Raw genomic sequence first — 72,089 nt, 5'->3', positions numbered from 1 at the left:
GGAGTCTCCTCTGTATTCTCGTTACTTAGCACAGCATTTGGAACTTAGAAGACACATGAACATACAGACAAATAAATGATGAAGGCTTGGCCTGTGTACCTCAGGAATACAGTGGGTATGGCCAGCTGGACGCTGTACCACTGGTGTACTCACTGCTGGTCAGGGCGTGGGCAGCTCTGTAAGGCCCAGCAGTTCATGCCCTTCTACTTCTAGTGCGTTTTCTTTTTACTCTAGTGGCTTGTAGGGTCTTCTTCTCTAATTCCCTTTGCGTCTTCCTTCATAAAGCATTGGGCCAATCCAGGAGGGAATTTCCAAGTTCCATTTCCTAGAATATGACCTGCCATGGGACTCCACCTTTTACCTTGGCCTTCCGGTAACGTGGTTCCTCCCAGCCTCTCCTACATAGGACCTGAACTGTCTGGGGCCCTGTTCTTTCACATTTCTCCCTAGGCCTCCTTTGACCACACAAGGGTCAGGAGAAGGAAGACATCAGGAGACAAATGTAGAGCTATATTGACTGCATAAAGGGCAGAAGGGGCAGGAGAGGGATGTGGGAAAGAAGAGAGGATTCCACAGAGAAGAAAGGTAGGCCTGTTCTACTTGGAAATAAAGATGGCAGAATGATTGGGTCAAATCCATCTCTTGGGAGTTTTCGTGTGGCTCCTTGCTCTGTGCCATGGCATTTCTTTTTGACTTCTTTGTGCTATTTTTTTGGAAACCCCACAAAATGAAAAATGCCAAACAAGAATGAAATGGTGGGAGTCAGAAAGGAATTTCAGGGTATCTTTTTACCAAACACCTAAGGAAGCCTGAAGGTCAGCCTAGAGGCTGGGACTCATCACCCAGATAAGGAAACTCTAACATCTGTGCAGATAAAGAACTTTCCATCTCCCCCTGGCTAATTCTCACTTAGAAGACCCTTTCTTTTTTCTTCCTCTTCACCAAGAGTTAGATCTCATAGGATTAGAAGTGACATGAGTGAATGCCTAATGAAGATTAAGATTTTCTTATATGACAGTTTTTAGTGACCACAGGTGTTTTTGTTTTCTTCTCTAAAGGCCTGGTTGTAGGAACTTCCCAGCAAGCCTGGCACATCTGCCCCTGCCTGGATCAGACTCATCCTGTACCCCTTTGGCTCAAACCCATGAGTTCTTATTTACTCTTTAAAAATTTGTTTGATTGTGGTAAGAACACTTGATGTGAGAGCTACTCTGTTAACAAATTTTAAAGTTTATAGTACAGAATTGTTAACTATTAAGTATAGCTACCTTGTTAAGGTATACTGTACACCTTATATATCGTATACAATACATACCATATACTTAACTATGTATACATATAGGTATCATCTCAACTCAAACTTTCTACCCACCAGTTAGTAACTCTTCATTTCCCCCTCTCCCCCAGCAGCTGCTATTCCACTCTGATTCTACGAATTTGAATATTTTAGATACCTTACATAAATCGCACAGTATTTGTCCTTCTGTGACTCGTTGATTTCACTTTGCATAACGTCTTCAAGGTCCTCAGGCCCATGCATTTCAGCCCCTGCCCATTGTTTTGTGACAGGGTATCTCAAAAGAGTTCTTGCTTACCTCTGCTTTGTCTATATTCCAACCCCTTCCTGATAATTCTCTGGCCTCCTGAACCCTGGAATCCTCTCCCTAAACCTATGGCGCTCCCCCTAAATCTTTTCCCTGAGGTTCCCCAGGTCCGGCTGCTGGCCTGTCTTGCCCCGCGGGCCACACCTGCTCCTTGAAGCTTGCCTGCCCCCTGTCTGCCCAGCTCTCTCGACTCCTCAGGCATCCAACCCTCACTATTCCTGCCAGACCTGCCCTGCTGAGGCCCCTGCCTGGCGGGACATGGCGCCTCTGATGACTAAAAATAGGAGTTGTATAAAAGAACGGTGGGACCCAAATAAAGTCTGAAGCAGGAAATATAATGATCCTCCGAAAATATGATACTGTTGCTTCCACAGGAGCCCTGTATCTGCTTCAAAGCATGTGAACTATCTTTATTTTGCATTCAAACTATCTTTTGGGGCCAGGTTTCCTTCATAACATGGCTTATTGCAAAATGGATCTGAAACCCTAGGGAGTTTATCTGTAGTCAGGTTTTTTTTTCTTTCCAGTAACTGTGGGTCGGAGGTATTCCAGCCATTATTGACTAAAGGACTACTCTGTTTTATGACATCTAATCAGATGGATGTCCCACTGGGAGGACAGATTGTGTCCCTTTTTTTCCCTCTGGACTGAGGAGATAAAGAGATAAAACTCATAGGTTATTATTTTTTTTTTAAATCAACAGCATAGTTCCCTGTGAGATCTTCACGTGAGCCTGTTATGCATGAGAGCCTGGGCTTAATGGGGGAGACCGAAGGGCTTGTGAATAGGACGTTTTGTCCTCTGAATGGCTGAGCTTGGTCCAGTCCAGAAAAGTTCCTATTCAGGGTCATCTTGGATCCTGGTGGTTCAGAGGAAAATGGCAAAATCTGAGTGTGCTGTGCCCAGATGTCTTCACCTGCCTGAGAAGCCAGTTCACCTTCAGTTTGGAGTTAGACAGGATCCCCATGCTACCAATATTAGGCAAATAACATCTCAGAGCTTTCACTTCCTGTTACATAAAGTGGGCCTGATAATACCAGCCTTGACAATTTCCCAGGGCTCTGATGAGACCTCAGGCAGGCGTGGGTGTATATGAAACATCCGGCTCTATTCAAAAGCAAGGTATCGTCGGGGCCTTAGTGACAATGCAACTCAAGCATCCCCAACTTCCCTTTACCATATGGTTATTAACTCTAGCATCCTTACCATTATGAAAACCTTCTTGAAACTATGTATGTTTTCACCCCATGTCACAGCCTGTATATTGAAGTAGGATTACCTTTTATTTGTCCTGAAACTTCCTCCTTCAAACCAGGAGATGTCCCCTGGGTTCAGAGTTTTGGAATTTGTGAACAAACCTGTTTTCACTCTGCCTGCACTTTACATGATTGTGTAAGTTTCCCCTCATCTTCCCTCCAGGTTTGCTTTTGCAGCATGAGGCCTAATTCCTTCAGGCTGTGCTCACACAAAGTTCCCTCCATTCCTGTGATCACTGTACGTTCTCTCTGAAACCCCTGTCCTTTGGCATTTCCACATGTATCAGCAACTGTCTTGTCTTCCTTAACTATAGGCCCGAAACACCATCTTAGTAATATCTCAGCCCAGTGCCTGCCAGAGAGCTATGTCTTGATAAACACTTAGAAAATTAATTTTGGTGAAGAATCTATGTCTGAGGACTCTAAGGCAAGTTGGTCACTTTCAGTGTTTCTGGCTCTTCAAGGTTTAAGGCTTAAGAAACCTCTAGGAAGACACCCCAGGGCTGCCCAAGCTTTTAGTAGGAGAGCAGGGGAGAAATTTCATAATGAGATTTAAGAGACTCAGAAATAAACGCTGCCTAGAAGCCCCTTTCCAACAAGGCCACACAGTTTTTTAAAGACACATCCTTTGCTAAAATGAGGAGGCCACCTGTGTAGTGGGTAAACTCCCAGGCTCTGGGGCTGGACCTTCTGGTTGGAATCTTGGCTCTGCCATTTCCTAGATGTGTGACTTGACCTCTTTGTGCCTCAGTTTTCCTGTCTATGAAATGGGAATAATAATAGCAACCTACTTAAGAGGGTTGTGATGAGGATGAAATGAATTAATATTTCTAAAGTATTAGAAGGTACCTGGAAGAGAATCAGTGCTCAGTAAGCAGATGAGCAAATATTCCTTGGGAGGACATGGATAGATTTCACACTGGGAAGTACCAGTGTGGGAATGAATGGCTTCCTCCCACCTCATACGAGAGATGGTGGACCATGGGAGCTCCTGGTAGCACAGACCAGTCCAGAAAAGCCCCAGGGAGGGCTTTCTGACCTGAAAGCAAAAGTCACCTTCTCAGGAATAAATAATAAAAATAACAAAGAACATCGTTACGTATTGAGCACCTACCCTAGGCTGGACCCTGTGATCATGGTCCTATATTGCCTAGTCCTATATTGCCTCATGAGGTGCTGTTTCTTTCCTATGGATGAAAAAGCAGAAGCTTGGAGAGACTGGTTAACTTACTCAACATCACATGATTAGCAAAGGCAGTACCAGGAGTCAGAGCTCTTCACCAATTGATCCTCTGTGTTTTCATCTATGTTTCCATCAGGGGAAATTCTGATCTTAATTTCATTTCTCAGGTAGGTCTTGTCTAGGATGCTGGAGTTTACATTATCAGTTAGTAATCTGGCTTATAGAAAGGGCACCGAATTAGGAGTCAGGAGACCTAACTTCTGATCTAACTCTGCCACTGAATATGCCAGCTGAGACAAACTGTTTACTTCTGCTGGGCTACCAAATGGGAACAAATAATGCCTGCCCTGCTTATCTCAGGGACCACGGTGAGAGTCAAATGAGATCATGAACTTTCAAATTTATCCAATAATCAGTGCTCACTGGAGGCTCAGGCCTATGCAAACTACATGTATTTTTACATGTATTTTTTATCATTGTTAAATAACTTAGGAGAAACTTAAAATGCAAGCTAGTGTTGTTCCTGTGAGTTTGGACAGTGTGAACCAGTTTTCCTTAGGGCCTTATTGCCCTCAGACAGGCTAAACATCAGCTGGGATGAACCCTGTATTTTAGAGAGTGAACCTCACTCTTGAACCCTTCCCTGGATTTCAGTCTGCCTCTTCCAACTATCCCATGAATACTAGAAGTGTTGAGAGTTGCTTTGGGACCAGGATACCAGCAAAGTGAGGGAAGCCAAACTGAAGCCTCACTGTGAAGATCTCTGCTAACTTGAGGTCCTCATGAAGCACTTCTATCCCTGCATCCATCCAGTTGCTATGGTGGGATGCTGGGTTGCTTCCATGCTTCACTAAGAGGAAAGGTATCAAGACGGAGAAGAAGGAATTGACGGCTAATAAAAAATAAATCCAGGATTCATATTCAGCTGGTATGTATCAAGGTGACCGTACTGATCTTTCCCGGCCAGCATCTGCTCTGATTGGTCAGTGCCCATGGCGGGCAGCTGGTTACATATATTGACTCACACCCCTGCGCAAAGCTCATCTGCTTTTTGGTTTTGCAGAGGCTTTCCTTGATTCTGTGCTCTGTCAGGTGCCAACTCGTGTCACATCTGCCTCCTGGGAACATAGCGGTAGCACAGGAAATAACGCTGGGGGCTCGGGTCCAGGCCGCACACAGAGCTGACACGCTGCAGCAGGTTCCCATTGCCCTGTTGTCCAGGAGCGTCTGAGGGGATGCTTCCATTCAACTGGCTGAACTCTGAGAACAGGAGCCAGGTCTTCTTCAATTCTTCATCGTCAACAATCCTGTGCTAATGTTTAGACGGTGCTCAAAATGCATTCAGTGAATGAATAAATCCTCCAGAAAGTATCCAGTGAGCATCAGTTTCGTGAGCTGCTGGGTTACTCATGGTAGAAGGTGAATTAGAAAGACTAGATCACATCTCTCAGAAAATTTCCAGTCTATAGTGGATGATTCCATCTCTATGTGACAAAGAAAGGACACACAGATATGCATTTTATTAGTGCAGACAGATTTAATTTTTAAAAGTAAAGGTTATCACTAAGTAAAAGGAAAGAACCAAGGGAAATCGAGGGCAAATAGAGATTTTTCTTGGATGTAAAGGCCCTAGGAGAAGCAAATTCCTTTGGAAACAGCCCAACACGTGGCATTTCTCATCCCTTCTTTTTTCAAAGGCTGGTTTTGTTGGGTTTTTAACTGAGAGCCTCAGGATGGAAGGAGAAGCTATCTCCGCAGCACAGTTTTCTCCCCGTTTTCCAAAGGGAAGGCAGATTTGGGAAACTGGCACTGCCCCTGCCCAGATGGCAGCCAGCAGCTGGCTCTGGCAAGAGGAAGTTCTCACTCTCGGCTGCTGGCTGCCCGGCCCCTCCCGTTTCCCCAGCAATGCGGGGCCATTGGAAAGGAGAGAGTGTGAGAGGCCTGCCATGCCAGCACTCCTCGCCACCCTGACCTGGCTCCTCTGGCGCTGGCACCCAGGTCCACAGCCGCGGAGCAGCGGAGCAGGCCCAGTAGCACCAGCCAGCAAACTTGGCCTCCCTCTTCCTGCCTCAGCTGCTGTCTTGGCCCTGTGCTGAACCACACAATGGCTGCTGACATCTACGGGGCTGTAGCATGAGGGATAACGGGTGCTGGTGATCTCAGGGTGAGTGGCCTGAAACCACAGGCTGGTTTGGGTAACACGGCCCAGATGATCAGGCTGCCCCATGGCTGCCTCTGTCCCACACCAGACACTACCCCATCTCTCCACAGACCCTACCTGTCCTCATTTTCTTCACCCGAAGCACATTTTTTCCCCCTTCTTTCCCTTTCTTCATTTTCATTCTCCCTTCTCGCTCTTTCTTCCTTGCGTTCCACTCTTCTCTCCTTTTCTCTTCCTTTCCTCCCTCCCCTCCTTCCCTTTCTCTCCTCACATAATGTCTTTCTCCTACTTTCTTGCTTTCCTCCTCTTTCTTTATTTTATTCTTCAAACATTTATTGACTACATCTTCTCTATCAATCCCTCTACTAGGTTCTGGGAGGACACAGATACAATATACTGGGCCCTGCCGCTGACATTTGTGCATGAGTCTATGACAATTGATGACGATAGAGTGTGTTAAGTACCAAAACGCCCACAAAGTACTAGGAAAACAAAGCAAAGAGTCACTGATTTCTACTTGACCCAGTCCGGGGAAAAGTTAGCTGAGGAGCTGCCATTTTTCAATTTAGTTGCTCACTCAGCTTCTTCTGTTCCTGAGGAAAGGTTTATATCTCTAAGTCTGGTTGGAAACACGGAAGTTTGTTTTTTGTTTCAGTTTCTGTTTATGACTCAGATCCTAAGACTTTGAATTGTTATCAAGTCCAGTTTATCCATTTTTTTCTTTTATGGATAGCACTTTTGCTGTTGTATCTAAGAACTTTTTGCAACTAACCCAGTGTTGCAAAGAATTTCTTCTATATTTTCTTTTAGAAATTTCATAAGTTTACAATTACATTTACAGTTAAGCCTATGAACCATTTTGAGTTAATTTCTGTATATAGTATGTATAGAGGTTTTTTGTTGGAGTTTCTTTTTTTTTTGCCTATTGACATCCAATTGCTCCAGTACCATTCATTGAAAAGACTACTTCTTCCCTATTGAATTGCCTTTGCAACTTTTCAAAAGTAAGTTGACTATATTTGAGTGGGTCTACTGGTGGACTCTCTGAGAGCAGTATTTTAATGTCCAATGTATTATCTGACGTTTTCTCTGTCTATGTCTGTCTCAAAATAAATGTGTTCCTACTGTGTAAATAGCACCCTATGTATAAACTAGGATTATTACTCGACTGGGCAAAAGAAAAGACGTTTGGGTAAATACAGATTTGGATTCACTTTGCCCCTGATTGCAATGTGACTTTTGGGTTTTAGACTTTTTGATCTTGAAGAAACGCAGGTGGGACTTGATATGAAGTGTCATAAAGATTAATGACGAACATGGCTGGGAGGGCACCTGGGGTTTATTTGCCTCATCTGCATCCAGATATTTGTGTAATTCCCTCTGTTTCATTTTGCAGTGAAAATATTGGAGGGGGGGAGGCAACAGTGAAGATAACTATGAGAATAACTACATTGTTAGACTACAAGCACTTTCAAGGAAGGTCTATCTTCTTTTGTAAAAAACAGAGTACTCCCATTGCCCCTATAGTAGGCAGTAAACAGGTCCTCAGTATCTCTTGTCTATCTTCTGCTGAGTCAAGTCAAATACAAGAATTAACCAGAAGGTGTGTTTAATGTTTTAGTCCCCATGACATTTCTTTGGCTCTCCTTTACCAGTAGAATTATTCTTCTACAATTTTGGAATGAAAACTATGCAAAATGGTGTCTTCATATTGCTTAAATGCTTTCCACCCATGCCACTCATTTCTGATTTTTCATGGCCTTAAACCACCATCTGCGGGAAGGGTGGGAAGGACACTTGCAAGGTCATTGTGTCCTGCCCTCCAGCCTCAGGCCTTGCTGCACTGGGGCCACAAATGAGAAGTGTCTCTGTCTTTCTCTGAAAGGTTTTCAGAGCTTAGTTCTCATCCTTGGAGGTTTCATCTTCAGGGTAGGCCCCCAGCTCTTCCCTCCAGGGACTGTATTCCTGGTTGATGGGCAAGGAACCCTCACTCCTACCAAACACTCTGGACAGCTTGTACTATGATCATCGTTTTGTGTCTTTGACCAACATTGCTTTCTTTTCCTTCATAAATCATTCAAACGTTTCAAGTCCAAATACTAACACTGGGGACAGCTTGTGATTAACCTCTCTCCACTCCAAGAAGTAGCCAGCGTCAGTGATTCTTCCTTCTAAAATTGCTTAACCAGTTTTTAATACACCAAAAAGACTTTTGCTCAGAGCCCTCTGGCCATCTATTTTCCTTAATGGTCTTTTATGAGGGACCTTATCAAAAGCTTGCAAGGAAATCCAAGTAAATTATGTTCCTTGGTTCACCTTTACCTACTATTTCATTAACTTTTTCAAAAACAATATGACATAGTTTTCAACATAATTAAAGGGGTTGGGAAAAAGGGAACTTTAACTACCACTTGACAGTTTCCATAGTTGCCTAGGAGAGCTGGGTCACTGCTCATATTCTGTCTGCTTAAGGACACTAATTCATTTCCCAGGCTGTCTGGCGAGGTCAGCCACTAGTTCAAGGTGGAAATGACAAGTTTTTAGGCTTTCAAGTGTGCAGTACTCAGCTCTCCAGAGAGCATGAAGGAAGGAAACCACAAGTTTATCCAGGTCTGGCCCAGAGAAAGAGGAAATGATGGGACGAACCAAGACTAAGCCAGGGGTGGTGTCTCCGTGGAGGGGAGAGCCAGCCCCGGAGGGCTCAGACACTCCCAAACCACTCTTTATTCTTTGAATGGGAAAAGGAAGGGCTGATCATAGCGTTTGGGAAAACTTTCAGTGTTCCAGGGGGAGGTATGTAAGGCCAGAATTCCAGGGTGGGCAGAGACTGGTAACATGAGAAGGAGAGTTAGAAATAAGCTCACACAAATGGTAGTAGCAGCATTAAAAAGGATGCTAATCATCATCATCATAATTGCAGTGTATTTATGCAGTGAGTGTCTCCTATATGCAAGTATGTGCTAGGCATGCGCATATGCCTCTCTCATTTAAGCTTAATAACCGGGGATGGTAGATGTCATTATACTCATTTAAAAATGAGAAAAATAAGGCACAGGGAATTGAAAGGACCTGAAGGTCACACAGTTAACAAATTACCATATTTGGGAGGCAGCCTCCTCCTCCTAATTCTGAAGTACATAGATTTTCACGATCTATGAAAATTTTTAGCCAATTTAGTACCAAATTCTCCCATAAGTTAAATATTCTGGTTAACAAAATGTTCTAAACATTCTCAGTATGAATTACTAGTTTTCATAAAATAGCTAGCATTACTCAATGGTTAAAAAAGCAGACACTGGGCTTCCCTGGTGGCGCAGTGGTTGAGAGTCCGCCTGCCGATGCAAGGGACGCAGGTTCGTGCCCCGGTCCGGGAAGATCCCACATGCCGCGGAGCGGCTGGGCCCGTGAGCCATGGCCGCTGAGCCTGCGCGTCTGGAGCCTGTGCTCCGCAACAGGAGAGGCCACAACAGTGAGAGGCCCTCGTACTGCAAAAAAAAAAAAAAAAAAAAAAAAAAAAAGCAGACACTCTTTAATTTGTCTTAATAATTCACAAAAGCATTTAAGGGTTACAGTCCTCAAAGCATCTTTATGAATCTCCATTGTTACTGGTCTGAGAATTTGCAAGTGCTTGTTTACAAAGGGCTCTGGCTGACAAAATGCTAGTAAAATTGGCTTTTACTATAGAAAGGAACTAGCAAAGAAAAGCAGAAAATCTTCCATTCCTTTCTGGCTTACTTCTTGGTTTCCACTGGCTCAATGCCTATTTTTCCTTATGTCCTAAGGAATGGGCCATTTTTAGTCTTTTTCCACGACTTCAGGAAGCCCACCATAATTGTCCTACCACATGCTTCATGCTCCACGGGATTTGATGCCTGCATATTAGAAAGTGTTTTTTTAAGTGTTTGAAGACGAGCATCCTCTCCCTAAGTACTCCTTCAGGCTGCTGTGTTCCAGGGACCATGACACCTTACCTCTGGCTCCTGCATGCTTCTTGTAGTATCTAAAAGAACAGGTGGTTATTTGAAGGCACCTGGGCCAGGCTGAGTAACCCAGCTGCTAGGTGCCACACTCCTGATTTGTCAAGACAATGACCCTTCAGATCAGGAGCCTGAGAAGCTGAGAAACCAGAAAAGCAACTTGGGCATTTCTTTAAAGAATGAATGTGCTAATTGGAGGGACTGCAAATGCAGTAGCCAGAGAGGAAAAGAAATCTTTCAATCTAGCTTCAAAACTGGGAACCTGGGTGAGAGAAGCAAGTCTCCTGTCTTAGGAGGGGAGGTAGCCCGGGCTGCTGGTCTTCATAAGGTCAAATAAAGTCTGAAGTTGGCAGTTTGAAGTTCCAGAGTCCATTTCCAGAGAACAGGAGGCATCAGCCCTGTGTGTTCACTGGGTGTGTGGCTATTAGGCAGGTCTGTGTGTGACATGCTGGGCAGACGAGCAGAGACCTTGGACCATGTGGGGAAGCAGCAAGGGTCCTGCCACAGTCATCCAGCTGCATTCTAGTTCTAGCTCTGCACCTTCTAGCCTCGGTGACCTTGGACAAACTGACTGATTTATTAATCAGTTTCCGTTTCCTCATCTGTAACATGGGAACAATGGTGGTTTGAAGAGTATGAAAGACAGTGAGTGTATGTAAAGCGCCTGACAATACCTGGCAAATGATGTCTTTCCCATAAGTTTCTGTCCTGTTATCTTTCTAAATACCAAATATTGATTCATAGCACAACTAATGTGAGCAACTTTATGTTTTCTATAGTCTCTCCATCGATGGTAAGGAAATAACATGTCTTAGATAAAAATGTAGTGACTAAATCCCACCCCTTCATTGGATCTATGATGTGAAAAAATTTTAATAACAGATGAAAAACCTTGCAAAGCTATACAAGTTAGATGGCATTACGCTTATTTCTATCCAAACTGCATTCTACCATTTAAAGCAGGGAGAGGGCCTCTGGGCATTTTGACCAGTGACTTTGCATCATTAATACAGGCTGGGGTTAAAAATCACATGCATTACACTCAGCTGAGTTAAAAGCATAGAGCATTTTGTATTTTAAATATAATTTCTCTTCTTGCTCTGACCTCTCATCTCTCTCTCATAGGGAAGTGGAGGGAGACCAAATAAACTTGACAACTAAAGACAACCCCTTCTCTTGTTGACATCAGCCTCCTTGGGGTAAATGCCCAGTCTTCCTGGAGTTCACGTCTCTCCTTCTACCTGTCAGCTGGGTAGCATCTGGGCCTGGGAGGAGGCTTATGTACCCTTATGGGGGTGTGGGAGGGGACCTTGGGTCAGCTTGTCACCTCTGATTACTTGCTGGTCTTTGCTGTGGGATGACTCTGGTCCACTCCCTGGGTACCTTGGACTGGCGGCACAGAGAAGTGGCTCTTCCATCTGGTCTTTTGGGGTTAGTGTTTAATCCCACCCGTGGTCCTGGCTGGTTGCCTCTGGAGGTGGAATCCTTGTACTCTGTGGCCATCTTGTTCCAAGTCCAGGCACCTGGAAATCCTCTGGCTTCTTAGTACCACTGTATCATCCCACAGGAGTATATAGAAACTTCTGGATTCCATGTGTACCTAGTGCAGGCCTTGGGAGCCAGAAGCTGTAATTCAGGGCACCTAAACAACGACCGCAGCCAGGTTAACCTACCTGGCAATGGTACCATATTGCTGAAGCTTCAGTAAAAATGCAGGCTTCTGGAGGGAGGGGGAGGTTGGGATTGAAATTGTCCTGGTATGTTCACAGGAAAGCAAGGAACAAGTCCCACTGCTCAGGGGAATTCCTCGCGTGCACAGTGTGGGCATCAGGAACACACATAACTGGCTAGTTTTGTTTTTCCTCGCTTTTTCCATTTCTTCCTCCTCCCAGCTCCAGAATAATTTTCAACTTGCACTCCAGGCAGGTGGGAATGCCCCTTACGCCATATTCAAAATTCTCTATACCTGTAAAATTCCATATTGTCACTCAATGTATTGCTTTGCTTACATAAAGGGAGTTTTTGAAGTTTAGAAATCCCTTTTTCTCAAAGCTTAGCTTTCAAGATTATCATTTTATTAAGCACCCGAAAAATACTAATTTGAGGGTGAAAGTTGAGCAATGCCTTCCTTATTCCAGCAGGTATTTACTCATCACGTAAAGAATAAGAAACATTGACTTGATGGATGGAAACCATAAGGAATCATGACTTAAAGGAAAAGGAAGATTATATCACTTTAACTTAAAAAAATAATACCTGTTAGGCATGGTTTGGAGATTATGCCACCTTGATTATCTGCTGTCATTCAACTATGTAAGTGGAGTTCAGGGATAGCATTGGGGAAGGAAGGTGCTTTGCTGAAAGGCCCATCAAAGCTATAAGCATATTACCAGTTTGTGCTGAGCCCAGGCAAGTGGCACTTACACAGTGTCTACACTGAAGCCTCCAAAGGCGGGGACTTTTCTGGGCTGTCTGCCTTTTCTGGTCACTATATCTCATCATTAGAAGCATTTACTAATTTCCTTCCTTATGGATTCATATAAACTCATTGTAAGAGTTGATCAGCAGTCTTCTTTGTCTTTGTTTTTAGGAGGTGGATTTCTACTCACCTTGCTTGATTTAAAGACCATAAGAAGCTGCAATCCTGCCTAGCAGAACTTTCTCAGAACTATATTGAATACATTTAACAAATATTCATTGAGTGTCTATGTGCCAAGCTACTGTTCTGGGCACTTGGCATGTCTCTCTTGTAGTACCAAGTATGGAGGAGTAGCAAAAGAGAACAATTTGAGGAGAAGAGAAATAGAAAGGGCAGGATTAATTGCATTGGGAAAGCACCAAACACACCATACATCATCAAAATCATGATGATGATTTTGCCTCTCTGCAAAAGTTTTGCAGTCAGTGAAATCTGTTACAACTGCACCCATATCAGTACCCTCTGGAAACACAATGGACCCTCAGTAACTGGAATATTGCCCATTATTAACATGAATTAAAAATGAATAAATTTTATTAATCATAAAATTAAGTATCATTTTACTCAGAATGAATTTGCAGTGCTGGTGATAAAGTTCTTTTGTCTTTAATTGCTCTCCTGTCCAGTCTGACTGGTCCTGGTCTCCTCAGCATTCTCTACTTTACTTTGTGCTGAAACATTTCACCTGCTCTGACTGTCTACAACCTGGTGTCCTCCAAATTCATGGGGTCACCTTCTTCATGGAAATTTCTTTGACTCTTCTAGCCAATGCTGACACAAATTCTCTCTCTGAATTTCTGTCATATTTCTAGTTCGATTCACATAGTTGATCTCAAAACTATACTGATGGCAGGATCTAGGTCTTAAATTTCTTTGTATTTTCCATAATGCTTAGGAAAATTATATGCATGTTGTAGGCCTAAGTAAATAAATAGGTAGGTGATGATGCTAAAATAGTTAATACCTAGTATAGCATGAACACTGACCATTGAGAGTGCTCTGACCAATTCATATTGTCTGAATATCAGCCACACTTACACACACATACACACACACTCATCTATATGTAATGCTCACAATATTATGCAGGTTGGATATATTACTCTCCATTTCACAGAAGAGAGATGAGAGACCTGAGTTTCAGAGAAGTTTCAAATTACTTGCCCAGGACATACAACCAATGGAAGACTCTAGATTGGTTGCACTCACCACCTGTGTTCTTTCCACTGTACTACTACTCTGATTACTACTTAGTGGTGGATCAGGTCCTCTGTCTCCTTGGGCTGAGATGTGCCTTTCAAAGGAGAGGCAGTTGGGTGACTGTTGAGTCTGACTAGAGAACATAGGTAATCAGTTCACTTAGACTGAGCCATCGCCATTGTGAGGAACTGTGCGGTCATGCTTAACACTCATTTATAGCCAGTTTGCACACTACTTTGCCTGTGTTATGAAGATTTGGTCAGAGAAGTTGATGTTTCAAAGCCAAAGATCTGGTGGCTTGTTGGATGGTTCACAGTGAATCCCTTGGAACCTCTTAGTATTTCCATTTTATCTTAAGTGGTAAAAAATTATACCTGCCTTAAATTTCTTATAATTTCAAAGTACTTTGATCCTGCGTTTTTAATATAAAAATAAAATGTCATCATTATCCAATCATCTAGTTGATAACTGAGAAAAGAAAGGGCTTCTCTTCTCAGTTTGGCCAGTCATTAGTAAAGTGTCATGTAAATGACACTTTCTAATACAGGATAGAGAGCTGTAAGCCCCTCAGTCCCATTTCCTGTTCCTGAGCACACAGGAACATTTCATTTCCTCCTTGTTGCATTGGGGTCATGTGACAGGGTCCTGGCCAAAAAAATTAGGACTGAAGGATATAAGCCACTTCTAGTTCTGCCCCTTAGAAGTATCTTAAACAATATTCTGGCTTTTGCTTCCCCTTCCACAGTGAGTTGAGAAGTCACTGATTTATGATTCCAGCATCACGAAAGGGAAGGAGTTTGAGTTCCTAAATAACCACTTGGAAGACAGCCTCTAAGGAGAGCTGCCAGACTTGCATTGGACAGTGACACAAGGGAGAAATAAACCTATGTGTGAGATCACTGAGATTGTTGTTATAGCAACTGGTATGTATTGCTCTGACACAGAAATTGGTACCGGAAATGGGGTATTGACATAACCAAATCGATTTCTTTGCCTGTTACACTAGACTTAAGGTATATCATTGGTTTAGGAGGTTAGCAACAGGCTGAAAAGAAACTATTGGGTTGGCCAAAAAGTTCATTTGGGTTTTTCTGTAAGATGTTACGGAAAAACTTGAACGAACTTTTTGGCCAACCCCATAATACCAGAACCTGGAAAGATGGAAATTCAGGTTATGCAGTGACAAATCATTTGCTACAATTATTGCCTGCTATTAATTAGAAGGTAGTCACATCACAATTTTTATCATCAGAGGAAATGGTTAGGAAACAGAGTCTTAGTAGTGTTTTTGGCTAATCTAGATATATGTACTACAGGAAAGAGATGACTCAGGAAAGAATTCATGAGTTTGCTAGCAAAAACAGAATACAGAGTCCAGAAATTCGGGCTATCAGATTAGAGAAAATAAATTTATTTTAGACTCCGACAGTAAGACGTGATACTAAAGGAAGGCTTTAAGTGGCAAATATCCAGTAAAAGTTCTCCATTGAATGAAGTTACTTGAGGTAAAATATCAAACCAAGGGTATGGCCTTCCCACCCATTGTTTCTGATAGCCTCAATTCATTTAGGTAATTACGTTAAAAGAGAGAAATGCGTGGAGGGAAAGAAGAAAAACAAGAGTAGATTTGATAATGATGTCTAGAAAATAACTCTGGGTGTGCTTACTGGCACAAGGACCTGACTGGAAGCAAATATATCATATGTCTTCTAATTTTTAAAATTGCATTGCCAAAGAAACCAGGGGCCTGGACTTGAAACGTCTTTCCCTGCTCAAGGCTTAAAACAATTCTCGAGTTGCCAACCCATTCCAGACTGAGCGGAAGTCAAACATTTAGAGGTGCACTGTTCTGAAGGAAGGGTAGCCCCCCCACCACCAAGCCCACTTCATATGTGGCCAAGAAGAAGAACAAAAAATGGAGTCCTTCTTAGAGCCAACTTCACACACGTCCACCCTGCCTAGAAGGTGTGGGCTTCACAGTGCTGACCCAGAGGGGCTCAGCGTGGCTGTGGACAATCATGCTGAGTGTTACCTATTATTTCCCTTTGCAAACAGGATTATTTTCCTGTTCTTTTTTCCGTTATAAATGGGTTGTGATTGGTGAGGAAGTAGGGTACAGATTACCTGTCTTTTTAATATGTAGGCTACTACACCTAGAGATCCTACATAAGACTGATGGAGAAGATGCTGCGTTCCCCGGGTGTTCTGAACATTGATATGGTGGTGGTGACTGGATGAGACCTTACATTGTCCTCCATGGGGTGAGGTGAGGCATGCTCTGTGAGTGAGAGGAAAGTAAAATAGATATTTGGTGTCCAGAAGTTTAGACTATTGCAAGAAACTTTTGGAGTCTTCACAATTTTGGAGTCTCTTCTTGGACATGCAGGAAGATTACATTTCCTGGGTCACTCTGAAGTTAGATGGGCTATGTGATTCCCAAGCTCCAGCCAATGGAACAGGAACAGAAGTGATGACTGTTATTTTGAGGCCAAGTGTGTTAAAATCTCATGTGTCTTCTTTACATTTTCTCCCATCTAAATAGCTGGAAGCAAAGAATTCTAAGATGGAAGGGCTACACAATGGAAGATGCCCAAGCAACACCAGATGCTCACGAGTAAATAATAGCTTTGTATTGGGCAATAGTACTTCTATCTGGAAATTGCTTTTTATAGCAGCCTGCATTGATTTTCTTGACTAATATACTATTCTAAATGGAAGACTAGTTCATAAAGCTGGAAAAGCTCTTTATTTCTCTTGAAAGGAGTGAAATCGTCCTCCTGCCTGATCATCTTCATCACCATCATTTTCATAACATTTGGTTCCAAAAATCCTTTTTTACTATCTGTAACTTATTGGGCACCATGGCAGAAACTGGAGTGCAAAAAGGACTATGAAATTGAGGCTGGCCTTGTCCATAACCTGATGGGAAAAACATACAGATAAACAAAACTGACATAAAGAATTATATCCTAAGTGTAACAGCTTATAACATAGTTAATTCTGTTTGGAGGTGGGGAGGGGCAGTGATAGGTGCAGATCTCAGAGAGGAGGTTACACAGGTGTCAGGTTCTAAAAGATGAAGAGAGATTTTCTAGTCAAATAAGGCAGGTGGAAGGCATTCTTTCTTTTTTATATATAGCATATATATTATTGTCTATTATACTATTATACATTATTAATATATTGTTATGATGTTATTAACTTTAGTGCTGTAAAGTGAGTGTAAAGGGACTACCTTTTTTTAAAAAATTTCATTGCAGTATAGTTGATTTACAATGTTGTGTTAGTTTCTGCTGTACAGCAAAGTGAATCAGTTATACATACACATATATCCACTCTTTTTGAGATTCTTTTCCATATAGGCCATTACACAGTATTGAGTAGAGTTCCCTGTGGTATACAGTAGGTCCTTATTAGTTATCTATTTTATATGTAGTAGTGTGTATATGTCAATCCCAATCTTCCAGTTTATCCCTCCCCCTACTTTCCCCTGGTAACCATAAGTTTGTTTTCTACATCTGTAACTCTATTTCTGTTTCGTAAATAAGTTCATTTGTATCATTTTTAAATTAGATTCCACGTATGACTGATATCATATGCTATTTGTCTTTCCCTGTCTGACTTACTTCACAATCTCTAGGGCAGGGGTCCCCAATCCCCAGGCCATGGACTGGTACCAGTGCGCAGCCTGTTAGGAACTCGGCTGCACAGCAGGAGGTGAGCGGCAGGCAAGTGGACGAGGCTTCATCTGCAGCTCCCCATCGCTCCCCATTGCTCACATTACCACCTGAACCATACCTCCCCATCTGTGGAAAAATTGTCCTCCACAAAACCGGTCCCTGGTGCCAAAAATGTTGGGGACCGCTGCTCTAGGGCATTCTAAGTAGAGGAAACAGTGCAAAGGCATGCAGATATGAAAATCAGGAAAATAAATTGATTTATACAGTTAGAAATGAAAAGCATATTTATCACTCTCATCAGCATCGATTTTATCATCCTATCGTCTAATTTATTTGTTAATTTTCATAGAGAGGGACCACATGGATTTGATCCCTGTTTTCCGGAGGATCTCAGTCCAAGGGAACATAGGTAGCAGATGAAGCAATGACCAAGTGCGTTAAGCTCTGTAATTCACTTGCTATGTAATATGGGCCAGGACACTGGACTTGTCATGATGCCACTAGTACTGTTGTACTAAAGAGAGAACTCATATCTATCCTTCCTGACTTACGCAAATCCAGTAAATAAAACGTGTGAAACCTGATTTGAAAAAACATATAAATAGCATAACATGTTCGTTTATGTTTTCAAAGGACAGTTAATGAGGGAGGATTGGGCTGGTAGGAGTCAGAGTCATAGCAGTTTGTATGCCATCACACTAAAGGACATATCTTACTTCTTTCTGGTAGCAGTTGACTCAATGTCCTCAAACAGATCTTACCTGGGGACTGCGGGACACCTGGAGGGCGAGCCTCTCTTGGGAGATGCATGCACACTGATTAGAGCGGTCCATGTGGGCAGGTGGGGCTGTTTACTCAGCATGCATGAGGGCAGTACCATCACAGCAGGAATTGGGATCAAAGTTTAAGAGGGAAATAAACATTTTAGTCAGAGGGTGGCTGGTTTTGGGCGTGAGTGGGTAAGGCTGTAAAATGGAAAATAAATCACCAGATGTGAAGCTGAGAGGATAAGGAACAAGTTAGGATGTAGAATGTAAGAGAGTTGGGACAAGTTGTCCAGAGCTAAGGTTTCAGGCAATGAAGGCACTGAAGGTCCACCTTTTACAGTGGTCCCTTTTCTGCGGCCTGGATAGTACATTTTAATACATAGGCATCTAGTACATGACAAAGAGATACAAACCTCAGTTCATAAACTCAACATCATGGTCCAGGTCTTGGGACTCGTGAGCACCAGGTGAGATAAACACATGGTCAATTGTTTCCAGCCATTTTCTTTCCTCCCCATTTCTAGGTGTGGATCACACTTCAAAGCTGCAGCATAGCAGTGACTCTTGATCTATCAGTGACACCCAAGGAGGTTAGGCAGCAGGCCTGGGGATGCTATTGGCCCTCATCATTGGAAATAAGTCCCTAAAATACCTCATTTTCTCATGGTGGACCAGCATAAAGCTGTGACCCATGCATCTATCTAAAACCCTCTTAAGCCTGTTAAGATTATCATAATCTATAACCTTGCAAGGACACCAGTCTTGTATAGTCAACTACTTTGTAACATGGTATTTCCATGTCTTTGAGATCCTAAACCTGCTTTGTCAAAGCATGAATGCTCCTAGTATTTTGAGATTGAGTAAACCATTTCATTTTTATCTGCTGAGATCTTAAAGACTGTGACTGAGGTCTAGAGCTTTATCTTTGTCATCTAGGCCTATATAACATTACCTAACCAAGTCACTAGTCATGCGTCTAGTCACTAGAGAAGCTCAGGCCAAAAAAACCCAGCCTAGAGACTTGGGTGACATCGCAGCCCATCCAAGCCATCAATAAATCCTTGAAGCTTTAACCCTGCCCTCCTCCTATCCCCACCCCTGGCCCCCAATTTACAATACCCTCTCTTTTAGGAGACGGAGGTGGAATTACTTTGCATTGGAATTAATGGTATAAAGAGCTACCTTCTCATCTGAGTAATGCTAATTCGTCTCCATCCCTGGTCATTCACTACCTATTAGAAATACCCTGACAGCCTGCATCTCATTACCATTGCAGCAGGTCCAGCTCCCAAGAATAACCTTCTAAGGAGGATGAAATGTACGCCAGTGGCATCTAATACCAGGGCATTCACATTCATATTTTTAGCAGCATATATCAGTTAGCCCAACCTTTAGTGTACTCTATGTACTTTTAATAATCTCCATAAAAGCCTGATTTCCAATCCCTAGGCTCAAGCTGACAGTGTAAATAAAATCACCCAAATCCACAGGGTAAGAGAAATGAAAATGACAAGGATTAAAATTTGGTCAAACCTCTTTCTTTTTAAAAATTCTGCTTCCCTTCCAATTGGATCACGACCCTCTGTGTGCTCAGCTTAAGAGCAGACGGTATGCTTTCACTTTTATTCCTATCTGCAGCAGGCTTACAGTATTTAGTGAGAGTCTGTAAAGAATGTGTGCTGGGTAGAGAGTTAATACCATAATCCCCTATCGTTGGGGTCAAATGCTGAATAGAGCAAAAGAATTAGAAAACATGTTACATACAATGGCAGGAAAAAATGCATCAGCACGCTGTTCTGTGAACACCAGCATCTATCACCCGCAAGTAATGGCCATGAGGTAATAGAGTGGATAAAGAGATGTGTACTTGAAGTCCAGTGTGTTCACAGAGGCAGCGATGGAAGACTTGAGCACAAGTCTTAATCCCCATATACTCTGGGAGGTATTTGTCACCATTTTTAATTGCTTCTTCCCAGGTACCTGCTCCAAGTTAGTTCCTAAGTAACACATGTAGCCACTAAATTGTTTCCCAGAGTTGAACCCTGAGCTCTTTCTTTTCACTCTTCATCAGTGGGTGTGAATATTGTTCTCAAAGTGCTGTAATACATCTGTCTCTGGAGAATTCTCTTAACAAACAAGTAGAAATTTGAGGTATCGCAGGCAAAAAGTGTTGAACAGCCCCCTTCCACAGTATCTTGGGAAAGTCAACCGAACTTCCCTGGAGTAAGATTACAAGCAAATAAATAACCTTGTGTGGAAGTTCTATAAAGAGAAGAGTGTGTGTGTGTGTGTGTGTGTGTGTGTGTGTGTGTGTGTGTGTGTGTGTGTGTATCAGTGGTTTGACCGTAAAGTGACAAGTTGAATTTATTTTAAACAATATCCTTTAAAGTAGCAACTATTATAGATTCAGCATTTAAATTTTTAAATTTATTTTTAAATTTACATATAGTAAGTTTGGGGGTGTAGAGTTCTATACTTTTGACAAATGCAGAATTGTGTAAGCACTACCACAGTCAAGATACAGAACAGATCCATTACCCTCAACAATCCTTTGCGTTGTTTCTTTGTAGTCAAATCTTTCACTCCCAAACCTTAAAAATCTTAAATTCTTATAAATACATTATTACACATGTATAACCTGCACAATGACCAAAATGACAACCTGAAACCATATATATAACAAAATAACAAAAACATCATCTACACATTTTAAATATATATATACTGTTGTATACATAAATAACTGGAAAGCCAACTTTCTTTTGTCAAAAAGGCTACTTATTGCTCAGTAAGTTCAGTGAGTGCAGAAATAGTCCTCTAACCCACTATTGTATCAACATGGACAAAAGAGCTTATTAAATGTACATTGAATTGAATATTAACCCACAGACTGAGGAGTGATTTTTACTTAAAATTATAAATGCTCATGACAAATATAACTAGAGATGTGACAGTCTCAGCATTGTAATTGTACCTTAAACACACAAAGAGAGATGAGGTAATAAGGAAGAAGGTAAAAGATTGTGTTTGTGTGTGTGTGTGTGCATGCACACACATGAGCACATGTGAGATTACACTACAAATCCATTAGCGCCCTAGACTGATGGAAATTGACTTATTTTTTGCACATGACCAATACTATACATATATACACACACACGTATATATGGCTAAATGAGTGAAAGCTAATGGCCTTAAGGAGAAAACTATTAGAAAAATTATTAATAAGGATTTTAGCATTATGTTTGTGAGGATAAACCTTTGCTCACTTAAATAAGACACCATGATTTACGTGAAAATACTGAGTATGGTTCGATTCTCACCAGGAAGTATTAGACATGTTATGACTAGTTCAGCATATTATCTCTTTCCTGAAGGGTATACTGACTAAATTACTACAGGAATCTTATAGCAAGCAAATAAATCACTATTGTTTAAAAAGGAAGTATTAAAATGTCCTTAATTTTATGCATTATCTTCTCAAGCTTCTTTACCGGCTCCTCCTTACTTAGCTGGTGTTCTTTTCCTCATATGTCACTCATGTTCATGGAGGAATCATCTATACCTGTAATTAGAGACTCCAATCTACACCTCCAACCCAGGTTTCCCTCAAGAGTTACACATTTTCCAGCTTCCTACTTGATCTCTCACCCTGTATGTTCTGCAAACCCAAACTTAAATTGTCCAAAATGGAGCTCAATATCTGTCAAACCAAATGGTTCCCTCTCCACAGAATTTTCCATAAACTTCTATTAGTTCTTATCTCACTTCCTGTTTCTTTCATAGGACTCCAGGCAATGAACATGTGTCTCTTCCCCAGTGCCTGGCACAGTGCCTGGCATCTGGTAGGCATTTATAAATATTTGTGGAAGGAATGAGTGCATACGACACTCATATGCATATAAATAGAAATTTATTTCCACCCCAAACCCCAATGTTTATGAATGGTTTTTAAATGGATGAGTACCTCTGATACACATATAGATATAAGCATTTATTCCCATACCAACCACCAACTACCATATCTACATAATGTCTAGAGATCAAATACTGTCTGCTTTGTGCAGCAGGGAAAATAATTAGCACATTTCAGTTTCTTTCCTATTATCTTTTCTCATTGAAATCATATTCTTTTTTATTCAACATCATAACATAAGCATCTTTCCTTGTCTTAAAAAGGCAGGGCAGGAGTAAAGACACAAATGTAGAGAATGGACTTGAGGACACAGGGAGGGGGAAGGGTAAGCTGGGACGAAGTGAGAGAGTGGCATGGACATATATACACTACCAAATGTAAAATAGATAGCTAGTGGGAAGCAGCCGCATAGCACAGGGAGATCAGCTTGGTGCTTTGTGACCACCTAGAGGGGTGGGATAGGGAGGATGGGAGGGAGATGCAAGAGGGAGGAGATATGGGGCTATATGTATATGTATAGCTGATTCACTTTGTTATAAAGCAGAAACCAACACACTACTGTAAAGCAATTATACTCCAATAAAGATGTTAAAAAAAAAAGTCCCAGATATTATTTGCACCAATTGAATAATACTACCTCAGAAAGAAGTTCTTGCTTTATACCAAAAGTTCAGTTGGGAGCATCGTGAGGACCTCCTGTAGAAGCTACTCCTGTTCAACCGTCTCTACTCTACACCAGTGATTCTCAAAATGCGGTCCCTGGACCAGAAGCACCGGCAACACCTAGGAACTTGTTAGAAGTGAAAATTCTTGGTCTCCACCCCACACTTTCTGAATCAGAAACTCTGGCGTGGGGTCTGAGATGTGTGCTTTAACAAGCTCTCTGGGTGATTTCAATGTACAAAAACAGTTTGAGAAACATTGTCATACACTCTCCAGAGAAAGGTCTACCTGCTGCATGGGAATCTTTCTGCACTAACTCTTTTTCCACCCACTCTCACTATTCAGTTCACTCCCTCATCAGTTTCACGTCATACTCATATTGAAAAAAGCCTTCTGTATTTGATAATGAGTCTTTAGAACAAGGACTGTTTCTTGTTTTATGTAAAACATAAATAGAAGTATGGTATACACAGTGTTTTTTAACTTAGTTTTAGGAACAGAAATTTGCTTTAAATGAAATATTATGTAGAAGCCCTGTGTGTGTGTGTGTGTGTGTGTGTGTGTGTGTGTGTGTGTAGGGTAGACAAAAGGAATCACTATGTTTAAATGTGGTTGAAGGGGTGGGGGAACCAGAGTCTGCCCACTCAACTGGACTTCCTTCCACCCTTTTTTCCAGGATGCCTCCAGGGAACTGAATCTGAAAGCCTCTGAAGCAGTGGAAAGGGAACATGCTGGGGAGTCAGGAGACCTGGTCTCTGGTTTGTTTCTTTGGGCAATTCATTAAGCATCTGTGAACCACATATTCCTTATCTGAAAACGATAATGAACCTGAAATTTCCAGCTCCCAGTTTCTTCTTCTTCTCTTTTATTGTTTAGCTTTCCGTAGAAAAAGATCTGAGTTTTTGGCAAATTCTCCCTTCCTTGGAGACACAGGAATACATGTTGGCTGTGTCATTTGCAAGTACTCTGTCATCTCCTTCAGTATTGACTAACAGGCATTAATGAATAGACAGGGCCAGGCTGCCACCGTTTGGAGTGCCAGGAAAGAGAAAGAAATCTCCCACTCGAGCGCCATTAGCATTGAACAGATTTTCAACCCCAGCATTTGACTGGGACTATGGGCTGATGACATGGGGATATGTGAAGAATTCAGGGAGCAGCAGAACATAGTTGCCTTGGCCTTTTCTGCAGCCTTCTCCTCACCTTCTCTATCCCCCTCCCCTCCCCTTTTCTCCTCTCCTTCTTCCCGCCCCACTCCTCTTCCTCAGAGAGTTTACAAAGCACTAGCCTATAGTCACTCTTCCCATATTACTTAATCTGACTCTCTGTATGTGCTTGACACTCCCAAGACCAAAATCTATGATGGCTAATGAAATGTCCAGGTGTCCTCAAGTGTCATGAGTGTTACTTTCACACTCTCTCCTGCAGGAACCTCTGTATTTCCATCTTCTTTTTCTTCCTGACCCTTCTCTTCTTCCTTTCAGTCCCCCTGACTCTACTGAGGCCACTTCTTAGAGACAACTCTAAACCTACTGGTGGCTATCAGAGTGAAGGTGGGAGATGAGCCCAGGTCACAACTATCCCATTGTCATTGGCTGAATGTTTTTGTCCCTCCCACCCCCTCCATAATTCATATGTTGAAGCCTAAGCCCTAATGTGATGGCGTTTGAAGGGAAGCCTTAGGGAGGTGATTAGTCATGAGGGCAGAACCCTTATCAATGGGATTCGTGTCCTTATAAAGGAGGCTCCAGAGAGATCCTTCTGCCATGTAAGTACACAGTGAGAAGATGACCATCTATGAATCAGGAAGCCTCCAGAACTGGGAGAAATCAATTTCAGCCTCCAGAACTGGGAGAAATCAATTTCTGTCATCTATAAGCCGCCCCATCTATGGTATTTTGTAGCCAGAACAGACTAAGACAGCTATCCTTATGTAAAGTAGGGTTTGCGTGTGTCTGTGTAAGAGAGAGAGAGAGTGTGTGTGTGTGTGTGTGTGTGTATAGGGTGCTGGTAGTGGAGCAGTGGGGAAACCTGAGGGGCAAGTTGGGAATGATTTTATACTTTTGTAACTTTGCTCCTATAGTCACCTCTGATGCCTCTGGAAAGAAGGTCATTCTGGCCTTGGCTCAGCAAATGACAAGGGGCTAATTCTCTGAGATGCAGAGACCTTGCTCTATCAGTCATTCTCTGATGTGTCAGAGGTTTCGACAGAAATACCAGAGGCTCTTTAATTAAATTTGTGGACCAAGGATGGCCTGACAGGGAAAGCATACTGATAAAAATCTGTATTATAGCTTACATTTTACATTAGACTGTACTACTTTTGCACATATAATTATATTTTTCAAATGGAATTTTTAAAATGGAATCTACACCTATGTGTTTTTGTTTGCTTTTATCATGTGGAAAACTAAAGTATAGACTGCTTGGTTTGGACAGCTGGCAGCGTTATCCATCCCCCTTTTCCTCTCTCCTATATTTTCAGCATCCCCCAAGCTTTAGTCTCTTGCCTTCTGCATGTAAATGGGAGTAAATCTCACCTATCTTTCACCTTTGTATTCCCCTTTACCCTCTGGTCTCCTTCTCCTTTTCTCTCAGTCAAGCTCATTGAGACAAGAGTTAACGCTTAGGGTCTACCATGGTGCCTCTGCCTTTTCCCTCACAATTACCCATGACTCCTCCGGCTTCCATTGCCCATCAACCTCCATCCCCACTCTGCTGAAACTGCTCTTGCTAAGTCACCTGTCTCAAATCCCATGACAACTTTTCAGTCACTATTGCATCTGAGCTCTGTAAGAAAAACTCATCATTTCCTTCCTGATTTCTTCCTCCTTCGGAGTCTACAACCCCACTCTCTCCTAGTTTTCCTCATAGCTCAAGAATCCATTCCTCCCAGCCTATGCTCGTTCTCCCTGAGGTTCTGTCTTGTATCCTCTGCTTTTCTAGGCTATTTACTCCTCCTGGGTAAAACCATCCACACCCAGGGGCTCAGCCTTCACCTATGTGCTGATAGTTTCCAAACCTATACCTTCAGCCCAGATCTCCGTCTCATAGACGGAGACATATTTATTTATTGTAGACATATTTATTTTAGAATGTTTCCATTTAATAGGAAGCTTAAAAGTAGGTCTGTTAAATTAAATTTATCATCATAACATTTAAACTCTGCTCCTTTAACCTGGTGAATAGCACTATTCAACCACCCACATGAGATACTGAGATTCTACTTAGACTTGACTATACCTACATTCAATCAATCAAACACTCCTAGTATGACAACCCTCTCTAATGTCTCCACCAACTGTCATCACTACTGCCAGTATTTTAGGTTATGTTCGCTTTTCATCTGGGCAGATGTCTTCTGGGTTCCCTGCCTTTAGTCTCCCATACCTACAAATCACCTTCAATCTCTCCTCCAGGTCATCCTTCCAGAACAGTATTGTCCAATAGGGTAGCCACAAGCCACATATAGCTATTTACATTTAAATTAATTAAAATTAAATAAAATTTAAAATTCAGTTACTCTGGCTACATTTTAAGTGCTCAATAGCTCATGCGGCTCATGGTTGCCCATTGAACAGTGTAGATAGAGAGCATTTGCATCATTGCAGAAAGTTCTATTGGATAGTGCTGTTCTAGAACGTAATCGTTTCATATCCCTGCTTGCTTCCCAAATGATTCCCCACATACTTCAGAGTAAACTCCAAACTCCTTAGCTTGGCATGTAAGATCCTGCCCTCCAGTCCACTCTCCCTTTCACTGTACCCTCCACTTGAAACCTGTGCTTCTGTCCTGTCAACCCACTGTCCCCTGTCCCCATGCTTCTGCTTTTGGTTATGCCCTTTCCTCCACATAGAAGAGCTGCCTCCCTGTGTCCCTTTAGAACTCCTGCATATGCTTCAAACTCAGCTCAAGCACCATTCCCTCTGTGAAGCTTTTCCTTGATTTTCTAGGCAGAGTTTAGACTCACCTTTTTATATTTTCCCTGGCAGCTTATACTACTATGATACTTCTCATTTAAAAAAAAATCTATTGATTCACTGTGGAAGGCTGAAGAATGCCTCCCACCCCAAGACATTCACATCCTAATCTCCAAAACTGTTAACTATGTTGCCTTACATGGCAAAAGGAACTTTGCATATGATTGAGTTATAGCACTTGAGACAGGGAGATCATTATGGATTATCCAGATAGACTCTATGATGTAGTCACAAAGGTCCTTACTAGAAGGATGCAGGAGTGTCAAAGTCAGAGATATCGAGAGAAGAAGGATATGGGATGATCAAAGCAGAGTTTAGAGTGATGTGAAGATACAGGAAGGGGCATTAAGCCAGGGAATAAGGTGGCCTCTAGAAGCTGGAAGAGACAAGGAAACAGGTTCTTCCCTGGAGCCTCCAGAAGGAATGCAGCCCTGTTAACCCATTTTGGACTTCTGACTTCCAGAACTATAATATAATAACCTTGTGTTGTCTTAAACCAGTTTTCCACAACACCCGGTCTGCGCACCGGTACCAGTCCGGGTCCTGTTAGGAACCGGCTGCACAGCAGGAGCTGAGCGGCAGGCAAGTGACGGAAGCTTCATCTGCCGCTCCCCATCGCTCACATTACTGCCTGAACAACCATCCCCCCACCTGCACCCCCCACCCTCCCTGCGTGGAAATACTGTCTTCCACGAAACCGGTCCCTGGTGCCAAAAAGGTTGGGGACTGCTGTTTTTTGTTTGGTTGTTTTTTTTTGTTTTTCTTTTTGCGGTACGCGGGCCTCTCACTGTTGTGGCCTCTCCAGTTGCGGAGCACAGGCTCCGGACGCACAGGCTCAGCGGCCATGGATCACGGGCCCAGCCGCTCCGCGGCATGTGGGATCTTCCCGGACCGGGGCACGAGCCCGTGTCCCCTGCATCGGCAGGTGGACTCTCAACCACTGTGCCACCAGGGAAGCCCCTGCTGCCTTTTTTTTTTTTTTTTTTTTTTTGCTGCATTGGGTCTTCATTGCCGTGAATGGGCTTTCTCTAGTTGTGGCGAGTGGGGGTTACTCTTCGTTGCAGGCTTCTCATCGTGGTGGCTTCTCTTGTTGTGGAGCACGGGCTCTAGTCACACGGGCTTTCCATAGTTGTGGCTCGCGGGCTCAGTGGTTGTGGCTCACGGGCTCTAGAGTGCAGATTCAGTAGTTGTGGCACATGGGCTTAGTTGCTCCGTGGCATGTGGGATGTTCCTGGCCCAGGGATAGAACCCGTGTCCCCTGCATTGGCAGGTGGATTCTTAACCACTGGGCCACCAGGGATGTCCCAGGACCTCTGTCTTAAACCAATAAATTTGTGGTACCTTTTTACAGCAGCAGTACAAAAGTAATATATTTACTTTTTCGTCCATTCATTCATACATTTATGCCACATATCATTTGACAGGAGTTTGCTGAGTACATGCTTTGTGCCAGACCTAGCATTATATACTAAGAATAATGAATAAGACTCCATTGTTGCTGGGGGAGGTATGATGGAGGAAAGGGAGAAGGCAAGAGTCCTGGAAACTCAGAATTGTAAAGGTAGTGAGGGGCCAGACTATGAAGGACCCCTCATGCTGCTGCCTAAAGTTGAGGCTGTTTTCTGTAGATGATGCAGACCATCATTAGTTCATGGTCAGATCTTTGGCTGCCCAAGCATGGAAGTGGATTAATTCTGGAGGCAGGAAGACCCATCAGGCTGCTGCATTTTTCTGGGTGAGAAATGATGAGGACCAGAAGCAGGGCCGTGGGAGGATAGTTAAGGAAGTAGATCTGGTAACAGTGGGATGATATTTCAGAGGTAGAATCGCTGGGATTTTGTAATCAGTTAAATACCGTGCATGAGAGGGCAGAAGCCAAGATGAGTCTGCTCCAAGATGACCCCGAGAACGGATGACTCTAAGTCAGTGCCTGGCACACAGTGGATAAGAAACAATTGTCTTGAATTGGATTGTGTGGCAAGAAGACAATGGTGTAGATCATCGCTGGGAGGAAAGGATGATGCCAATGAATCTGAATAGTGGAGGAAAATAAATAGAAGAATAAGTGTGTGTGTGTGGGCACAGGGCGCTGGGGGAAAAGGATGTGAAACCTGTGTCCTGTTACTCCGTATGATTTTTACTACTCGATTTAAGCTTCTGCTCTTTAAGCTAGAACCATGTTCAGAGAGTGAATTTAGAAACTGTATAACCGCCTTGAAGATGCCGGATTTCTCTCAATGACAAGTTTAGCTATCATTTGGATCTGAAATGGTTTTGAGCAGGGGAGGGAGAGTAAGGGGTGGGGGTTGACTTTTAGTGCATTTGCTGCATCATTGCGGAATGAGGGCAGTGCCTCAGTTTTCTCTCTCCATAACCCCCTTTGCTGATGGCTCGATCTGAGAATGAAATGTGCTCTGGCATTGGGTGGTGCTACGTAGGCCTCCCTCACCCAAGACCCTCTGCAGTGTCCATGTGGTGGTGAATATTTGCCGTACTGAAATATACATCTATGATCTCTGCTCTTCCAAGTGACATTCTGGTTCCACAACACTGATGGAAGAATATGCACAATTATCTAGCAAAGGCCCTGAAGCTCTTGTTTCCCACCAACCTCACTCTGCGGCATGCTGACTATGGCCCCTGTATAACAGAACAGGGTCCATGGTTGGGAGACAGATCTCTTCTTGGATTTGTGTTTACATAAAACATTGTTCTAACAGCCATGAATTGTGACTTTGCAGAGGAAAGGGGAAAAATCTTATGGTTTAATTAGTTTGGGAAATTCTGGGTTAAACAAATGTACTTAATTCTCCAAGACCTCCCAGAAGCTTTACTCTACAAATACGTGCTGTGGATATCTGAGATAAGGGTAAAGATTTTCCTAAACATATTTGACTCCAGAGCACTATAAACATTCTGTGGAAAAGTGCTCCCTGCATCAGAGTTTGGAAAGAGTTGTCCTACTGAATTAGAGCGGCCAAGGTGTTTTTATATGCCTGGCACACTTAGCAGGAGCTATAACAAAGAACTCTAGCCATTATCCATCTTCACAAAGTCTCCAATGAGCATGAATCACTCAAGATTGACTGAAATGGTCATTGGACTGATCCTTCTATTCTGACACATTTAGTTTGCTGTGTGTTTTTTTAAAAAAATTTTGGAGTATAGTTGATTTACAATGTTGTGTTAGTTTCAGGGTACAACAAGGTGAATCAGTTATACATATACATATATCCACTCTTTTTTAGATTCTTTTCCCATATAGGCCATTACAGAGTATTGAGTAGAGTTCCCTTTGCTATACAGTAAGTCCTTATTAGTTATCTATTTTATATACAGTAGTGTGTATATGTCAATCCCAATCTTCCAATTTATCCCTCCCCTCCTTCCCCCCTGGTAACCATAAGTTTATTTTCTACATCTGTAATTCTATTTCTGTTTTGTATATAAGTTCATTTGTACCCTTTTTTTAGATTCCACATATAAGCGATATCACATGATATTTGTCTTTCTCTGTCTGCCTTACTTCACTCAGTATGACAATCTCTAGGTCCATACATGTTGCTGAAAATGACATTATTTCATTCTTTTTTATGGCTGAGTAATATTCCATTGTATATATGTACCACATCTTCTTCATCCATTCCTCTGTTGATGGACACTTACATTACTTCCACATCCTGGTTATTGTAAATCATGCTGACACATTTAGTTTGGATTGGAACTCACTTTTGCTGATGAGCAGAATATAGGTGTAAATTAGAGCCACCTCTGTCATCCTTCTATATCTTATCACACTTGGAGTTTCATTTCCTCTCCCTAGCCCAACCCCACAAATGGCTTCTTATAATAAAAACAATTCATGTTGGTTTCCTTCTTTAAAATTGTTTTAAAAATACTTTGAAGGGCTTTCCTGAGAGTCTGCCTGCCGATGCAGGGGATACGGGTTTGTGCCCCAGTCCGGGAGGATCCCACATGCCGTGGAGCGGCTGGGCCTGTGGGCCATGGCCTCTGAGCCTGCGCATCCGGAGCCTGTGCTCTGCAATGGGAGAGGCCACAGCAGTGAGAGGCCCGTCTACCACACACACAAAAAACAACAATTTTGAAAACACTAGATAATTTTCTGTGGATATTGGAGCATAATAAAATAGTGCCTAGTTATTTATGTTCTGTTTCTCTTATTCCCATGTGAATACAAATGCATAGTATTTTGCAGTTTTCAGTGAGCTTTATCATCTATAATCTCATTTGATCCTTAAAACAACTTGACAAGGAGGTGATGAAACCCCATTGTCTTAGTCTGCTATAACAAAACAGCACAAACCAGGTGGTTATAAACAGCAGAAACTTATTGCTCAAAGTTCTGGAGGCCAGTATGCCAGCATGGTCGGGTTCTAGTGAGAGCCCTCTTCCAGGTTGTAGATGGCTGACTTCTCATTGTGTCCTCACAGGGTAGAAGGAGCAAGGTAGCTCTCTAGAGCCTCTTTTATAAGGGCACTAATCCCATTCATGAGGGCTCCACCCTCATGATCTAATCACCTCCCAAAGCCCCACCTCCTAATACCAGCACATTGAGCATTAGGTTTCAACATATGAATTTTGGGGGGAATATAAACATTCAGCCTATAACACCCATTTCATAGAAAAGTGAAGCAAATAACATATTTGGATGCCTAGTTTATGCCAGGTATTTGGCGAAGCGTTTTACGTGTATGAGCTCATTTAAAGTTCTCTGTATTAGGACAGGCTATCCTCATGTTAAAAATGAAGAACTTGAGACTATGCGAGTGACTTAACTTGCCCAAGGCCACATAACTTATAAAAGTAAGGTGTGGTATTTAAACCCATGTTTGTTTAACCCCCAAGCCCACTCTCCTTCCACTACGGCACCCTTAAAAAGAGGACACTGAGAACAAGGGCAGCTCCAAGATTTGCACAAGTTCACACAGCAAGTTGGGGAAAGTGCTGGGATTAGGACATAATTCACTTGACTTTTAGTCCAAGGGCCTGTTTACTACATACTTTTGCCAGGTCACTGGAAGGCATTTTCAAGAGTAAGTAATGCCCTGTGAAATGTCACCGACAGCAGCCACGATAACAACTGCATGAGAGCAATGGGAAGAGGAAAAATAATCAGTGGCTTCAAATCTCCCACCTGTCCCTCAACATCTTCAATGTTGCCAAGTAGAGGAGCTCCTTCATTTCTGTGAAAAATGCCACCTTAACTTCCTTCTCTTTTGTCACGTAGGTAAGGTGCAATATACTTAAGGAGTCTGGGTCCTCCTTACCTCTTCTTTTCATTACCAGAAAGAAAATAGGGCCAATTCCACCACCCGCCCTTTAGTGATACCTACTGTTTCCACTAATCAGATGAATGTGATTCAGTAACATCTCCCAACCTTCTCCTATGTGGGAACCCCTGTGTTGGTGTCATGGAGACAGCTATGGAGGTGAGTAGGGCAGACTTTCTCAGAGTCTGCAGTCTAAACATGGTATGAGAAGCACTATTGAAGAGGTACAAACTGTCAGGAAAGTAAGAGGTGAGGCAGTTAGGGAGATAAGCAAGGAGCCCTGGGCATTTAGCATGGAATGTTCACCGTTATCACTCAGAACAATTACTGGGGTGTCCTGCCTGCAGTCACCATGTACTTACTTCATCAGTGATGTTTACTGTGTAGTTACTGAAAAACAACAGTAGGGCAAATTTTTGTTGCCATTTCCCCAAACCCACAGCCTTTTTAAAGCTTTCCTTGATACCAGGTTGGGACAAAAAGGTAGTTATGCTTCTGTGTCCTGGATCCATCCTGAGAGCTCCTTGACCCACATGAGACAGGAGTGTGAAGCAAAAGAGAAGGGTCTGGTCTTTATGGAGTTGCTAGGTCCCATTCCTCCTCTTGGGAGGTGGAGGTATCTGTGTTCATCTTCTGCTTTCTGTTTCCTAACTAACTCTTCCCCTCTCTTGAATGCAGTGGTGGGCAGAGTCTGAGCCTGTGCCCCATTCAGGGTTATTGCTGGTGGAAGTGATGTAAGAAATCATTCTGCTTCTCTTCCTGCTCATTCAGACTCTGAGCGTTGGGCAGAAATAGAGTCGTCCAAAGGCGAAATCGAATGGTTGGAGCCAAGGAGAGGAGTGAAGGTAGCAGAATCTATTTCCAACATTTTGGGGGATTATGTTATTATTCATGGATTAGTTCCTTTAGCTATTGAATGAGGATCTATAGGTCAGGCCTTACTTCTATGATTAACAAAAACTTTGAGGATAATAAGGGAAATATGGAAATAGGTTTAGGTTTCTCAAAGAAGAAGAGGCACTTTATAAATCCAAGGCAGTTACATACAGCCTCTTGGGTTCAAAATTCCAATGGGCTCACGTTGGCCAAACTTATGTGTGCCATTGCCCGATAATTTTCCCTCTTACACATTTAGGCTTCCAGATCGTTAGGCTGAGAGAAGCAAGGACTTCCCTTGAGGAAATACAGAACTGTTTTTCCACTATTCCCTCCACCCCACCATTGACTCGGTGAATCTCTGAGAATCTCTGGAAGAGACTTCAGAAGTCATTTAGCCCAGCTGCCAATATATTCCCTTGATAAGCAGACAAGTGGGAATAGAAAGTAAAAGTGCAGTCAATTCTCAAGTGTTTGGATGTAGATCGTCCACAGACAGAGAGTGAGAGATTTGTGTGTTTGGAGACAGTGCTTGGGGTCTCTCCTTATCTGTTCCTTCTCCGAGCTAAATAATCACAGATCATTTCACTGGTCCTTAGAGAACTGTTTGCAAACTTCTGAAATCACATAAATTGAAGCCATCTTATTCTAACTAGGTTGATGCTGTCTTCATTTTAATTCCAGAAACTTTTGGCTATTCCCCATTCAGAAGGGATTGACTGCATTTGAAATAGGATGACAGAGGAATTACTCTCACTGAGATTACCCTTCAGCTACATCCCAGAACTGAGAGACTCTGCTAACTATGCTATTGCCATAATGACTAGCAATCACGGCACAATCATGGAAATGAATTAAATTATTAATTTCAATAACACCCCATGGTGCATTTATAAATCCCGACATCTGGGGAACATAAATATGGAGGTCCACATTTTAAACTTGGAGGCATGGTGCTCGGTGCCAAGGGCTGTATCTTTGAAGGCAGTAAAGATTTTTCAAGATACTATATGTGGAGGAGCAAGCTGTGCATTTGAGGGAAGGATCTGTCCCTGGGTCTCTGTTAGCTTTATTATTTATTTAAGGCTCTATTCTCCCTTATTTTTTAACTGGTTCTTATCGATAGACCCAATGTATAAAAATTTTGGTTTATGAAGATTAGGGGATGGGAAATAAAATCAAACTCTGACTTGAACTGTTTAGTTATTCATTCCCTTTTCTCTTCATTTCCTTTCATCCTCCCTAAGTCTCTTCTCTTATTGACTAGTTTCACTCATGTAAATTTCTGTGTTAATAAGTTCTTCTACTGAGATAGCTATTCTTGGGTTTTTTGTTTGTTTGTTTGTCTGTTTGTTTTGCGGTACACGAACCTCACCGCCGTGGCCTCTTCCCTTGCGGAGCGCAGGCTCCGGACGCGCAGGCTCAGCAGCCATGGCTCACGGGCCTAGCCGCTCTGCGGCATGTGGGATCCTCCCAGACCGGGGCATGAACCCGCGTCCCCTGCATCGGCAGGCGGACTCTCAACCACTGCGCCACCAGGGAAGCCCTATTCTTGGGTTTTGAATGGGTTCAAAATCTGTCTGAAACTTTAAGATCATTGTTCCTGAAGCAGAGAGAATGGAGGTCCTAGAGGAGTGTGTAACCTACTCTAATCAAAGAGATTTAACTCTCTTTCCTTACGTGGAACCATTTGACCAGATGTTGGGGTTCCGTAAGCCTTCCCTGTTTGCCATCTGTGATGTCCCCAAGGGCTGGTGAGAGAGGGGCACTTCTAAAGAGCATATGTAAATGACTTCCACGGAGCCCTGCAGGGACTCCCTAGGCTACCTTCTTCCCACTATGGGTCACCAACTCAAAGCCAAGCAACAGCCCAGGTCTCTGCCACTGTACCACTATTTCCTAATATCAACAACAACTAGATTTCTAGCCGATGAGTTCACTTAAGATACACCAGAAAACTGCATAGCTTCCTGCAGGATAGATGATTCTAAAACATCTGGGGTGTTGTGTAGCTCTTGTTCTCTGTGTATCCAGGGCTTTAATGCAATTTGTGTGTTGGCTGGCTGATGAGGAAGATGACTGTTTAACACTCCTTTTGGTGCCTCTACGTGTGCACATCTAGTCATACACAGCTTAGTCGGTCCTGTAAATTAATGTAGGCCTGCAAGCCAATATGATTTCTAATTAAGACTGAGGGCAAACTCTAAAGGTCTCCCCATCCCCCATACTGCCACCAACAATTATTGATGTTCACAGCCATTCAATGAAACATAGCTTTCATATGTAAGTTTGAAATATTTGGGGATGAGCTATTTTTAGCAGCTGTCTTTTAGGTTGATTCCTTTCAATTCCCTATAGAGCCAAAAGTCAGGGTAACTTGAGATCTGGTGATCTGTAGCTTTGGGAAGAGGCGGTATGTGCCTGATTAGAGTTTCATTTCTTCATTGTTTTAGATGCCATTCTCATAACTTAGCCAGATCAGCTTCTCATTAGCCATTTTACAGCAAGAGAATAAACAGAACCTGCAATCATGATAGACTTAAATGAAACTTCTGATCTTCATGGCAAGGTCCTTGCCAACAGCTTCCATTTCTGTCCCTGGAGTGTAAACATAAATGTTCATCAAATTGGAGGAGCTGGACCTCTAGGGACTCCTGTGTCCTGAGTTTATTAATGACAATGAAGGACCCCAAATCAGTGATTCATGTAATTTAGCCATGGATATCCCCAACCTCTGTGGGAGTTCGTAGACTGGAATAACTACAAACTAAATAGTGATGATAAGGAGGAAATGTACTGGAGTTGGAGTTAGTGGGCTGAGAAAACAAATGTTTCCAGTCTCAGGAGACTCTGTTTGTTGTTATAAAGGAGAAAAAGTAGAAGCAAAGAGACCTTGTCCTGATCTCTGTATGAGTTTAGTAGCTGGGAACGACCATATAAAGTTATCATAAAAAACAAGAGGTGATAAACACAAAAGACCCTTCAGCATCCTGCCCCCTGCTCGGCCTGCCACCCAGCAGCGGGAAGACAAACAGTTGGCACTGGTTTGAGATGAAAATCTGGAACGGTCACTGCTTTTCTCCCGGAGCCAATGCTGGTGAGACTGGAGGAACCAGTGTAACTTTGCCTGTATTTGCTTCTGACTCAAACACCAAAAAAACTCTCACACAGAGAAGTGAGAAACGTTCTATTCTGAGTTGGGGAGTTCCATGTGAGCCTGTCACAGCAGAAGCTCTTGGTAATTGCAAGGCTTCTTTTCTCTTTGGGTGTCACAGTAGCTCCCCTTAAGCCACCACCAGCTCTACATTGGTGACTGAATCCCTCTGAGGCCCAGGTCAAGTGGCCTGCCCAAGGCCACGATAGAGGGTCCAAGTAGACCACAAACTCAGCAAGCGTGGCTTTCTGACAGAAACAACACCTCTCCCCTACAGTCTCCTTGAACCTCACTCCCTGGATAGATGCACTGTATGACACTGCCCTGCAGCAAATAAACGGAAAGTAAAAAACCAGCACTTCTTTCTAAGATGAAAGCATATGTACCATCAAGGCGGGGTGGGTGGGAAGAAGGATGCCTGGGAAGATTCAAAAGTATGTTGGATACCTCAAGGGCAACTACTATGAGAGAAGAAGATGTTTTCTCATTTCTTGAGCAATATCGAAACAGCCCTTCACCCCGGGAAGGGAGAATACCTGCCTGGGTGAGGACCAGCTCTAAACTGACCCAGCACTTCTGTTCAAGGATGTTTACCCGGGTGACGCCCTTTCAGGTGAATTTTTCTTCATAGTAAGATCTGATGGCCGATTTAATTGGCCACAGAATAGAGAAACAACACAGCTCTATGGAGGATTATTTAGGGAAATCTAAATAAAGTCCAGAGAACTCACACATTGATCCCTTCTAATATGGCCACCACGATGTATGCGTTAAGTTGGCAAACGTCAAAACAAGATCTTTCTAGGACCCACCTGGCTTCCCATATCTTTCATTCTTCTACTCAGATGCTTGTTGAGTTTTTCATGACGGAAGCAACATCAGATCTTGCTTCTTTAGAAAACCCTAGTGAGGAGGTCTGGAAGAGGCTGATTTCTGCTGGAGGCTCTCTCTGGCTGCCCCAGGCCCCGCCCAGCTGCCCTGCAGGCTCCGAGAGCAGAATCCCCACACACACCTGTAACCCATTCATGGAACCTGGGTGTGTGGTGACACACCTGTGAGTAAGCGTGGCTCTCCTCTACCCAGATGTGCTTGTGGGGTGGCTCTCTGAAAGGAGAGGGACACTGCTTTACTCATATCTCTGAATGTCTGACTGCAAGCCTGTCTCTGATGCTCTTTTAGGGCTGTCTCCAAAGCGCCCAAGAAATTAACCACAAGAATCTTCTACTCTAGGGAAATTTAGTTACATACGGATTCCTTGGGGACTTGCCTGACATTATTAGCTATTACTGGGTATCACTGGACATCACTGGGAATCACTGGATAACCTATGTGATTATCATGTGAGTAGGTCAGGCCCATCCATATTTCAAGGCCATCTCTGCTCTGGAGCAGGGGACCCCTCCCTGTCTCTGGGAACCATGACTTCTAGACCCAGAGAGCCTAAAGTTGTGGGGATGGAAAACTCAGATTTCTCAAGTGGGCCACTGGGAGTGATGGTGAGCAGGGCCACTCCTCCTTCCACTTCTTGGTCCCCATCCTCATTAACTCCCCCTATCAGGGCACAGTACCATATGTTGGTTGTTGATTAAAGATGTATGTCTTATCCTGGAGGATGGTACCCAGTTCTTGCAGATAGCATCTCTAAGCTAGCACTTCAGCTGTGCCCTCAAAAAACCATTTCATTGCTTTAGCAGGTCTACAGATTCTGTGTGTTGTGATACTTAATAGAACCAATGGATCCTCTGGTTGTGTGCCCACTGCCACACCTCCTTTTCTATAAAGTGGGTCCCTTAGTCAGAGGTGACATTAAGTGGAATATTAAGTGGATAGTAAGTGACATATTAAGTGGATGTCAGTAGATTAAACGTCTGTAGTCAAGCAGGCCACAGGCTTGCAAACAGGATATATGTTGATTTCGATTAAGAAGAATTGCTGCCCCATCCAGGGTGAAAAGAATCTCCTTTGATCGATTTACCACCAAGTGGGTGGTTGATCTCAAGGGATGGGCTCAACACTAGTCTTTGTGTGTCAAATGAGACACTTGGTGGTGACAACAACTAAGTTGGCTTTGATAAGTGGGAGCCTGTACTTTAGGGCCCAGGCATGCCCTCTATCCCTGTCACAATGGCTATCTTATTCAGCAACCCATCACACCAGGATTAGGGTGACTAATGACAGAGGCTGGATGACATCAACTGGCTTAGTTATTATGTGTAGTTGGATATTTAGTTGACTATTTATTCCATGGTGTTTACTCTCTGATGGTCATTAACATAATATAAAAAGATTTTCATGTTTCACACCCATTCTTATAGATCCATCAACATGCTTCTTTCTCAGATTTTCTTGTGTCTGATCTTCCAAACATCTTGCTTCCAGGTCCCTGCCCAGCCAAGCCACTCACCGCTACTCATGAGTCTAGGGAAATTCTTACCTTGGCTGACTCCTCTTTCCATACACAGTGTATGATCAGATATACCACCTAAAGCTTTGCCTTTGGGGAGGATTTCCCCTCATTGCTGCAGGCCACCACTTAACGGGGCGGCAGTTCACCAGGAGTCCATTTTCAGCTTGTGCCCACACGCTGAGCCATCCATAAACCAAATGTGGCCTTTTCCCACCTTCATCAGGTGGTCATAAGGGGCCTCCTATGTGGTCATAGATGTTTGCTAAGGGCAAGTGCATCAATGGTGGATGACAAGGGCTTCTGCAGTTTTCACCCTCTGGCCCTGCTCATGCCTGATCCTGGATGTCCTACTTCCATCTTACAATTGATGGCTTTTATGCCTGACCAACCTTATGACTTGGTGGGTCTGATAAACCCCCCACAATGGGTAGCTCTGGCTGCATGGTCGCTTGGTGTCTTATGGTCAGATGTTCCATCTCTACCAGGACCCAGTAGCATGCAAGGAACCCTCTTTTGAATGGTGTTCAGTTCTCTGCTATAGATGGCATACCCTTGCTCCAGAAGCTTAGAGTTCTAAATTCTGATTCTCCTGTGGGGTTTGCCATACACTCTGCACAACATCTTTTTGTATCATAAGATCCAATGAGTTGACTAGATCAAGTGGCAGGCTGCTCCTACCACACTCTGAACCTGTTGCCCGGTCCTTTCTTTCTGAGCCCCACTCAGAGCTGGCAGCCCTACATGTCACTTGTGTATTCTCAAGTCAGGAATGTACTGTCTCTCAAGAACCCAAAGAGGACTACCAAGCAAGCATGGTGCTTTCTTCTTAGTTGTGAGAGGTATAAGATACAATAATATCTTCAGGGGGGTGGGATGTCCTGGAATGCTGCAGATTATTTGATATTGACATAAAGTTTGTATTCCACACTCTCCATCTCTCTCATTAGCTAGTATCTCTCTCTCTCTCTCTCTCTCTCTCTCTCTTCCTCTCTCTGTCTCTGGCTAGCATTCTCTCTCTCTCCCTTTAGCTAGTACTCTCACCCTTGCCCTTTATCTCTCTATCTCTACTTATTGATAGATGGAACTTTTTTCCCACAAAGTCTCCAATGCCCTTGCCAGTTCTTGGTCATCCAGGTGGATTAGCAAGATAGTGTGGATATAGTGAACATATATGTTCACTATACATGTAGACTGCCCAGAAGGTCCTGGTCTCTTCAGACTCTACTGAGACAGAGGATGGTGAGTTCACGTCACCTTGGGGAAAGACCATAAATGTATACCATTGTCAGTTTCATTTGCATTGTTTCTAATTCTCCTTGCTGATAGAGATGGAAAAGAGTTAACTCGTTACGTAGGTCAATGCCCTTATACCATGTAACTGAAGCTGTGTTAACCTCCTGTAGAAAGATGTGACTTCTAGTGTGACAGTTCCAACTGGGGCTATGATTTGGTTGAGTTTTGGGGAGATCACATCATCCAACATGATCCCTCTGTTTTTCGTAGGGGCCATACTGGAGACTTAAATGGGGATGTGATGGGGACCACCACCTCATACATGCTTTAGATTTTAGGGGTGGCTTTAGTCTTTGCCATTCCCACATAGGAAACCATATTATCTTTTATTTACTATCTTGGCCTGAGGCAAGAACAGTTTTAGAGCCTTTTGCATGGCTTTCCCCACTGCAATAACTCTTACTTCATAGGCCAAGGAGCCTGTCTGGGGGTTCTTTCAACTACCAAGTGTGTCCCTTCCAATTATACAGCCAGCAGTCAAGAAAATGACCACAGGGTGGATCCATTGACCCAGTGGACCCACTGTGAGCTGGGCCCGACAGGGGCTTCATTTATTCCCTGGCCCCCATCTGCTCCCATTCTAACAGGGATCATGATGACACTTTGGGCCCCCAACTATCAACATCACCCAGGCTGTCTGTCTGACAGTCCTTAAATAGCTGGATATTCCCCTTTCTCTAGTGTATGGCTACCTGAATCAATGACCTTAGAGGTACCTTTAGGGAAGGGCTGGGGGAATAATTATTGTCAGCATTTGCCATGGTGTTTCAGGATCCTTCTCATAGGGCCTGGTCTCTCCTTCAGACCATGGGCTCAGATGTAGAAACTGGGCAAGGAATCATGCCTTTTATTGAGGAAACCGTGCTCAATCTCTTGACTGTTCATCCTTGATTCTTTTGGTTGTATAAACTCAGCAGTACCCTGCTGGCTGCTCATACAGTATGGGAAGCCTGGGAACACTGTGTTCTACTAGTCGTCTCACAGTTGTCTGTCCCTGGCTGCCTTACTGACCTGCAGGCTCATTATTATAATTGGACTCACCTGGCTTCTGATCATTACGTATGACCACCTGACTTCTATGCTACAGCCAGGCTATCATCCCCATTGTTAACAGGGAGCCCAGTTTTATAACAGTAATTCCTATTATCTCTCTCCTCTGGTCAACAGAGGACAGCCAGTACTGGGTTCCCCAGTGACACTGGTGCCGCTCTCACTAATGTATTCCTCATTGTTTCTGTGAATGGAGTCTGCTCTAGGTCTCCCATTAACTAGACGTTTTACACTTACCTAGTATCAGAAGTTGGGATCCTCAGGAAGCAGACCCTGAGATGGAATTTAGTGCCTAGGAAGTTTATTCAAGATGCTCCTGGGATCAGCAAATGGGAGAGAGAAATTGGCCTCTGACGCAGTTTCCAAACAGACCCAGCTGTCTCCTCATGTGGTGCTGAGGTAGGGCCTGCCCTTCTGAGTTGTCCTGAGTTGGAGCAAGTGGGCCAGACATTTATACTCCTACCTCAGTCACTGTGTGCAGACTGCTCCTGGGAAGGAAGGGGCCACGGCCCTGGGAAAGTCAGCTCTGTTCCTCTGTGGGCAATTCCAGAAAAAGTAGATGGCTGGGGGCAGTCAGCTGCTAGTACACTCCACGCAGCTGGGGAATAAGCCCTTCATGCCTGAAGAGGGATGCGGGAGGTGCATCGCAGCATCCGTGATACCTAGGAAAGCCACTCTAACATTCCCAGCTCTCTGAGCCTTTTGGTCCCTTTGTCCACCATCTGCCACCAGAGTCTGGGATTTCTACTTCACAAATTTGCAGGAAAATTTAGATTTAAATCATTTCTAAAAATGTTCAGATATTTGAAAATTGGTAAAGACTAATTAGCCAAGTGATTGCTTGATTTTTCCACTTTACCTTTTAAACTGAATTACATGATGTCTAGCATGTAAAGCGTTTGTGAATTCTGGAACTTAGATTTGTATGTTTTAGAGACCACAGACTTCAATCAACAAACCAAAGAACTTCACAACAAATTGAGGAAGATTCCCTCTTGGAAAGTCCCCAGGGCCCAGTGTAACTCTGGCCATACAGGCTGGCATGGATCTCTTCTGCCTACTCTCTGAAAACAGGAAGCAAGAGGAGGACCTGGGTTGCCCTGGGGCTCCAAACAAGGGTGGAAAGGTGAATTTTGTAGGTGCCCAGGAATAGGGGCGCAGAGTTAATGAGGTGAGAATGAGTTTCTGACTTGTCACAGCCTCCATATCAGGACACAGTCACTCTGCTCAGTCTAGGGAGTGGTGTCAGAGTTCAGGTGACAGGAGTTGCCTAGGGACACATGGCTGGTGAGGTTATGCAGAGGCTAGAGAGGGCTAGGCAAGAATGGAAAGAGCATGGGTTTGAATGCTTAAAACCCAGGCCTGTTCTCAGTCCTAGGAAGAGTGGCCTCTGGAATCGCTGAGCATCTTCGTGAGGCTGTTGTCTGAGTTGAGAGTGGACCTTCAACAGATGTTTATTTCATAGCACCGTGTAAGTCACTCACAGTCACAGAGGCACAGGATGTCGAGAGCCAGAACACCCCTTGGAGCAGCGTGGTTACTTGCCCAAGGTCTCCCTTGACTGTGATCTAGGTACCTTATTTCACATCCGTTTCCTTTCCTTTTGTTACTTTTCTGTCTTCTGTGTGAATTGTACTAGGGATTTTCAATTTCTACCCCAGCAAGTGTAAACTTCTCTGCTTGCTACCTGCCAAGTTTTGCTACATTCTAGACAACCTCCCCGCCAACCTCAAATTATTTTCACTGCTCAGCACCCCTATTCTCTCACTGGCTGCCTTCCTGCTGTCTAACGTGACTCCCTTCCCCTTCTTACTTCAAGGCTTTTGCTCATTTCTTTCTCTTGTCAGATTTATTCTTTCCTTAGCTCTATCCAATTTCCACCCTTACTTTAAGTTCCACATAAAATTTTACCTTCTGTGTGAAAATCGTTTGACTTTTCCCAGTGATTCATCTTTCGATTCTCTGCAATCCTTTGGTAGCCAGAGGCATATCAATGCAAGCTGACAATAAAGTACCTATTGTTTAATAAAGTTTGCATAGTGTTTCATGTGCATGAACTGTTTTTGCCCTAAAAAATAAGGGATTCTTAATGAAGGAGTCCTAATCTTCCTACACTTTTTTTTTTTTTTTTTTTTTTTTGCCGTACACAGGCCTCTCACTGTTGTGGCCTCTCCCGTTGCGGAGCACAGGCTCCGGACGCGCAGGCTCAGCGGCCATGGCTCACGGGCCCAGCCGCTCCACGGCATGTGGGATCTTCCTGGACCGGGGCACCACCGCGCCACCAGGGAAGCCCTTTCCTACACTTTTGATAGGCACACACAGTTGTTGTTGAACACTAGCTGATGGAGCTATCCTTTCCTTATCCCTCAGCCAAAATCACCTAAGCTAGTAGTACAACGCCACACATACTCTGAGGGATAAATCAAAGTCCACACTTATCACCCCTTCCGCCCAATCCAGAAAAGTTCTATGCATCGAAAGACATATCAACCCTTATGTAAGACCACGAGTTGTCAGTTGTCCCATCAATTTGGAAATCTTGACTTCCTGCTTTGCACAGTGGTTTGACCATGCTGCCAGCGTACTTCACTAACGACGTCTGTCAGATCCTGCTTGGTTCTCAGCCTCTTTGTCTCGTATCAAGCGTCCTTAACCCCTCTTATAGGCACATCCATCTCCCAAACTCCAAGAAAAAGCATACGTTTTCCCATGACACATTTAAGGAATGACAGCAGTCCTTTGTGATTCCAATCCTCCAGACCTTGGGCTGGAAAGTCGAATAGTTGACCCTGGCCTTACTTTGGAGACTTGAGCTCCACATTTGCTCTAGGTCTGAGATCTGGATCCTGTCTTATTCTCTGTCTCAGAAATGCAACCAGTATTCCAGCATCTGTCTTTTAGAGGGTTTATACTGCCTTGCACATGTCCCTGTTTCTGCCTGCCTCTCTGGCCTCCTGGTATTGACCTCAACTGGCTTCCCTTTTAAAATCATATTAAATGTCTTGACACTAGTCTGTTGCCTAATTCCCACCTAAGTCCACACTCTATCTGTTGGAGTCAACTTCTTTCAGGCCTGTGGTAGAATCTGGACTCTGCCTGCTTTAGCATACAAGTGGGATTTATTCTGAGCTCCATCCTTCTCAGGTTGTCCTGGGCTCTTATATGTAACTTAACCATATGCTGGGAAATAATAAGAGCAAGTGTCATCAAAACTCAAGTAAGGTTCAGCATGAGGTACATTGACAACTTGACAACCAAGACGTGAAGTGAAGGACAGGTGGGGAAAGGAGTCTGTGGGTGAACCCTGGGAGAGCAGTGCAGTGAAGACGTAACGGGGAGCTTGGTAACCAGGAGAGGTTCAGATGGGCTCTGAGCTCAAACCAAGTGGGAGGGGCTGCTGTCACAGTCCAGGTGGAGGCAGGAGATACCTACAGCTACATGAATCATGATGTTATGGAGGGCCCAAGAGAGCTAGGCCACAGTAGAGTCAGGTCCCTACTCAGAGGGGAAACTGAGGCATGAACCCAGTAACATAGACAAGGCCAGTATTGTAGGAAGTGCCTCGGTGAGCCCTTCGGATCCTGGAACTCTTGGCAAAACTTCAGATACCCAGTCCCCAAGTCGGAAAGGCCGAGGTGCTGAAATACTTTCTTCTCTAGTGAGGCAGTCAGGATAGACTGGGGAAAGAAACAACCTCAAACTGTCAGTGGTTTAAAACATCACAGGTTGATTTCTTGCTTTCCTACCATCTAGAGGTGGTGGTGTAGGGTCAGGGGCAGCTCTGCTTCACAGAGACGTCACTCAGGCTCACAGGCTGACGAGGTGGCATCACTTCTGGCGCTGATATATCACCAGGAGGTTCAGGTTTGCCTCTGGGTTCGCTGCCATGAAGTCTGGAGAGTTGAGTTTAAGCAGTTAAATGTTCTGGACTCTTCTGCTCACCTTTCATTGACCCAAACTACTCACGTGGACACACCTAACTTCAAAGAGTAGGGCTACGTAATCTTCTTTGTGCCTGGAAGGAGAGGAGAATGAGATGTTGGAATACTAGCAATGCCTATCAGAGTCAGAACTGACTCATAAACTAGGTTTTCTATGGCTATCCAGGCAGACCTCACTTTATGCGCTTCACTTTATTACGCTTCACAGATTGTGTTTTTTACAAGTGAAGGTCTGTGGCAACCCTGCACTGAGCAAGTCTATCTGTACCATTTTTCTAACAGCATTGGCTCACTTCTTGTCTCTGTGTAACAGTTATGTAATTAACGTAATATTTCAAACTTTTTTTATTATTTTAGATTTGTCATGGTGCTCTGTGATCAGTGATCTATGATGTTACTATTGTAATTGTTTGGGGGCACCATTAAGCTCACATATGACAACTAACTTAATTGATAATTGTTGTGTATGTTCTGCTGCTCCACCAACCAGCCATTCCCCCATCTCTCTCCCTCTCCTCAGGCCTCCCTAGTCCCTGAGACACAACAGTATTGAAATTAGGCCAATTATTATTATTATTTTTTAAAACATCTTTATTGGAGTATAATTGCTTTACAATGGTGTGTTAGTTTCTGCTTTATAACAAAGTGAATCAGCTATACGTATACATACATCCCCATATCTCCTCCCTCTTGCATCTCCCTCCCACCCTCCCTAGCCAACCCCTCTAGGTGGTCGCAAAGCACCGTAATAACCCTGCAATGGCCTCTAAGTGTTCAAGTGAAAGGAAGTGTCGCACATCTCTCACTTTAAACCAAAAGCTAGGAATGATTAAGCTTAGTGAGGAAGGCACGTCAAAAGCCAAGACAGGCTGAAAGTGAGGCCTCTTGGCCAAACAGTTAGCCAAGTTGTGAATGCAAAGGAAAAGCTCTTGAAGGAAATTTAAAGTGCTACTTACTTCAGTGAACACAAAGGAAAGCAAAACAGCCTTATTGCTGATATGGAGGAAGTTTTAGTGGTCTGGATAGAAGATCAAACCAGACACAACATTCTCTTAAACCAAAGCTTAATCCAGAGCAAGGATTAATTCTCTTCAATTCAAAAGGTTGAGAGAGGTTAGGAAGCTGCAGAAGGAAAGTTTGAAGCTGGCAGAGGTTGGTTCATGAGGTTTCAGGGAATAAGTTGTCTCCATACCATAAAAGTGCAAGGTGAAGCAGGAAATTCTGCTGTAGAAGCTGCAGCAAGTTATCCAGGAGATGTAGCTAAGATAATTAAGGAAGGTGGCTACAGATATTCAGTGTAGATGAAACAGCTTCTGTTGGAAGAAGATACCATCTAGGACTTTCATAGCTAGAGAGGAAAAGTCAATGCCTGGCTTCAAAGCTTCAAAGAGCCCCCCAGCACTCTTGTTAGGGACTAATACAGCTGGTGACTTGAAGTTGAAGCCAATGTTTATTTACCATTCTGAAAGTCCTAGGGCCCTTAAGAAGTAGGCTAAGTCTACTCTGCCTGGGCTCTATAAATGGAACAACAAAGCGTGGATGACAGCACATCTGTTTACGGCATGGTTTACTGAATATTTTAAGCCCACTCTTGAGACCTACTGCTCAGAAAAACAGATTCCTTTCAAAATATTACTGCTCATTGAAAATGCACCTGGTCATCCAAAAGCTCTGATGGAATGTACAATGAGATTAATGTTGTTTTCATGCCTGGACACAATGTCCATTCTGCTGCCCATGGATCAAAGAGTAATTTTGACTTTCAAGTCTTACTATTTAAGTAATAAATTTCATAGGGCTATAGCTGCCGTAGATAGTGATTCTTCCAACTGCTCTGGGTAAAGTCAGTTGAAAACCTTCTGGAAAGGATCCAACATTCTAGATTCTATGAAGAACATTCATAATTCATGGGAAGAGGTCACAATATCAACATTAACAGGAGTTTAGAAGAAGTTGATTCCAACACTCTATATGACTTGGAGGGGTTCAAGACTTCAGTGGAGGAAGTAATGACAAATATAGTCAAATGCCAAGAGAACTAGAATTAGAAGTGGAGCCTGAAGATATGACTGAGTTGCTGCAATCTCATGGTAAAACTTGAATAGATGAGGAGTTGCTTCTTATGGATGAGCAAAGAAAGTGATTTCTTGAGATGCAATCTACTCCTGGTGAAGACGCTGTGAAGATTGTTGAAATGACAACAAAGGATTTAGAATATTACATACACTTGGATGATAAAGCAGCAGCATCAGGGTTTGAGAGGACCAACCCCAATTCTGAAAGCAGTGTTACTGTGGGTAAATGCTATCCAATCCCACTGGACACTACAGAGAGATCGTTCATGAAAAGGAAGAGTCAACTGATGCAGCAAACCTCATTGTCATCTTATCTTAAGAAATTGCCACAATCTTCCCAACCTTCAGCAACTACCACCCTGATTAGTCAGCAGCCATCAACGCTGAGGCAAGACCCACCACCAGCAAAAAATTATGACTCACTACAGGCTCAGATGATGGTTAGAAATAAAATATTTTGAATTAAGATATGTGCACTGTTTTTTTAGACATAATGCTATTGCATAATTAATAGACCACAGTATAGTATAAATGTAACTTTTATACACACTGGGAAATCAAAATATTGGTGTGACTTGCTTTATTGCATTATTCCCTTTACTGTGGTGGCCTGGAACTGAGCCCACAAATTCTCCGAGGTATGCCTGTAAATTATATGCATAGGCTTGGTGGGAAATGGGGGGGAAGTTCATTGTTGTCTGGTGCTGGGAAGAGTAGAGTAGAGTAGAGTAGAAGGAAGAGTTAGCAGCCAAATCTTTAGTGTCAAAAATCTTCTATAAAGTAAAATATATTCTGAAACATAACCGCAATTTGGAGTCTAGAACAAGAATTCACCTTTGCATGGGCCAACTCTAGCTTCTGGGCATATGTCTTCTAATTCATTAAGTAGTGCTGCCCTTAGTATATGAGAACAGTATAAAGCTAAACCACTGCCATCAGAATTGGCTGTATTTTTTTTCCAGTAGGGAAGGTGTTTCTGCAATGAACTGTCCATGCTCTCTCTCTACTTGTTCTCATTACATAAATCACACCATGTATGAGCTGGTTGGCTCTGCCTAGAGCTGTGGTCCACGCCTACTAAAAAGCCCTGTAACTGGTCTGGGAATTGAGTCATCTTTGGTTTTATCAGCATCATGCCTTGACTGACCTATTCAGTCATTGCCTCCCAGGAGCTTATTGAAATAACTTAAGTTTTCAAAAAATGGAATACAACTAATTAGATGTAACTCAACTTATATTCTAAAAAAATTCCTAAACAACTATATATATGCATATACTCATGCACACAGAGACACAAATTGTACAAATTCTCTACCTTTCAGAACAAGGAAGTTGTAATTAGCAGTTTAAGAACCACTTTGAAGAATCTATATAATGCCATAGAGTAATGAGTCATTTCAATTGTAAAACCCACTGTGGAACTAGCTCTGCCACAGATCCCTCAGTGGACAGTCAAAAGAAATAGGCAGAGCTTCCAGTGTGAAGACTAAGAGTGTGGAACAAACAAGGAGCTACCGTATAGCACAGGGAACACTACTCAATGTTATGTGGCAGCCTGGATGGGAGGGGAGTCTGGGGGAGAATGGATACATGTATATGTATGGCTGAGTCACTTTGCTGTGCACCTGAAACTATCACAACAATGTTAATGGACTATACTCCAATATAAAATAAAAAGTTAAAAAAAAAAGACAGTGTGGAAGGGTTTCAAAGAGGGGACTAAGATTGGGGGATTACAACTGCAGAAGATTCAAGTTGGCTCACTCTTGAGAGTCTTTTTAAGAAGGTACACCCAGCATACTCCATCACATCCATCGTAGGGTGATGCTCCCAAAGCCTTCGTCACCTCCCAGACTGGAAACCACGTTGACAGCAATTCTTGTTATACTGAGCCATGCAAGGATAGAAGATGCTTAGAAATTGCTTGTGGATGTTCATACTGTGGTTATTTGACTGGAGAAGCATTCCCTTCTTAAAAACCAGCTGTCGTAGGCTTTTCTTGGCTTCGGGTGAAGAGGTGACTTCCCTCTTTGATTCAGTGTTCGTAATTGGGCTCTCTGTTAGCAGAGGTGGTGAGAAAACAATGCTAATGAGGTCAGGGGTTCAGTGCCCACGTGGGTCTGTTATCTTTCTTTTGTTCTCTGGCCAAAAGTCTATATCCTTTAACTGTGTCCAGCTACTATGATGAGAATAGAGACGACAATTGGGAGAGAGTAAGGGAATGTGGATGAGTCTATAATCCTATTCTTCCTACGGTGGAAAACAACTCCAAGTTCATGTCCTTTTGCGGCAAAGTCATCTTCAGGGTTGAAGGACTGCCCATTAAGAAGCAGTAAGGAAAATGAAAGGTATCGTTCCACAGTGGTGGTAAGGAGGCTGAAGCTACAGGATCAATGCTCACAGCTAGAGCATCGCTTGGTCATTTATGCTAATAAGAAGATAGCAGTTGCACAGATGATTATTATACAGCCAATTTTCAATTTCTTATTAGCCAAAGTTTCAACATTTCTAGACATCTGTGTAAGGAGTAAAGTGAATTGGTTTGAGATTTTTTTTTTTTCTCAGCCACTATCTATTGAAGATTCTAATGAACAATGAAATGCCCATAGTTACCCAGAAATAGAAGGCCTGAGTATTCCCACAAGTAGGGCTCAGCCCTGGAGTGATTTAGACCTGGCTTTTTAATCGCAATTCATAATTCCTCATGCTATGCACTGTTTTCTCAGAATTACTATATCTTCTGGAATGTTATGTAGCAATATAAATCAAAGTAGGCACTGACCAAGCATGATGGAAAAACTATGGGCTTCTAAGTTGATCTTATCACCCAGTTATGTGTGTGTGTGTGTGTGTGTGTGTGTGTGTGTGTGTGTGTGCACGTGCGCGCACGCGCACACGCACATACTTGGGGAAGCTACTTAACTGCTTTGAGCCTCAGTTTCCTTGCTTGTAAAGTGGGGGTATTGATGTTTATCTCATAGGGCTGTTGGAAGAATCAGATGATAGAATAAGGAGAAGTCTGGCAAGTCTAACGTGGTACCTGGCATATTGTAAGTATTTTCCCAGATGACTAGAGTTCTTATTATCAACATTGCATATATTTATTTTAATCATCTGACAAATTTCCCCCACTTGATTGCAAAACCAAATGTATAGAGCATCTATTACTAATACCTCATTAGCAGATGCTGTCGATTGCCTTCCCTTACTCCTCAGCCCACCAGAATTCACAGGCAGCTGCAATAGGCAGGTGACATCTTCCCACCTCAGGGACCTAGGTCTTTCCTCTTCTTTGCCTAAGGGCATTCGAAGGCACTTACACAACCTAGAAGCATAAGAGTTTATGCTTCAAGGGCAACTTCAGCCCCAACCAAATGAAAGATGCCTATAGGTGGAGCAATTCTGAGACATACTCCACATGGTTTCTCAGAAGATTCTCAATGTTATTGAGCTGAAGCCACCCACCATGGAGACCCACTCACTAATGCAACATTTTTTTACTTTTCTCCCTTCTCTGTCTCACTTTCCCCATTTCTTCACTTATGATTCCTGGACTCACTATGCAAATAAATTCCTATTCCCTAATTTCTTATCTCAGGGTTTGTTTTGGGGGAACCCAAACTAAGACATCTACCTCATAGGGTTTTTAAAAACATTTTATGCAGTAAAATTGACTTTATTTTTGGTGTGTAGTTCTACGAGTCTTGATGCATACATTTATATACCCACAACCACAACCAGGATACAGAACAGTTTCCTCCCCCTAAAAATTCCCTTTGTAGTCAAACGATCCCCCAGCTCTTAACCCATGACAACTGTTCCTATAAGATTTCCTTTTTCAGAATGTCATAGAGTGTGTACCCTTTCTTCAACTTAATGCCTTTGACATTCATCCATGTTGGTTGTGTATACTAATTCATTCCTTTTCATGGCCGAGCAGCATTCCATTGCACAGATGTGACACGGTTTGCCAATTCATTTCCTGAAGGACATTTGTATTGTTTCTAGTTTTCAAAGATTATGAATACTCCTGCTCTAAATATTCACAGAGGTTTTCATTTCTCTAAGATAAATACCTAGAAGTGGATTTGCTGGATCATATGGTAAGTGTATGTTTAACTTTATAAGAAACTGCCACAATTTTCCAGAGTGACTGTACAATCTTGCACTCCCATCAGCAATGTGTAGGAGTTCCGGTTGCTCCACATCTTTGATAGCACTTGGTATTGTCATGATTTTTTATTATTTTAGCCATTCTACTAGGAATGTAATGGTATTTTTTGTAGTTTTAATTTGCATTTCCCTAATGGCGGTAAGCATTTTTTCATGTGCTTAATTAGCATTATATTTTTTCTTTGTAGAAGTGTCTGTCAAATCTTTTGCTCAGCTACTTAATTGGGTGATTTATTTTCTCACTGTTGAGTTTTGAGTGTTCTTTATATATTCTGGATATAAGTCCTTTATTAGACATGTGATTTGCAAATATTTTCTCCCACTCTGTAGCTTGTCTTTTCCTTTCTCTTAATCATAGGGCTTTAATAAGGACTAATGTGTTTATACACTAAGTTCTTTAAAAACTAAATAGACATGCTGTTTTTCTGTCAGTTGGGGGAAGGCAATATGGAGAAAAGTTTGATTCGGGACTCAGGCAAACCTGGGTTTGAATCCTGGTTCAGTCACCCACAAACTGCTTTGCCATGGACTATTCTGTTAGTTTTCTCATCTGTAAAGTATAGACCACAGTACTTAGCACACAGTGCTTCTGTGAGGATTAAATGAGATAATATGTGTGAAGGACTTAGCCTAGTGCCAGGATGTTGTAAGTGTTCAATAAATGTAAAGATTATATTCTTATTATACAATATTCTCATTTCCAAGCCTTTGCATAATCTGCTCCCTCTGCTTAGATTGTCCTGCTGTACGTCTTATCCCTCTCTCCCTTATTTTCTACTTACCTAAGATGATTCCAATTTAGGGGGCTTTGCTGGACATCACCAGTTTGGGCCAGATGCCCTTCTTGGGGCTCCATAGTACCCTTTAATCACCTTGCATCACTCTGTATTTTAAGCATCATAAGCTGTGGGCAACTCGGGGCAGAGCTAATGTCTTTATCATCTAAAATTATTCTAGGTCGCGTTTGATGAATGAATGAATGAATAAATAAATGAATGAGTTCATCTCATGAATTGTCGGGGATTCCAATTAGACGTCCCTCTGAATATTGCCGAATTCAGTCCCTTTATGGCAGCCTTAAACATCCCAAATAGATATCTGTGACTTACACCAGGACCCGGCTTGCAATCAGCCAGTCACTGCATCTTTGACAAGCTGGATGCCGAATGGAGAAACTTGAATGCTTTGCATTTATTTACTTTTACCACGTGCCATAAAAATTAAAAATACATTGTACCACAAGTGCAGTATTTAGTGTCTCACTTTAATTACATTCAAGTGTGTTGCTAAATAGTCTTGAGAAAACCTTAATGACCAGCTGTTCTACCCTTTTCCCATATGTCAGAAATGGTTTCTGAAATCACATTCCGGTACAGTAGGGTTGTATAATTAGACAGTGTATAGTTAACACTTCTAGATTTTCCGCTTAAACTGTGGACCCTTTACACTAACATATTGTGTGATTCTGCTGGTTTGGTGCAATGCAATTAAATGACATGCCAAATAGCAACGGAGATATGCAAACTCCATCAGACTTGTTATCACTGCATCATTATTTGCTCATATCTTTTTCATCGTCAGGATGGCATGCTTTTGTGTGTGTGCTATGCAATATTCAGCATGTTTGGCTGACAAATAAACTTAGTAAAAAGGGCTGTAAATTTTTAATATTCCCTTCATAATGCCATTTATCTCACTAGAATTAGATGTGAGAGTGGCTTTTGCATCCTTTTGAACAAAGAGCTATCACTCGAATACACAGCAACCATTTAAGGAAGCAAAACTAAACGAAACTAAAATTCCCCAAGGTTGTAATAGAAGCCAATATTTTACACTCCTTCTGGTGGGGAAATGGGGATTTTAGCTATCCCCAAACTGGATTAGGGAGATAAAAGAAGTTGAATTTGACAATTGATTATTGTGAAAATAAATCATTAGTTACTTGCCATTGCTTGACTCTGAGCTTAATGAGTTGTTTTGAAACCATAGTAATATCTTATTTGCTTAAATTTGGTTAATTCTTTGATTTTTGAGTATAGACAAGAGACTGAAACAGAAATATAAAATAAGGAAATGGGAAAATTCTACGAACTAATAATATTCTTGGGCTCTTCCTTCCCTTCTCCTCCAAAGAAAATGTCCTTGACATTGTCCCAAATTTCAAGTCAAAACATAACTTTGATTTCTGATTGAGAATTGCCCAGATAAATATATTAAGACCAAGTCACAGGTGAAGCTTTCTCGAGTCCTAAACAGCAAATTCATTTTTGAAAAAGCTAAGAGAGAGCTTCACTGTTCTAAGACCGATTTACACCATTTTTTTCTTCTAAGCTTGAATTTCCAATGACTTATTTAGATGTAAGCACTGACAGCTGTAATCATGTTTTAAATCTTGCTTTGTATCCTTAGTTATAATGTTGTTCAATTAATATTCAGAATAATGGAAGTGATGCGCTCTTTTGAAAAAGACTTGAATACAGTCCAGTGCTTTGGGAAACTGACTCTCGAGAGGATTAATCAGCATTTAAAACTTGCATTAACAAAAATCTGATCTTCCGCCATGCGGCATGCATAATACTTTTCATTTTTAGACATTTTAGCTTAATACTACGGCAGCCTTTGTCCTGATTTTTTTAAAATGATTTTAAAATTGAGCTCCTTCAGATCAATTTTGCCTTGACCCTTGTGCATAATTGGACACTTGCAATTGAAAAATATAAGGATGCTCTTTTGCATGGTGCACTAAACTGTATTTCCATTATTAAACATAAGGGCAATAGTGGACTACAACTTAGTACTTAACATCTCAGGTTTTTCCCCTCAATTTATATCCAAAAAGTTTTCAATCTTTTTTCAAAGCTCAATTATCCAAACCCAGTCCTTGAGAGAAAAAGAGCTAAAAATGATGTTTTAATAACAAAAAATGATCAAGGGTAAAACAATTGATGATTAGTGGTCTCTTCTTATTCGTTTTTAAATAAGTGTAAATCACAGAGTTATTTACATGTAAACAAGAATTTGGGTTCTAAAGCTGAAATAAAATGACATGATGGAAAATAAACTGGGAGACAGTGGACGGAGGGCTCTTTTTGGCTCATAGCTAAATGGGAATGAAATCAATTTTAGAAACAGGGAAGAAAGATGACTGTGAAAGCAGAATAGAAAAAACTTGCTGTTTTATCCTAGTAAAGTGATCGGCTGTTTTATGACCAGAAATAAAGTCAAGTGAGCACATACTTCTGTGGGTTTTGTCTCTCCTTAGCCCAGCGGCTTGCTCTCTGGCCCAGGACCCGTTGTTTTTCCTCTGCTGAGACCACGCTGCTGACCCTGGTGCTAAATGTGGCCTGGAAGGATTTTATTCTTCCCTTTGCATGTTTTTAGAAACACCTCTTGGCTTCAGTGATAAGCAGTGGACACTGCAGAGTGGATTCTTATTGCTGCTGGCCTTACTAGGATTTTTTAACAGGCACAGCAAATGGTCGATAAATGCTCATTGGAAGAATCTCTTTAAAAGCCCTAATTAAGTGCCTGCCTGCCAGGGTTGTGCAGGTTTCCACTCAGAACTTTGCTCACCTGGCCCTCCTTCTCAGCAGAGGGGTCCCTGCTTTGGCAGCCTCTTTGAGTCCCACGACTCCTCTGAGATGGAGAGTGAAGGACATACAGAGAGGGATGGAGGCTCTCGGGAAGGTGCGGGGCAGCCGCCCGCTGAAGGAGCTAAAGGTGCTGCATGCAGAAGGGAAATGGGAAGCCATCGGCTTCTGACTCGGGGGCTAAACACGGGCGGGATAGATAGTCAAGAGAACAAAAGTATTTATTTAAGTGGTGTTTAAACACTGTTTATTTAAACACCACTGGACAGTGGAGTGTTTGCATCACACCTACAGCTAAGGGCATGTTATGTTAATGAGGGTGTTAAAAACATAAAGGTTGAAAAACAGGGAAGCCTGTGCCTGACAGAAGCATTGGTGGCGAATGCATTTTTATCCACAAACTGCCTACATTTGTGGAGGTGAGTGGGCTTGAATGTAGAGAGAGCAAGGACCACAGCTTCTGTCTTTCTAACAGGAAAGAGTCTTGTATTTAAAAAGTCTCTTTCTCAGAGTACTGAAGAGGTTTTTTTTTTTTGGTTGGTTTACTTGTTTTCCTTGCTTTGTAACATTTTTCTCCATGGGTGGCTATCAGTGAGGTAGGCAACAGAGCTGAGCCCTGGGCCCAAGTGGGTACCCTGCCCTCTCCTAGAGCGAGTGGGGGCATAAGGGCCTACTCCCTGGATACATTTCCCTAGGATCCTGGCATTTGGGGAATTTGTTTAACTTCCTGGGGAAAGATTCCACCACCCCTGTTTTGGGGGAAAATTATGAACATTTTGACAGGCTCAAGGCCCACTCTGCTCTTAGCCCAGTATAACCTTTCTAAAACTCAAATAAGATTAGGACAGTTCCTTGCTTCAAAATGTAACAAATGGTTTCCCCTGGCCTATTAAAAGAAATCCCAAAACTTTAGCATTATCAACCGTGCCTTCACTCTCTGAACCCAGACCACCCCCCAGGCTGTGTTTTTTCCTTTTCATCCATCATCTCCAGACACCTTGGACTCAAGTCAGAGTAGCCTAGACATCACTCCTTAAACAGAAGTGCTTTTCCTTTCACTGTGTCCTTGCTCAAAGAACACTCCCTCCTTTGCCCTTTGCCTGCATGGAGAGCTCCTACTTATCCTTCAGTGCCCAACTCAAATGCCTCTTCATCTCTATGGCTTTTCCTGAACACCCCTGGTGCTCTCTCCTCCTTCCACATCCTCCACCCTATTCCCACTCAAGAAGAACTATTCACCCCTATAGCTGTGATCCCCCTACTATAGCAACTATCACTCACACTATAGGTATTTTTGTTGTTGTTTCTCCCACAAAATTGTGTATTATGCAAGAGTTGGAATACTAGCTCCAAAGCTGTAATTTCATAAATATTTGTTGAAGTGAATTTGCCCTTTAATAAACACTAAGAGTATTTCAAGATCTTAGAACTGAAAGAACATCAAAGAGTTTATATTCAAAAGTTTGTTTGTTTTCCTTGTCTATCAAATATAAAAATGTATAAATTAAGAGCTTAGACCTATTCTTTAAATTTAAGAACTTTCTTCCAGGGGATATATATTTTTTCCTATTCCAGACCATAAGATGCAGTGATACATCTAATAATTACAAAAATATCTAATTTTTTTCTGATCTTAGAAAAACTTAGAATGTAAGTAGATTGATTTCTTGGTTTAAACTGTGTATCTAGTAAAACTCCCTACTTCCAACGAGAATGGCACTTAAGTATAGATCTCTGAAAAGTGTCTGATCAGATTCAATGTAAGCCTACAAAGACTGCATCGAAGGAATGCTAAAAATATAGTTTTCTGTACTGTGACGTAGATGGGAAAAGCAGCATTACTCCATTTCATATCTATGGCAGTGCCTGTGATACACCTTCCAAAGTCATAATATTTTCTAGACAAGCAGATCTTAAGGCTATTGCCCATAAGAATCATCTAGAACGGGAGGTGGAAAACTATAGCCCACAGGCTAAATCCAGCATGCTGCCTGTTTTTGTAATAATAAAGTTCTACTGGAACACAGCCACACCCTTGTATTCTCAAATTGTCTATAGCTGCTTCCAGGCTGCAATGGCAGGGGTGAAGAGTTGCAACTATATGACCCACAAGACTGAAAATTATACTATTTGGTTCTTTGCAGAAAATGTTTGCTGACTTTTGACCTAAAAGTTTCATTTTTGTTTCATTTTTTAAAATAAAACAGATGCCCAAGTCCTACCTTAGATAGATTAGTAATTGGAAGAGTAAAACCTGGTCATTTGTGTATATAAGAAGCTCCACATGTGATTCTGAGTACAGGCTCTTAATTTTTATTTTTCAAGAAGTTATCCATAAATCTTGCCAAGCAAATTCTCATAGCACAAGGAATGTCCCTCTAAGGCAAGCACCATATTTTACTTACCTTTGCATCCATAATGCCTAACACTGCTCTAAACATAATTAGATGCAAATAATGCTTTTGTCAAGTGAATGAGTGAGTGGGCAAGGTGAGGAATCTTAGATTGCAGATGTAACTAGACCCTCTAAAAATCGCAGTACATGGCAAGTACCTTCTCAGGCCCTGGACATTTGCCCTTTTACTTTCCAGTGAGATTTCTTTCTTCCAACTTCAACCTTACCTAGAAAAACACAAATGCTACTAATTCTCTGTGGATCTGAAATTTTAAAAAAATTTCCAAGAGTGTCAAATGAGGCATGCCTTGGTCTGCATTAGGATGGTCATCTTCTCACTGCTTGGGACATGCAGGGAAAAAAAATTAATCTCATCATGAGAAATGGTGCAGATGGTATATTTGGCATCACCAGCCTGCGTCGATCAGAGATGCATTTATTTACATGACTTTGTTTGCATTGTGACTATTTACCTGGGCCCTTGCTCACATTTAACCTTTCGAAGGGCCAGCAGAGAGTGAGCCATTTTGTCCTTGGGATTGGATGGAGCAAGCTCCCATAGGGATGATGTTTATATTTCTTCCTACCTGCAAAACACTCATTTCTTACGACCCCAGAAAACATTTGGTTATGTTATCTCTTGGGTCCAGGAGGAGTGTGGACTGTGCCAAGTTTAAGAGCCATTGCCAAATACCATGGTTTGCATTATGTAGACAGCACGCCAGTGTAACTGGCGCTACTAGTTGTAGATTTGAGCTCTCGCCTCAGAGGCAAAGGATCCCTTAGTCATTTCCAACTGGGATCATGCCCTTTGCTTTGGTTATGAGATATCTTTGTGTGTGTGCACAGACCATGGCCTGCAGGCACAACTGATGGACCACTGTGACTGACTTCTTCTAGGCTGGGACAGTGAGCCCCCAAAGTGGCACCAAAGTGGTCTCAGACCCCATGGGTGACTTGGAGACGCTGAGAAACAGCATGGTGCCTTAGAAAGGGCCTTGGGGAGCCTGGTTCTGGGTCTGTAAAATGGACAAGTCACTTACTTTCTCTGAGCTTTGGTTTCCTCATCTTTTGACAGGAATAATCAGAGCTCTTGTTATGACAACTGAGCTAATCCATATAAAACATTTGGTACAGTAACTGGCACCAAGGAAGCTCTCAATAAAAGTTTTTATTATTAATATTATTATTATCATTATTATTGATAAATATATCTTACTTAAGACACATGGTGGTTGTGAAGATGAAATAACTGATATTGAAGTGCTCTGTGAATCTTCAGAACTCAGCATATGTGAGGAATGCTTGTTTCAGTGGGAAGGAAGGGTAATTGCATACAGAGGCTCTGTCAAAACATGTTTCAACATGATTCTCTGACCAAGAGTCCCCAATATTTTTGAAATAAGAAGGTACTGAGTCATACAGAGAAAGACAAATATTGTATGACATCACTTATATGTGGAATCTAAAAAACACAACAAACTAGTGAATAAAACAAAAAAAGAAGCTAACTCACAGATAGAGAGAACAAACTAGTGATTACCAGAGGGGAGGGAAGAGGGGAGGGACTATAGGGGTAGGGGCAAAAGAAGGGTTGTTATGGGATTATATGAAATCGATGGGAAACTTTTGAAAATTGTGAAGAATTATAGAATTTGAAGAATCTTTCATTCAAAAAAATTATAAAAACACTAGGTAATAATATAAAGTAACTGGTTTGTAATCATAAAAATAATTAAAACGTGGAGAATTTAATTTTAATTCAAAAAGAAGAAGAAGAAGCTATTATTCATTTTTCCAAACCCTTGAGAGACCAATGGCCTGTTGGTAAGCAGTCGTTCTGATGAGCTGATTCCAGTGAGGAGGTAGCAGGTGTGCTGGTGGGACTGTTTCTGAGCAGAATCAAGGTTGGGCCTGGATGCTGCCTGGACTGTACTTCTTGCTGTGTATTGAGGCAGCCACTGAGGGAATGCAAGAGGATTTCTACCAGAGAAGGCAGCAAGCATGTGAGCCATCTACCTGGGGGAGTGATGGGACAGAGAAGCAATTTTCTGGTGTGTTTGAAAATGTGTTACCTCAGTTGGCCTGGGAGCCTAATGGTTTCATTCAACAGGCATTTGTTGCTTTCCCACTTCCCTAGACCAGTGCACAAGGGGTACACTTTGAGCAGGCTGGGTGAAGTGATCTTCCCCCTGGCCATAAGTTGAAAAGATGGAAGGAATCAAGGCTGTCCTTGAAAATAATGGGAAGGTGTGGATATATTCAAGTCCATTAGTCTTTATATGTACATCTAAGTGTTGCTTCATGAGGAAGATTATTGCACAGTGGTCTCTAAGGTTTTCATAAGGAATCAAATGTAATCAGAAGAAATCACAGATGATCAAGATGACAGCTACTAGTCATGACAATGGCATCTCAAACTCTGGTGTCACATGCCTCACAGTTGGGATACACAATGGGTGCCCTGCAAGGCCTTGTTCATAGGGCTCTGAAACATCTACCTGGTCAATCAATTCAGTAAGAAAGGTCATTCAACAATAATTAGATTTTTCCCACACCTCACCTGCCTAGCAAAGTTCTAGGCACATAATAAGTATTCAATAAAACCTTAAGACTAATTTAATGATAATATATAATATTTGTTAAACACTTGAGAGATGTCAGGTCCTTTTATAACTGCTTTATATGTGTTGATTAATATTATCCTCACAATAGCTTAATGAGATAGCATTATTATCACCATTTTCAGAGGTGAAGAAATAATAGCCTTTTGTTCAGGGTCATAGAGTTAGAAGTGGTGGAGCTGAATTCCACCCAGGCTGAAAGAGTCAGAGCCCATTAAAACACATGCAGGCACTAGACTCAATTTAAAAGTAACGTGTGGCTTCCTTTGCTGTGCAAAATCTTTTAAGTTTCATTAGGTCCCATTTGTTTATTTTTGTTTTTATTTCCATTTCTCTAGGAGGTGGGTCAAAAAGGATCTTGCTGTGATTTATGTGAGTATTCTGCCTATGTTTTCCTCTAAGAGTTTGATAGTGTCTGGTCTTACATTTAGGTCTTTGATCCATTTTGAGTTTATTTTTGTGTATGGTGTTAGGGAGTGTTCTAATTTCATTCTTTTACATGTTGCTGTCTATTTTTACCAGCACCACTTATTGAAGAGGTTATCTTTTCTCCATTATATATTCTTGCCTCTGTTGTCAAAGATAAGGTGATCATATGTGCATGGGTTTATCTCTGGGCTTTCTATCCTGTTCCATTGATCTATATTTCTGTTTTTGTGCCAGTACCATACTGTCTTGATTACTGTAGCTTTGTAGTATAGTCTGAAGTCCAGGAGCCTGATTCCTACAGCTCTGTTTTTCTTTCTCAAGATTGCTTTGGCTATTCAGGGTCTTTTGTGTTTCCATACAAATTATAAAATTTTTTGCTCTAGTTCTGTGAAAAATGCAATTAGTAATTTGATAGGGATTGCATTGACTCTGTAGATTGCTTTGGGTACTATAGTCATTTTCACAATGTTGATTCTTCCAATCCAAACAAGATGAAAAGACAACCCTCAGAATGAGAGAAAATAATCCTGAAAAGGATTAGTCTCCAAAATATACAAGCAGCTCATGCAGCTCAATATCACAAAAACAAACAACCCAATCCAAAAATGGGCAGAAGACCTAAATAGACACTTCTCCAAAGTAGACATACAGATGGCCAACAAACACATGAAAAGATGCTCAACATCACTAATCATTAGAGAAATGCAAATCAAAACCACAATGAGGTATCACCTCACACCAGTCAGAATGGCCATCATGAAAAACTCTACAAACAATAAATGCTGGAGATGGTGTGGAAAGAAGAGAACCCTCCTGCACTGTTGGAGGGAATGTAAATTGATACAGCCACTATGTAAATTGATACAGCCACTATGGAGAACAGTATGGAGGTTCCTTTAAAAACTAAAAATAGAATTACCGTATGACCCAGAAATCCCACTACTAGACATATACCCTGAGAAAACCATAACTCAAAAATATACATGTACCACAATGTTTATTGTAGCGCTATTTAAAATAGCCAGGACATGGAAGCAACCTAAATGTCCATCAACAGACAAATGGATAAAGAAGATGTGACATATATATACAATGGAATATTACTCAGCCATAAAAGGCAACGAAATTGTTATTTGTAATGAGGTGGATGGACCTAGAGTCTGTCATACAGAGTGAAGTAAGTCAGAAAGAGAAAAACAAATACCAGATGCTAATGCACACATATGGAATCTAAAAAAACGGTACTGATGGACCTAGTGACAGGGCAGGGATAAAGACGCAGATGTAGAAAATGGACTTGAGGTCATGGGGGGGGGGAAGGGGAAGCTGGGACGAAGTGTGAGAATAGCACTGACATATATACACTACCAAATGTAAAATGGATGGCTAGTGGGAAGCTGCTGCATAGCACAGGGAGATCAGCTTGATGGTTTGTGACGACTTAGAAGGGGTGGGATAGGGAGGGTGGGAGGGAGGCTCCAGAGGGAGGGGATATGGAGATATATGTATATATATAGCTGATTCATTTTGTTGTACAGCAGAAACTAACACATCATTGTAAAGCAATTATACTCCAATAAAGATATAAAAAGATAAAAGTAACGGGTGGTTTTGAAAAGAAAGAAAACATTGAATTCGGGGAATGTCCACTTACGGTGCTTCTTTAACTGATTGCCTTTTAATTCTTGGCTCAACACTTGGCATCAACCATTTTTGTATGGGTGCAATTTTAGTAAAAATTATGCAAAGCAAGTAGATTATATCATGTAGAGCAAGAACTTGGTGATTGGTCTGAGGCCATAGAAGGAAGGAAAGGAGGAAGGAAAGGAGGGAGGAAAGAAGGAAATAAGAAAGGAAGGAATGAGAGAGAGGGAAGGAGGGCAAGAAGGAGGGAGAGAAGAGAAGGGGGAGGAAAGGAAGAAAGAAGGAAAGATATGAGACTAATTTGATGGTGGAGATAGAAACTGTTGAGTGTGTATGTGTGTGTTTGTATAGAAGCAGTAAGAAGAATGAAAGGATCTTTCCATTATAAGTTCTCATATTTCTTCATGCTTCCTGCTCCTTTATAGTGTGCACTTTTCAGAGAAAGGTCTAGTAGTGACCCAACACATTCTAACTACTCATAAACCTATATGAGTATAGATTTATATCCCCCAATGTGGGGGAGAAGAAGGTCCACAGAATTACAGTGAAAGAGGACTGATGACAGTGTTGGTTCTGTGAGCAACCCCATTCAAGACACCAAAGGAAAAGCCCCAACAGGAAGTTCCCTTTAGCCTGGAAGAAGGAGTGAAAGACAGCCAGACTCTCTCATCATCCAATCACATCTCAGGGCTTCAGATTTTCTCAGGTCCCTGGAGGCTTCTGCCCTTGCAGACCGGAGGATTATAGAAGATGGGGAGTTTGCAGGCATCCAGTGGCACTGCCTGTAACCACACCAGGCACTGCCACTCTGCAGTGATCACACCAAGATGGAGAACTCCTCCTAAACCCAAGCCTATTACAGCTCTACCTGCGAGGCAGCCCACACAGAGGGTGGCAAAGCTGCCACCATGCCTGCCAGAGGAGGCTGGTGGCCAATATGTTACACAGAGCTGAGAGGCCACGGAGCAGTGGTTGTAGTGGACCAGGTAGCCAGTTCTTGGTTAGCACTTTGCAGAGGGATCAGATGGCCTCCAACATCGAGAACCGTTGCAGGAAAGATGAAAGGGGAAACTTCAGCCTGGGAGAAAGAAACATGGCACACTCTGGCCCCCAGAGAAGAGAGAGAAAATGGCAGGCACCCAAGGACAGATCTTGTCTCATGAAGAGGTTTTTAGCTGTTCCAATGGAGAGGGAAGTGTGCCTTGTGGGTAGAAGGAGCATATCTAGCCTATTCTGAAGTTCCCAGGCAGTGTCAGGTGCCAAGGTTGTAGAGTTAGACTTGACATAGCAAAAGAATTCTCCTAAAGTGCTTTGAAACACAAGAGAAATTGTTTTCAACCTACTGAGTGGCAGAAGGAGTAGTGGTGGATGATATAACTTGCTAATTCTTTTTCATAGTGAATTTATGCCACTGGGTAATTGACTTAAAGAAATGGACATCTGTTGTGAGATTTTGTCCACTTTAACTTTATAATGTTTTGGGGGGATGCTATAGACAGAATCGTGTCCCCCCAAAGTCATATGTTGAAGGCGTGATCCCCAGTGTGCCTATAATTGGAATAAGGAAGTAATTAAGGTTAAGTCAGGTCATAAAGGTGGATGGAGCCCTGATCCATCCAAGAGGATTAGTGTCCTAATAAGAAGCAATACCAGAGAGCTCATTCTCTCTTCTCCACCTGAGAACACAGCACGAAGGCAGCCATCTACAAGCCAGGAGAGAGCTCTCAGCAGGAACCGGAACCTTGATTTTCGACTACCCTGTCTCCAAAACTCTGAGAAAATAAACTCCTGTTGTTTAAGTCACACAGTCTGTGGTATTTTGTTACAGCAGCCCCAGTAGACGAAGACAGGGATGGGGGTGTGGGGGCATGAGATGCTTTAAGTATCTGCAAGCTCAATTTCCTGTAATGTGCTCAGATAAGACTGTAAAGCCAGAGGCTGTTTGTAAAACTTTGGCTTTCTGTATGGTGCTGAGGAGTTAACCCCAAATGATCCATCTGAGTCCCAGGGTTTGTATTTGTGGGGAGGGGGGCACAGCATTTATCTTGAAAAGTCTGTAAACTTTTTTAAAGATGAAAAATGTTATATGGAAAGTAGCACTATAAAAGCAGAGTGTGAAAAAAATACGAGAGGGAGAACTCAAGAACAAAAAAATAATGCTTATATTGGCCTACAGAGAGTAGAACACTTAGACCAACTTTAGTACTGAATATTTCCTTTTTAAAAAAAATCATGTCTCCTAAAACCAACTCCAAATGGAGTCATATCAATCCAAACACTAGAATCAGGGGAATTTTCCAGTGAGGGAGAACATTTTGGTAATATTAGTAATTTAGTTTTCTTGTAAGGAAATTAATTCAGTGATTTGTTCAGAATAGTTACAAAAATGTACAGTCTCAGAGATTAGTGAGGAATCCAGTTCCTGCTGGAGACAGCAATTCTCTGGTCTCCTAGAGGAGATAAATTATAATATTTTATTTGTGTCACAGCAGGGGAAAGGAAGGGGAAGTTCTCTGGCTTCTGTCCCTTTGTCCTGGAAGACTTACAGACTTACATGGAACATATCTCCTGCTTTCTTGCCTTATTATTATTGTTTTCTTTTTTTCCTTGTTCATATTTGCTTGAATATTTTACCATTTTTATTGTGATATAACTGACATATAATGTGTAAGTTTAAGGTGTACATTTGTGATGATTTGATTTGATATATGTGTATATTTCAAAATGATTATACCAATAAGGTTGGTTAACACATCCATCACCCCACACAGTTACCTTGTGTGTGTGTGTGTGTGTGTGTGTGTGTGTGTGTGTAAAACTTTAAAGATTGACTCTTAGAAACTTTCAGGTATACAATACAGTACTGTTTTGTCATCCTGCTGTACATTAGATCTCCAGAAATCATTCATTTCAAAACTGCAAATTTGTATCCTTTGACCACCTTCATCCAACCCATCCCACCTCCCTCAATCCCTGCCAACCACCAATCTCTGTTTTTATGAGTTTGGTTCTTTTTTAAGACTCTACATATAAGTGAGCTCATATAGTATTTATCTTTTTCCGACTTATTTCAGAGCATATTACCCTCAATTTTCATCCATGTTGTTGCAAATGGCATGATTTCCTTCTTTTTTATGGCTGAATAATATTCCATTATATATATCTGTATCTATCTGTCTATCTATATTACATTTTTTTTCCCATTCATCCATTGACAGACACTTATGTTGCTTCCATACCTTGGCTATTGTGAATAACATTGCTTTGAACATGGAGTATAGATATCTCTCTGAGATAGTGATTTCATTTCCTTTGGACATGTACCCGAAAGTGGAATTTCTGGATCATATGATAGTTCTATTTTTAATTTTTTGAGGAAACTTTCTACTCTCCCATACTACACCAGTTTACACTCCCACCAACAGTGCACAGGGGATCCCTTTTGTCCACATCTTTGCCAATACTTGTTATCTCTTGTCTTTTTGATGATAGCCATTCTAACAGGTGTGAGGTGATATCTCACTGTGGATTTGATTTGCATTTCCCTGATGATTAATGATGTTGAGCACCTTTCCATGTACCTGTTGGCCATTTGTATATCTTCTTTGGGAAAATGTCTATTCAGGTCCTTTGACTATATTTAATTGGGTTATTTGGGGTTTTAGTTTTGGTTTGGGGTTTATTTTGCTAATCAGTTGTATGAACTTCTACTATATTTTGGATATTAACCCCTTATCAGATATATGGTTTGCAAATATTTCTCCCATTCTGTAGGTTGCCTTTTCATATTATTAATTATTTCTTTTGCTGTGCAGAGGCTTTTTAGTTTGATATAGTCCCACTTGTTTATTTTTGCTTTTGTTGCTTGTGCTTTAGGTGTCAAACCCAAGAAAATTATTGTCAAGACCAATGTCAAAGAGCTTACCTCCATGTTTTCTTCTAGGACTTCTGTAGTTTCAGATATTACATTTAAGTCTTAATCCATTTCAAGTTAATTTGTGTGAGTAGTGTAAGGTAGGGGTGTAGTTTCATTATTGAAGAGACTATCTTATCCTGTGAGTATTCTTAGCTCCCTTGACAAATACTGGTTGACATAAATGCATGAGTTTATTTTTGGGTTCTCAATTCTGTTCCACTGGTCTGTGTGTCTTCTTTTAATGCCAGTACCATACTGTTTTGATTACTATAGCCTTGTAGTATAGTTTGAAACCTATAAGTGTTTATAAGTGTGCATCCTGCTTTTGTTCTTCTTTCTCAAGATTGCTTTGGTTATTCAGGGTCTCTCATGTGGTTCCACACAAATTTCAGGATTTCTTTTTCTATTTCTGTTTTAAAATGTCATTAAAATCTTGGTAGGGATTGCATTAAATCTGTAGATTGCTTTCAGTAGTATGGACATTTTAACAATATTAATTCTTCCAGTCCATGAACATAGAATATCTTTTTATTTGTTTGTGTCTTCAATATCTTACATCAATGTTTTATACTTTTCAGTATACAGACCTTTCACCTCTTTGGTTAAGTTTATTCCTACGTATTTTTATTCTTTTTGATGCTATTAAATGGGATTGTTTTCTTTATTTCTTTTTCAGATAGTTTGTTGTTAGTATATAGAAATGCAACCAATTTTTGCATATTGATTAAGAAAAGAAATGAGAGTTGCTGACAGGCAAATATGGAACATTCAAAGAGAAGCAGAAAAACTAAAACTATCTCTGAAAGATGCTGCTAAGAAGGGCCAGAAGGATATCTGTGTAGTTCTGGCCAAAGAGGAGATCAGGTCAAGGAAGTCTGTGAGCAAGCTTTATGCATCCAAAGCTCACATGAATTCTTTGTTCACAGGGATGAAGAGTCCTTTGAAGATTACATAAATCCAGTTCAAATAAATAGATTATAGAATGCAGATAAAATGAATAGATTAATAAATGCAGGCATTGTCCAAAGAGATGAAGAAAGCTGGGAACATGGAGAAATGTTAGAGAACACTTTTGAAATCATAGATGATCAAGAAGAAATGGAAAAAGCAGCAGAAATGGAAATTGAAAAAATTCTGTTTGAAATTACAACAGGGGCCTTGGACAAAGCACCTAGTAAAGTGACCAATGCTGTTATGGAACCTGAATCTCCAGGAGTGACGGCCACCTCAGAAGTTGAAGGGGAGGAAGAGGCCCTGGAGGCCATGCATCCCAGCTGGCCATGCTTTGTGGCTAGGGGCTACCCTGCTGGGCCTCAGGCTTTTCTCATGGCTCACTTACTGTGTGTACATACACTCCTCTGATGCAGCTACTATTTTATGTATCTCCTGCACTACACCTCTGTGATGAGGCATTGCATTCTGGAGAAGATTCTCTCTGAATATCTCTTCACTGTGCAGAAGTTTTGTGATCTCAGCCAGACTGTTCTTATGAGAAGTGGTGTAATAAATGCACCATTTTTAGGAGTATAAACAGAAGTATCTTTTTAGGGGGGAAGCAAAGAAATCTGTCTTCTCACAAAGCACTTTTGAGAATAGAGTTGACTGCCTGAATGTTGAGGACTCTATATTCTTTTTGTATGTAAAACACTATATAAATAGATTTTAATAAATTTCTGCTTTAACACTTAGAAAAAATTTTAAAGTTTTCTATGTATAAGATCATGTCATCTGCAAACAGAGAAAATTTTACTTCCTCCTTTCTGATTTGGATGCTTTTTATTTCTTTTTCTTGCCTGACTAGTCTGGGTAGGACTTCCAGTACTATATTGGATAGAAGTACTAAGGGAGGGTGCCTATGTCTTGTTCCTGACCTTAGAGAAAACCCTTTCAACCTTTCATCATTGAGTATGATGTTTGTTAGCTGTGGGCTTGTCATATATGGCCTTTATTATGTTGAGGTATGTTCCTTCTATACTCAAATTGAGAGTTTTTATTATGAAAGGATGTTGAATTTTGTCAAATGCTTTATCCACATCTATTGAGATGATCATATGATTTTTATCTTTCATTCTATTAATGTGATGTATTGCATTTAATAATTTTTAAATATTGAGCCATTGCTTGAATTCCACTTGATCATGTAATGTGATCTTTTTATTGTGCTGTTCAATTCAGTTTGCTAGTATTTTGTTGAGAATTTTTACGTCTACATTTGTCAGGGATATTGGCCTGTAGTTTTTTTCATATAGTGTCCTTATCTGACTTTGGTATTAGATAATGCTAACATTGTATCATGAGTTTGGAAGTGTTCCCTCCTTTTCATTTTTTGGGGGAGAGTTTGAAAAAATGCATTAATTCTTTAAATTAATTCAAAATTCATTAATTCTTCAAATGTTTGGTAGGATTCACTAGTGAAATGATCTGGTCCTGGACTTTTCTTTGTTGGGAGGTTCTTTATTCAATCTCCTCACTCATTATTGGTCTGTTCAAATTTTCTGTTTCTTTATCATTTGGTCTCAGTAGGTTGTGAGTGTCTGGCAATTTACCTATTTCTTCCAGGTTGTCTAATTTGTTGGTGTATAATTGTTCTTTGTAGTCTCTTATGATCCTTCATATTTCTGTGATATCAGTTGTAATGTCTCCTCTTCTGTTTATAATTTTTTTGAGTCCCCTCTCTTTTTTTCTTGGTTAGTCTAACTAAAAATTTGTCAATTATGTCTTTTCAAAGAACCAACTTCTAGTTTTGTTAATTTTTCTCTTGCTTTCCTATTTTTTATTTTATTTATTTCTCCTCTAATCTTTATTATTTCATTCTTTCTTCTAACTGATCTTTTTCTTTTTTCCTAGTTCCTTGAGGTATGTTAGGTTGTTTATTTGAGATCTTTCTTTTTTTCTTAATATATGTATTTATAGTTATAAACTCTTCTCTTAGAACTGCTTTTGCTGCATCCCATAAGTTTTTGTGTGTTGTGTTTCCATCTTCATTTGTTTCAAGATCTTTTTTATTCCCTTTGGATTTTTTTTGACCCATTCATTGTTCAAAAATGTGTTTTCAATTTCCACACAGTTGTGAATTTTCTAGCTTTCCTCTTGTTTTGATTGCTACTTTCATACCATTGTGGTCAGAAAAGATGCTTGATAATTTCTACCTTCTTGAATTTGTTTTGTGGCTTAACATATACAATAAGTCCCCTACATATGAACCTTCAAGTTGTGAACTTTCAAAGATGTGAACGTGTGTTTACATGTCCAATCATATAAGTTATTTCACATGTCTGGTGTACAGTGTTACATGCATGCATCCTCTACAAATAGTTGTGCTTTTGTGTATTTTAATGTACAGTACTGTATAGAATACAGCAGTACAGTATCTTTATTTCAAGCCCAGGATGTCTGGAAGCAAACATAAAAGCAGTGATGATGTAGCTGGTACTACTGTACTTTTCAAGGTATTATACTGTAAGATTAAAAATGTTTACTTTATTTTTTGTGTTTGTTTTTTATGTATTATTTGTGTGAAAAGTATTATAAACCTATTATAGTTCAGTACTATATATAGCTGATTGTGTTAGTTCAGTACCTAGGCTAACTTTATTGGACTCAAACCAGTTGGACTTACGAATTTGCTCTCAGAATGAAACTCATTCATATGTAGAGGACTGACTGTAATCTATCCTAGAAAATGTTCCACATACACTTGAGAAGAATGTTGTATTCTTCTGCTGTAGGATGGAATGTTCTGTATATATCTGTTAGTTCAATTTGGTCTAGAGTGTTCAAATCTGCTATTTCCTTAGTGATTCTATGCCTGAATGATCTACCCCTATTGAGATTGGGGTATTAAAGTCCTCAACTATTATTATATTGCTGTTTATTTCTTTTAGTTCTGTTAGTACTTTCTTTATATATTTAGGTGTTCCAGTGTTGGGAGCATAAATATTTATAATTGTTTTATCATCTGGATTAGTTTATCCCTTTATCACTATAAAATGAACGTCTGTCTCTTTTGACCATTTTTAGATTAAAGTCTATTTTGTGTCACATAAGTGTAGCTATCCCTGCTTTCTTTTGGTTAACATTGCTTGAAATATCTTTTTCCATCCCTTCATTCTTTGTCTATGTATAGCTTTAAAACTAAATTTCTTGTATGCAGCATATCATTGGATCTTATTTTTTAATCCATTCAGCTATTCTGTATCTTTTGATTGAAAGATTTAATCCATTTACATTTAAAGTAATTATTGATAGGTAAGGACTCACTATTGCCATTTTGCTAATTATTTTCTGACTCTTATAGATCCTTTGTTCCTTGCTTTCTCTTTTGCTGTCTTCCTTTGTGGCTTGATGAATTTTTGTGGTGGTATGCTTTGGCTCCTTTATCATAATCATGTGTATCTACTACAAGTTTTTCCTTTGTGGTTACCATGATGCTTACATAAAGAATCTTATAGTTATTACACCCTTTGTAAGCTGGTAATAACTTACTTTTGATAACTTACAGAAACTATAATTTTAGTTCTCCCCCACTTACATTTTAGGTTATTGATGTTATACTTTACATCTTTTTAATACTATGTATCCTGTAACAAATTTCAGTGGGGAACTTCAGCCTTACCCCCAGGTTCTGGGATTTTCACAATGGTGTGTTATCTATGCATGGTTTTTATTTGGTCTTGTGAGGGGAACTGAAGTTTTGAATGATGTATGTCATCATCTTGATGACATTACCTCTGGATATTTTGTTTTCATTTTCTCCCTTCTTCTACTTTACTGTCTTTCTTTGCTCATTGCCTCCTCTTACAAAATGAGAGGTGAATCATTTTTAATAAAGGGCCACAGGAAGAAAGCATTTCAGTCCCCTTTTTCTCAGTGCTAGTGATATATTTGAACTAGCCAGGGTCATTTGTGGTGAGTAAAAAAGAAATATAGTGAAAGGCTGAGTATAATCACAAGTAAAGCATGTGGATTCACCTAGGTAAGGTAATATGTGGTGCTGGGATTGGAATTTAGATCAACAGGAATGAATCTGGCTCTATGCCAGCTCCAGACAAGCTAGAGTGGTCAATCCAATCTAAATCTCCTTCTAGGCTGGATAGTAAGATCACAAAGGACTGTAAGTAATGGTGGGTATTTATGGCCACATTGAATTCAATATTTATTGAATGTTTCTTGAAGAGAAGATACATGCTAAGCCAAAAGAGGTAGAAGAGGTCATAGTCAACATTAAGGGAAAATGAAACAGAGTGAAATCAAAACAAAACAAAAGAAAACAAAACAAAAAAGTCCCACAAACCCATAAAAGGGAACCATTTTCTCTTTTAGCACAGAATAAGCTCTCAGTTAAAGGAAGGTTATGATTATTGTGTGGTAAATACCAAGTGTTGCATTTTAGATCACTTTATTCTGGATAGTAGCTTTAAGAAAGTTATTATTCTTATTTTATAGATGTAGCATTTGGAGCTCAGAGAGGTTGAGGGTTGTGTCAGTGTCCTACCTTGTAAGTGGTGAAGCCGAGATTCAGATATAGATCTCTTTGATTATAAGTTACTCAGATGCACACAGATTAGAAAAGATCATCTTGGCTCCATTGGGTTTGGATAGTTTGTCAGATTCTGAGTGGGATGGAAGGGGGATGTAGTTAACCTATTGGACTCCAACATGAAACCAAAGGCCGTGGTTTGATTAGCTATTTCTTACCACACGTCTCCTGGCTGCAATATCAAGCAAGGGATTTGAGTTCTGGGTTGAAGTGGAGGATGACAGGAACTTCTGTAAACTTACCTGCAGACCACAGATAAGCTGTTATACACTTTGGCAATTGCCTTGAACCCCTCAGCCCCCCAGAAGGGATGGTCCAGATGCAAAATTGAATGACTATGAAGGTAACAGTTATAGGGAAAATGAACTGAGTCAATGGGAAGCTTCCTTTGGGTCATTCCATGGTCTGACTGCCCACTCCTCTTCTCCTTCCCAACAAATCAGGATGCACCCAATAAGCTGTACACATTTACTGAGGTATCATGTCAGGCACAGTATGAGGTGCTAGCAATACTAAGTGAATTAGATGGTCTTTCTCTGTGCAGCTGAGATAAATAGATGATGGTTATCACTATCATGGTACCTGCTACATTATATTTGTGTGCTTGTCTCTGCGTTCACTCTATGTGTGCTCCTTTGGAGCAGAGAGTCAATGTTATCTAACTTTGTGTTCCCAATGCTTACCACAGTGCTTAAAAATAGTTTCTGGATAAATAAATACATTTTTTGGATAAAGTAATAAGGGAAAGACTATAACAAGTTTATATATTATTACACAGAGACAAATAGACTTGAAAACAAATATGCCCATTAAAGGTGCTGTGATT

The 72,089-nt window shown here is 41.5% G+C and overlaps 1 long non-coding RNA gene and 1 pseudogene across 1 annotated transcript; both read left to right on the top strand.

The window, feature by feature from the left end:
• The first annotated feature begins 20,544 nt into the window (after nucleotides 1-20,544).
• LOC113607364 (uncharacterized) lies at nucleotides 20,545-46,551 on the top strand. Its single transcript, XR_003427923.1, has 4 exons — nucleotides 20,545-20,558; nucleotides 22,809-22,823; nucleotides 45,192-45,195; nucleotides 46,370-46,551. It is a non-coding gene; the product is annotated as an uncharacterized LOC113607364 (long non-coding RNA).
• Nucleotides 46,552-64,532: 17,981 nt separating this feature from the next.
• LOC113607382 (charged multivesicular body protein 3 pseudogene) lies at nucleotides 64,533-67,086 on the top strand (annotated as a pseudogene).
• The last annotated feature ends 5,003 nt before the right edge of the window (nucleotides 67,087-72,089 follow it).

The sequence above is a fragment of the Aethalodelphis obliquidens genome, unplaced genomic scaffold, assembly GCF_003676395.1.
Source record: "Aethalodelphis obliquidens isolate GAN/ISIS:26980383/991018 unplaced genomic scaffold, ASM367639v1 scaffold48, whole genome shotgun sequence".
In the NCBI taxonomy this organism is placed as follows: domain Eukaryota; kingdom Metazoa; phylum Chordata; class Mammalia; order Artiodactyla; family Delphinidae; genus Aethalodelphis; species Aethalodelphis obliquidens.
This window is presented reverse-complemented; position numbering and strand designations above follow the sequence as displayed.